The following is a 72089-nucleotide window of genomic DNA, read 5'->3' on the forward strand; positions in this document are numbered from 1 at the left end:
TGCCCTGAAGTGGCATCTACTAGCTGGTCAATTTTGGGTAGGGAAAAGCTGTCTTTGGGACAGGCTTTATTGAGGCTGGTAAAGTCTACACAGATCCTCCATTTTCTGTTCTTTTTCTTTACCACCACTGTATTGGATAGCCATGTTGGGTAGTGTACTTCTCTAATGGCCCTGGCCTCCAAAAGTCTGTCTACTTCTTCTTCTACTGCTTCGACGTGTATCAACGTCGGCCTTCTGGCTCGCTGAATTACAGGTTTGGCCGACCTATCAACGTTCAATTTGTGGCATGTGACCTCAGGGTCAATGCCAGGCATTTCATAAGGTGTCCAAGCAAACACCTCTATGTTTGCTCGCAGAAAAGTTTCCAGTTCTCTTTCTTCTTCTTCAGCTAATCCCGAGCTGACAAGAAAGAATTGTTCTTCATCATCCTCCTGGACGAGGATTTTCTTCAGTGCTTCTTCACTTTTCTCAGCTGGTTCTTTGCCGACATCATCTAGGACCTTTATGTCCTCATCTTCAATTTCTGCCTTTTCTGGCTTTCGAATGTTGCAGGTGGATTTCATTGCTGCCATGGAGCAATTCTTTGCCTGCAGTTGATCTCCCCTAACTTCTTCAATCCCATGCTCTGTTGGGAACCGTAGTAGTTGATGCAACGTTGAGGGAACTGCCCCCATTACATGCAACCATGGCCTTTCCCAGATGATGTTGTATGGTGAAGGTGTGTCAATTACCATAAATTTTGTCCTGATCTTCTTAGTGCTGGCTTGTACTTCCAAGCTTGTTGCGCCCAGTGGCCACGTCGACGTTCCATTGAAGCCGACCATCGGTCCATTGGATTGCTCTAAGTCATCAGGATGAAGGCCCAGCTCTTTGTAACATCTAACATACATGATGTCGCAAGAGCTGCCTTGATCAATCAGGATGCGTTTCACTTGGCACTCCCCAACCTAGAGGGATACTACCAAGGCATCATTATGTGGATGCTGGACCATCTCTAGGTCGGCTTCAGTAAAGGCTATAGTCGGTCCCTGGCATTCTTCATGCCGAGGTCTTTTATGTCTGACCTGGTTTACGTGCTGTAGGTGTTTTACCTTCTGGGTCTCCCCTCGTATGTGGTTTTCATTCACTTTTGAGTGAATTACATTAACCACCTGTGGTCCTCCTGCCTGTGGTTGCTGTGCTGGGGGAGGCGGAGCTGCTAGTGCTTGAGGCAATCTTGCCTGTTCTTCCCTTGTCCTGGCCCCATCAACAAAGTCCCTTAGATGGCCTTGCCTCATCAAGTCTTCTAGGTGTGCTTTTAGGGCTCTGCAACCCTGAGTTGGGTGCCCTTCTTCATTGTGGTAAGCACAACGTCTACCGACGTTTCTTCCCATAAATTCCCCTGGTGTTCTTGTCGGTCCTCTAAAATAGGGTTGGTTTCGTATTTGATCCAGGACTTTGTGGATCGGGACTCGGAATACAGTCGTTACTGCCTGTTTAGCCCTCAATTCTGTTTCTTGTTTGATCTGTCCATTGTTACCTCGGCTTCACTTCGGCGAGCCGTTTCCTTTCTCTTGCTTTGTCTCTTTGTTTCCCGACGTATCCTCCTCGGCTCTGGCGTACTTCTCGATTCTCGCCATGAGTTCTTCCATGCTTTTTGGCAATGTCTTTGCCAAAGACTTCCGTAGTGGGCAGTCATCTTTCAAGCCATTCTTGAAAGACACAACCGCCATCTCTTGGTTGCATTCAGGTATTCGATTGAACACCTCGTAGTACCTTTTTGCGTAGATCCTAAGGCCTTCATCCTTGGTGATTTTTAAAGCCATCAGTGCGTCGACCCTCAAGGGCTGTAGTTTATTTGTCACAAACCTGGCCACAAACATCTCGGCCAGGCCTTCCCAAGTCTTTACGCTTCCCTTCGGTAGTTTATGGAACCAATCTGATGTAATTTCCCCGAAGGATGAGAGGAATACTTTCCAGAGCAACGACTCGTTCCCACTATATAATGCCATTGAATTCAAGTATAGTCCAATGTGAAAGTTGGGATCTGACTTACCATAATATATTTGGAACCTCGGCATACTAAATCTTTTTGGTGCTTCAAATTTGTCCAGTTCCACCGAGAATGGTGTCTTCGGCTTAACCGGGGAAGTTACCTCGGCTTCAGCATTCTGTTGCTTCCTCTTAAGGTAATCTCTCAAGTCTTCTTTACTCCTTCCTGGAGCTCGGCTATCTTTGGACTTCAATCTTTTCGGCACACTACTTTCGGCCTCGTGGTGATCCAGTTTTGACCTGTCACCATAGGTTGTGTCAAAGCAGAGCGCCTGCCCTTGAACATGCCGATGTTCTTTGAGTTCTGGGTCCTTCGTGTGGTACGTCCTTCGGGACTCCTCTCATCTTGGCTCCTCTCGTCCGACTTCCTTGGAAGGTCGGTGAGAGTGCCTTCCACTTCTGGTGTGCTGAGGGGCTTCGGGGATTGTTTTCCTTCCTCCCTTCTGGGTATTAGTTGCTGGAATCGGCGTGTCGTGCAGCGGGTATGGTGGCTGCATGACATTGTTTTGCATCATGAAGTTGATGACCGACTGCAGGTCTACTAACTTGTTTGCTAATTCTTTTACTTCTTCATCCCTCTGCAGTCACCTGTCCCTCCATACCTGGAGGTTATCTTCGTTATAGTACTTGCTTTGGTTTGTCTTCTTCGAAGTGTCGCCCTCCTGGCCGACGTCGTTTTCTCCGTGGCCCTGGTCACAGGTTTCTGCATTGTGGTTGTCTCCTTCAATATCAAGGTCGATTGGTCTGCCACTCCCAGTAGGAGCGTCGTCCCCAATCTTTTCCTTTTGTGCGTTACTAGCCATCTATTCTTCCTTCTTCCCACAGACGGCGCCAAATTGTGTGAGTGATTTTCTGATCACACTGCCCGCTTAGTAATCAGCTAGAGAGCACTGGCAGAATAGACGGCTTCAGTTATCCTGCAACAAAAAGAAAAGGCTCCGGCGGTGGCTCCTCTACCTGGGGGCACTCCGACGATCAAGTCAGTATATCTCTCAAAGATAATCAAGTGCTAAACTTACTGCTTAAAGCATAAATTGCGTAACTTAGACCCACGGGGGTGCCTCTCTTTTATAATTTACTTAATCCTAGTCTCACTAGAAGCCTCACTACTATGGACTCCAATTCAGTACTTATTTTGGACTCCTCAAGAAATAAAGATAAACTCCTTAAGAGCTTTATCCTCATCTTGACTAAGTCTCCTCTTCATTCTAGAACTCTTGTCCCTTATCCGTTTATCTCGGATTCCGATATCTTCGGAGATAACCTCGGCCTTGCCGAGATCACCTTGGCGTAATGACCAGGACACGTGGCATCTCGGCTGACACATCGGCGTCACCTTGAGACGTGTTGGTACTTAGAAATATATCCCCACAACATCCCATTCATTCAAATTTTTAATCGCATAACAAATGACATTTTTTATTAACAAATTATCAAGTGAATTAACAGTTTTTAATGATATCAAAAATATATTTCAAATAATATTTCTAGTAATTTTATTGTTATATATAAGGATAGTTAAAAATTTTATTTTTTTATTAAGTATGTTAAATGAAAATTTCTAACAAAAATTATCTGTAATTTATACAACTACAAAGAACAATTCATATTTTAAACCAACCTTAAAATGCGTATTCCTATTTCCCTATTAATTAAAGCGATAACACTTTTTATAGTGAATGTTACACACTATTGTTTATTCAAGTCTTTCACCAATAAGATTAAAATGTTAAATCACCATAAATTTTTTTACATAATATTTATCTACAAAATATGGTAGTGGCATATTTATATTTTTTTAAGATAGGGGTAGTGGCATATTTATAAATTATAATGACTTTGTGTTTTCAAATAAATGAATTACAATAAGCCAAGTTATAATGTATATAATAACAAAAATGTTTTAGAACTCTAATGTAGAAGTTCTAAGCGCTCTAATGGGGGGTAGGTTATGCTTCGACTCTTTTTTTTTTCTTTTTTTCTTTTTCTTTTTTAATTTTTCATGTCATTAGAGCTTTATTAAAACTCCAAAATTAGGGGATGTATCATTATTGATTCTCCACAATATTTCTATTTGTGTGACAATAACTCATCTCAACTGCAAGGCACTTGAGCAATTCCCGTGTTTGGACTTGGACAACATATTATACATATTATACTCCTTTCATTTTGTTAATATAATATTGTTAATTTGTTAATGATATAGCTGTCTAGCTTTCTTGCTTGATAATTGTATAGCTGGCTTTCTGCTTTCGGTGGTAATGGATTGGTATCCAATGTACATTGCTTCTCTCTATAAAGAGAGAGTTCCTTTCTCTTGTAATAATATAACACACAATACAGAAACACTCTTTGCTCTCTAGCTTCTTTTTCAAATTAATCTTTCATGGTATCAGAGCGCATAAACCTGTTCGAAATTTTCTCCTGAGTCCAACGGCACCAAGCCCGTTCTCAGAAAAGCCAACACGCGCCCACACGCGCCGCCCTTAGCCTCGGCGCGTCAACACGACCGCCACCACTCTCACACGCGCTCACACGCGCCAACTCCTGTCGCTCACTTCCGCCACGCGCTCACACGCGCCCACACGTCCGCGGCTCCCATACGCCGCGCCTGCTACCGTACGCGTACCGTGCGCCGCTTTGCTATTGTGCACCCGCGTGCGCCAAACCAGCTCCCGTGCGCCGCGCCTGCGCCTGTCTGCTAACGTGCGCCGTTGCCTTCCTGCTAACGTGCTCCTCCCTGCACTCTGCTAACGTGCGCCGCTGACATCATTGCTGACATCATCTCTGTCCAGCATACCTTTCCTTGCTATTTTCGACCTTCCGGACTCACTGGTACACTCTGTTTTACCAAATTTTGCTCCTACGGATCGATTTCTATTACTTTAACCCTACTCAACTAGTATTATGGATCGTCATGATGCCTCCCATCCCATTTCCGTCATTTTAAATGGTTCAAACTATGTTCTGTGGGCCCAAGCTATGTCCTCTTTCCTCAAAGGCAAGAAGCTCTGGCGAATTGTCACCGGGGATGTGGCTAAACCAGTAAAAGACAGTGCCAGTGCCACTACTGAAACTCCTGTTCATACTGCTACTTATGAAGACCAACTTGAGGAATGGGACAGTAAGAATTACCAAATCATTACCTGGTTTCGTAATACCTCTATTACCTCTATCAGTCTTCAATTTGGCCGCTTTCAGCTTGACTCTGTAACTACTCCTGCGAAAGACATCTGGGATTTTTTGAAAGAACGATACCAGACTACTGGTCTTGCTCATCAATATCAACTTCAGAACCAACTTCACCGCATGCGCCAAGAATCCACTCAGTCCATTAATGACTTCCTTTCGCAAATATACTCTGTTTGGGATCAGCTTGCTCTTTCCGAACCAGCATGGCATGACCCCGAAGATGCCGTTTTATTTACTATCCATCGCAACCAGCAAAGGTTGGTGCAATTTCTCATGGCTCTTACCTCATCTTTTGAGCCCGTACGTGCCTCTCTGCTTCATCGCCATCCATTGCCCACTCTTGAACAAGCAATTTCTGAGTTGCTCTCCGAGGAGACTCGTCTCGGTACTCTTCAAACTCATCATGTGGACTCTGTTCTTGCCACTCCTCCGTCCCGGCCATCCTTTCCCCAGCGGACTACTGCTTGCCTCTACTGTCAGAATCGGGGCCTGCCTTCAACCCATCTCCTGGTCCATTGCCCCGTCAGATCCTGCCGCTACTGCAACAAACTTGGTCCTGGCCATCTGCAACAGGATTGTTTTCGCAATCCCTCTCGCTCATCCTCCAATAGCCACTCCTCTCGCGGTGGCTCTTCCCGGGGAAACTTTCACCGTTCCGGCAATCAGTCTCATCACACTGCTGCTGCTGCTTCCGGGAATCAGTCTCATCACACTGACACTGCCACCTCTGCCGGGTTCTCTGAGTCACCTACTCCATCTACCCCTCGCTTTTCTCCAACAGATGTAGAGGCCATGCTCAAACAGCTTCTCTCCCCATCTGGTACACCTCCTCCTACTGCTTTGTCTGTCATTCCAGGTAACTCTTCTTGGTATTTTGACTCTGCCTGTTGTAATCATATGACCTCCAGTTCTACTATTTTTTCTTCCTTATCTTCCTCTCCTCCTATTCCCTCAATACATACTGCTGATGGTTCTCTCATGTCTGTTCGTCATGTTGGTACTGTTTCCACCTCTTCTTTATCCATACCTCACGTTTATCATATCCCTGCTCTTACCTTAAACCTTATTTCCATTGGTCAATTATGTGAACTTGGTCTAACTGTCACATTTTCTGCTACTGATTGTTTGGTACAGGACCCTCAGACAGGGCAGACTATTGGGATCGGCCGTAAGCATGGACGTCTCTATGAACTCATTCACCTTCATGTTCCTGCCTCCCCTCAAATTGCTGCTCCTACATCTACTTCATCATTATCTCCCTTTCATCTTTGGCATTGTCGCTTAGGGCATATTTCTGTTAATCGCTTAAGGTCTTTGGTTTCTAGTGGACAGTTGGGTCATGTAATTCCCGATAATTTCGATTGTATACCCTGTCAACTGGCCAAACAACCTGCTTTATCATTTAATAAAAGTACTTCTGTTTCTCTTGCACCTTTTGATCTTATACATTCGGACATTTGGGGACCCTCACCTACTACTACTATGGGGGGATCCCGCTATTTTGTTGTTTTTATTGATGATTTTTCCCGGTTTACTTGGCTTTTTCTCATGAAACATAGGTCTGAATTGAAACACATTTATTATCGTTTTGCACAAATGGTCCACACCCAATTCTCCAAAACCATCAAAATTTTTCGCTCTGACAATGCTATGGAATATCGGGATTCAGATTTCCTTTCCTTTCTTCAGCATCATGGTACATTGCCTCATCGTTCCTGTGCTGGCACATCCCAGCAAAATGGCCGCGCTGAACGGAAACATAGGCACATTCTTGACACTACTCGCGCTCTCCTTCTCTCTTCTTCCTGCCCTGAAAACTTTTGGGGCGAAGCTGCCCTCACTGCTGTTTACACTATCAACTGTTCTCCTACACCTGTCATCCATAATCAAACTCCCTTTGAACGTCTGCATGGCACTCCCCCTCCATACGCCAATCTCCGGGTTTTTGGTTCTGCCTGCTTTGTTCTACTTCAATCCCATGAACACACCAAACTTGAACCTCGCTCTCGTCTTTGTTGCTTTCTTGGGTATGGCATTGAACATAAAGGCTTCCGCTGTTGGGATCCTCTCTCTAAACGTCTTCGTATCTCCCGCCATGTCGTTTTCTGGGAACACCAAATGTTTTCCTCGTTATCCTCTTTTCACTTACCTGGCCTTTCCACTACTGCACTATTTACTGATCCTTCCATCGATCTTTTCTCTGCTGATTTTGATACAGGTTCCTCCTCCATCGAGACGCCCGTGCTCACCTCTGATCCTGTCCAGCCTGCTCTCCCTGAAGGTCTACCTCTTGCAACCACACCTCCTTCTCCACCGGCTCTTCCTCCCACCGATCCTCCTCCGGGTCGACCACGCCGGGTAACTCAACCTCCTATCCATCTTCGTGATTATATTATTGGATCTGCTGCCTTCTCTACTTATGAACCTACCTCCTATCGTGAGGCTTGTACTAATCCTCTTTGGCAGCAAGCTATGACTGATGAACTTCATGCCTTGGATAAAGCTCATACTTGGGATCTTGTTAATCTTCCTCCTGGCAAGACTGCAATTGGCTGCAAATGGGTTTACAAAATCAAAACACATTCTGATGGCTCTATTGAACGCTACAAAGCTCGTCTTGTTGCCAAGGGCTTCAACCAAGAATATGGCATTGATTATGAGGAGACATTCTCTCCTGTTGCTCGGCTTACATCTGTTCGCAGTTTACTTGCTGTTGCTACTGCTCGCCACTGGGGGCTCTTTCACATGGATGTCAAAAATGCTTTCCTCAATGGTCATCTCCTTGAGGAGGTCTACATGCAACCTCCACCAGGGTCCACTTTTCAACCTCATCAGGTTTGCAAACTACAGCGTGCTCTCTATGGTCTCAAGCAAGCACCTCGTGCTTGGTTTGCTACGTTCAGTTCTACCATTCTTGACTTCGGATTCACCTCTAGTTCCTATGACTCTGCTCTCTTTATACGGACTACTGCTCATGGTACTACTCTTCTTCTTCTGTATGTGGATGATATGATTATCACTGGTAATGATACAGCTGGTATTCTCCACCTCAAACAATTTCTCCACCAACAATTTGAGATGAAGGACCTTGGTACTCTTACCTACTTCTTAGGCCTTGAAGTCTCTCATGATTCTACTGGTTCCTATTTGTCCCAGGCCAAATATGCATCCGATCTTCTGGCTCGTGCTGGTATTACTGATTGCAAAACTGCCTCTACTCCGATTGATCCTCAGATTCGTCTCACTCCTCTCGATGGCACTCTTCTCTCTGATGCTACTCTTTATCGCCAGCTCGTCGGCAGTCTTGTCTATCTCACAGTCACTCGTCCTGACATTGCCTATGCTGTTCACATTGTCAGTCAGTACATGTCGGCTCCTCGCACTCCCCACTATACTGCTCTACTCCGCATCCTTCGCTACCTCAAAGGCACTCTGTTCCATGGTCTTCACTTCTCGGCTTCTTCCTCTCTTGACCTACGTGCCTTTTCCGATGCTGATTGGGCTGGGGATCCTACGGATCGACGCTCCACCACGGGATTCTGCTTCTTCTTAGGGGATTCTCTTCTTGCTTGGCGTAGCAAAAAACAATCTCTCACTGCCCGCTCTAGCACCGAAGCTGAATACCGAGCTCTTGCTGATACTACTCAGGAACTTCTCTGGCTTCGCTGGCTCCTTGCTGATATGGGAGTTTCTTCATCTACTCCTACTCCTCTCTACTGTGACAATCGGAGTGCTATTCAGATTGCTCACAATGATGTTTTTCATGATCGCACCAAACATATTGAGATTGATTGTCATTTCATTCGCCAGCATGTTACTTGTGGAACTGTTCATCTTCTTCCTATTGCTTCAGTCGATCAACCCGCTGATATCTTCACTAAGGCTCATCCTCCTGGCCGCTTTACTGATCTTGTTTCCAAACTCAACTTGGTAGATGCTTTCCCTCCTTGAGTTTGCGGGGGGCTGTTAATATAATATTGTTAATTTGTTAATGATATAGCTGTCTAGCTTTCTTGCTTGATAATTGTATAGCTGGCTTTCTGCTTTCGGTGGTAATGGATTGGTATCCAATGTACATTGCTTCTCTCTATAAAGAGAGAGTTCCTTTCTCTTGTAATAATATAACACACAATACAGAAACACTCTTTGCTCTCTAGCTTCTTTTTCAAATTAATCTTTCACATTTCATCATCTATTTCGTTAATTGTATATGAATATTAAATTTATGAAAAAAAATAAAAAAATAAAAAAGTCAATGAATTAGAGAGCCTTTATTTGTTTATGTTTTTATTTTTATTTTCCATATAAATAACAAGCTCCAGCTCAAAATGAAGTACATCCATAATTTAGCTTTCATTTTCTTGCAGCTTAAGTTGGCATGGGTTGTTCTGGGTGCAGCTTTTGCTGCTGCTTCAGCAACTGCTCAAACCTTGCCTGGTTGCCAAGAATTTTGTGGTAACATTAGCATCCCATACCCATTTGGTACATCTGAAGGATGCCACATAGCCGATGATTTTCTAGCTACTTGTAACGACACCGACCACGACACTCCCAAGCTGTATTTAAATACGATTCAGAGTAAAATAGAGATCACAGAGATCTTTCTTTCTGGTGAATTCCGTATATTAGCCTGGATAAGGCGTGATCGCTTCAATAAAGGGGGGTGGTGGACAGTGGCGGAGCCAAAAAATTAAATTAGATGGGTCACTTATTAATTACAATAATTTTTACAAAAATATTTCACGTAAGTTTTTATGCTTGATTTCAAGAAAAATAAAAAAAGTAAAAATAAATAATCAGTATATTTGGTTTCAGTTTTCTGAATTCAGTTTTTTGAAAACTGAGTTTTTTTATTTTTCATATTTTTTTTATTTTTAGTGAATATTTTTTGAATTTTAAGTAATTTTTTTACTTTTTTAGATACACCTTACTTAGATAAATTTAAATAGTAAAATATTTGTGAAAAAATATTTTAAAAAATTAATAAATACAAAAAAATACAAAAAGTATACTTAATTTTTGTATTTTTTTTTTTTTGTATTTTTTGGTATTTAATGTATTTTTAAAATATTTTTTTCACAAATATTATTCTTTTTAAGTGTATTTATGTTAGATGTGTCTAAAAATTAAAAAAAAAAATTTGCTTAAAATATTAAAAAAAATTCATTCAAAACATTAAAATACGAAAAATAAAAAAGAAGAATTTTCTGCAAACTGGAAACAAACAAGCTGAATATTATTTGTAACTAGGGTATCATGGACAATACAAAAAAAAATATGGATGTAAGACTTAAAATAAATTATATAATGATAAATTATTTTTTGATACAAAATTTGATTAAAAATTCAATATAATGGTAATACCACGTCATCATTGGTATGTAATATCACCCACTAATGGTAAATAAACAAATAGAGGGTGAACCTCTATCCAATAAATTTCATATCTTTATAGTGAGATTATTTATACTTACATATCACTAATAATGATATCGCCGTTATATTAAAAAAATTTCATAGCTAATATGGTTTATTTATAGTAGTCTCTTCATTTTCAATCAAAACAATCATTATTGTTCTCATAATTTTTAAAATGTCATTAATATTTCACTCCGCCATTGGTGGTGGAGAAGACAATTTTAAACCCTGGATCAGATTACCCAAATTCCCCATCTCAAATACCCAAAACAAGTTCACAGCCGTAGGTTGTGACACCTACGCATGAGTTTTTGGCAACTTTAATTCGAAATTAAAATGAAACCGAATCGTCGGTTGAGGTGGATCTGAGAGAAGGTTGCAACACAAGAATAATGAGCTGAAACCATTGAGTTGTGAATAAGAATTGTATCATAAAGTGAACATCAATAAAATTGGGCTTAGATTTTGACTTAGTCTTAGTTTGGACTTGGACTGGGCCTGGGCCTGGGCTTGTGCTTGGTGCATATGCTGGGTTTGGTCTTTGACTTGGACTTGGACTTAATCTGGAACTTGGGCTCAGCTATGTTGTGTTGGACTTAGCTTGTGCATGTGTTTGAGAATTGGGCTTGAATCGGATTGTGACCCAACATTAGTATTCATTTTATAACTCATCTAGCTGGTTTATTCAAACACCATTATATTCATATTTATTTGTATATATTAAGTACATGAAAACTGTAAAGTTTTGTACCTCTCATCTTTTGATGATGATGTTGATGACCATATTAGTGACCATAGATTTTCAATCTTTGTAACTCTAACCCTAATAGCTAGAGTTGATGACCTTGGTTAATGATATTTGATGGCCCTATTAATGTATAGCCTTCATAGCTAAGAATTCCCCTACCTGTATAAATAGAAGCCTTCCCCTTCCAACTTGGTAGAACAATTTTGGAGAGATATTTGATGGAAAAGATAAAAAATTGGAGATGGTTTTTTACACTGAAGAAAATTTTTCCTATCTTCCTTTGCTAACCTCTTCTTTGGTTCTTGTTAGAGAGAGTGCATCCATTATCATGTTTGCCGAAACTATTTAGAAGGTGCTTCTGTATTAGCTGGTTTCGACCGTCGTATCTTGGAAGACAAACGATGGCGTACCTCCAGTATCCATCAGGAAGCGGTGAATTTATTTGAAGGAAACTATCTAATGCAAGTTTCAATTTGCTTCTTTTCTTATCATTTGTTCTTAAATTTTTCAATATTTAGTTTACAAAAATGAGTTCTAATCTTTAGTTATCCATGCTAATAATTTGTTTGATTAGTAATATAATCTAATTCATTTCTGTATTTTTAGTTGTATCGTTTATTCTATATTTCATCATTTTAATAAAAAAAAAAAATATTTTTTGTCATTTCTATTTAATTTATTTTATATATTTTTTTTGTACTATTATGAAAAAATACAAACATATCACAGGTTCCTTAGGACAAAGCTATACCACGGGCTGCATGTCATTATGCGACAGCATCGACAATGTGATCAACAGCTCATGCTCTAGCACTGGCTGCTACCAGACAAGTATCCCCAAGGGAGTGACGAATTACAACATTGAAGTCCATAGCTACTACAGCCAGACCAGCATATGGAGCTTCAATCCATGCAGCTATGCTTTTGTAGTTGAGGAAACTGCTTACAACTTCTCTTCTTCAGATCTTACAAGCATACAAGGGAAAACAATGGTTCCAATGATGCTTGATTGGGGAATAGGGAACCAAACATGTGATGAAGCCATGAAGAATCTAACTAGTTGTGCTTGCAAGGCTAATAGCGATTGTTATGACTTCGACAATGGTCCCGGCTATCGCTGCAATTGCTCAAACGAATATGAAGGCAATCCTTATCTTCCTAATGGTTGTATAGGTAACCACAATTGTCGAAAGCTTTAAGTTTCTTCCTAACATTGATGTTATGATCTAAATATGATATCTGTAAAACAACTGATGTATTATTATTGATTGATCTTACAAGATTGATTGTGTATTGATTGATATTTGTATCTGTATATTACAAGTCCTATATATAGAGAGGTTTTGGGAGTAGTAGGTGTAGAGTGGGTGGTGGTAGTAGGTAAAGTGGAGGTGGTAGGTGGAGTGGGTGAGGAGTAGTGGAGGTGTGTAGTGGTAGTGGTAGGTTTTAGTGGTGTAGGAGGTGTACATTAACAGCCCCCCTCAAACTCAAGGAGGATAGGAACTAACCAACTTGAGTTTGAAGAGAGTAACAAAACAGAAAAGTAAACTGATAAATAAAAAACAAAACAGGATAGGAGACACGGTATGGTCGTGTCGGACCGTTGTAGCAAACAGTTTACGGGGTCATGTCGGACCGTTGTAGCAGACAGTTTACGGGGTCATGTCGGACCGTTGTAGAAGACACTGTGTGGTCGTGTCAGACCGATGTAGAAGACAGTTTATGGGGTCATGTCGGACCGATGTAGAAGACAGTTTACGGGGTCATGTCGGACCGTTGTAGAAGACAGTTTACGGGGTCATGTCGGACCGATGTAGCAGGACAGTTGTCGGACCGATGGAGCAGACAGTTTACGGGGTCATGTCGGACCGTTGTAAAAGACAGTTTACGGGGTCATGTCGGACCGTTGTAGAAGACAGTTTACGGGGTCATGTCGGACCGTTGTAGCAGACAGTTTACGGGGTCATGTCGGACCGATGGAGCAGCTGTGGTGGTGCACCGAGGAGGCGACTTAGGGAGTGCGCCATGAGCGACTTATACATGATACTGGTATAACCCCCCCTCAAACTCAAATAGGTGGGAAGATAGAAACCTATTTGAGGTTGAAACAAAGGGATTGATAAAGCTGACCGGTGGAAAAGACACTGTATGAGTGTGTATATAGGCTGCCCAAAAAATATACATGGATGTAGATATCGAGCCCTCAAAAGTCGTGCCCTCAAAAGGTGTGCCCGTACCCTCAAAAGGCGTGCCATCAAAAGGCGTGCCCGAATGCATCAAAAGGCGTGCCATGAAAAGGCGTGCCAGTTTGTCGGCGAGAAGAGGCGCGCGATGCGCGTGGCTGCCTCGGCTATTTAACCAAGACAGAGCTGAGGCAGAGGCGAAGACAAACAATTGGCGAAAATCCTCTGAAAAACTCTTCGTTTTGCTGAGAAGGTTTTGCTGAGAAGATACTCTGTAACACTCTCTATAACACTCTGTTGCCCAGAAAAAATGGCTTCGTCTTCCCGCGGGCTGCTTACCCTCTTTCCCGACCTCAACGAGTCCACAGGAGAGAGAACTGGTGCGGTGGCCAGTGAACCTCAACCAAACACTGCTGGGTTTGCTCCGCTGAACTTTCCGATGCGGTCTGTGGAGCAAAAAATGGCAGTGCAAACGGATGTGGAAGCCAATCAGTATACGTTGAAGGCATGTGTGGAGTCCATGACGGCGGTCACAAATCTGTCGCACCGGCTACAGAGTAGGACAAATGAGGTGCAGCATGTAAATGCCCAGCTGGCTCTGCTCCAACGCATGTATAAGGATGCGCGAGCAGAGATAAGCGTGCTAAGGGCAGAAAACAAGGAGCTGAAGCGGAAGGCTACCGTGATGTTCCGATTTAGAGGGCCGCCATATGCTGCAGTGGAGGAGCAGGGAGGTGGCAACTGGCTTGGTGGTCGAGGAAGCACGGAGGCAGCACCGTCAAGGGACACCCAAGAGAAAAACAAGAAGAAGAGACCCGCAGCAGAGTAGAGAAGAAAAATCCCACTGTTGGTGTGGTTGTTTTGTTTGTATGTCTGTTTTTTTTTTTTTTTTTTTTTTTTTTTTTTTTTTTTTTTTTTGTGTGTGTAAAATTGGGAGCGGGGTTGATCCCTGAGATGAATAAAATATGGGTTGTTGTGTAAATTGGTAAAATTTGGTTTTTTTTTTTTTTTTTTTTTTTTTTTTTTTTTTTTTTTTTTTTTTTGAGCATGAGGATGATGAATAGATAAAGATGAATAAAAATAAGAAAGGTGAGAGTGGGGAACATGCCGAATCAAGAGCACCAATTAAGCTGGATAATAAAAAATAAAGGTATAATAAAATAAAATAAAAAAAAAAAAAGAAAGTTTGGACAGTGGATGAGTGTATTTGTTTGTGGAGTCTGACAAAGTAAAAAATGAGAATCAGGAGAGGGGTCGACTTTTGTCTGTGTAGAGAGAGGGTTGGTTTTAAAAGAAGGGAAATAATAATAAGAATAATAATAAAAATATATGAATGGGAAAGAGACAGAGCGGCCTGAATGGAACACCACTATATGTCCTTGTGGAGCCTCGCCAGTAGACAATTTGTCTGTTTTATGCAATAGGGTCATCTGCTAGGAGAGCTAAAATGGAGCAGTTTATTGTCTGGATGGTCGATGTGTGCTTACAACCAAGTTCTTTTATTCCGGGCATGAGGTGTATGGCTTGATGAGTCCAGAGGGCAAACAAATATGATGGGAAAGAGAGATATCGCTGGCACCGACTCAATGCGGTGGCCGCGAGCCATGACGAGGGAGGGAACGGCGGAGGCGGCGATGGCGGAGGTGACGGCGTAGCGGTTCTGGTTGACGGTGATGCGGCGGTGCCAGCGATCACCAGATCTTCGTCGGAGCGAACATGCGGCCGCCGCGACACATGGTTCCGAAGGCACCTGGGAGACAGCGTAGGGCTGGCGACTGTGCTTGGACATGTTGGTGTGGACGAAGGTGATGATATCTGGGCGGATCGAGGATTGCATGACGTCCGGCAAGGGGAGGGTGTTGGGGGCGCCGGCGGTGACTATGTCGGAGTCGAGGTTGTGGATGGAGACCCGAGGGCGGGCCGCGGCCAGTGCTGGTGGCGGAGGCAGGATGGATAGAGGAGGAGGGAGGTGATCTAGGGTTGTTGAGTACAGAAAGCGAGGAGGTGATCTAGGGTTGGTGCGTAGAAAATTCTAGCAGACTAGGTGGAGGTCCGGCGGGCGGCCAAGGCGAGGTTGCCGCCCGCCCGCCGGAAGGCGAAGAACACCAAGATCTTTAACCTATAGCTCTGATACCATGTAAAACAACTGATGTATTATTATTGATTGATCTTACAAGATTGATTGTGTATTGATTGATATTTGTATCTGTATATTACAAGTCCTATATATAGAGAGGTTTTGGGAGTAGTAGGTGTAGAGTGGGTGGTGGTAGTAGGTAAAGTGGAGGTGGTAGGTGGAGTGGGTGAGGAGTAGTGGAGGTGTGTAGTGGTAGTGGTAGGTTTTAGTGGTGTAGGAGGTGTACATTAACAATATCAAAGATCAAACTTGATTGTTCCCTGTTTCAGATATTAATGAGTGCATTATTTCAAGACCCTGCAACATGACATGCCAGAATTTACGGGGCACATACAATTGTTCTTGTCCAGAGGGCTTTGAAAGTGATGGCAGAAAGAATGGATCAGGCTGCAGTCCTATTCGTCACCACAGGTTTCCCTTGATTAACATTGCACTAGGTAGGTACACCGTACACTCACAGCTGCTATTAATTGTAAAATTGTCTACTGATTAAATTTTCATCATTATCCGCAATGTATTGATCAACTTTATTTTTTGTGTAGCCAGCACTACACTAAATTTGAATCTATGTTATACATTTTATTTTCTTTTTCTGGGTCTATAGATTTTTCGTTTTATTATAATGAAGTTGAAACTTGAATTGTAGGTATTGACATTTTCCATTTGAATCCTTGTAGGCAGCAGCATAAGCATATTAGTGCTACTTCTTGGTGGCTCAAGGCTATATTGGGGATTTAGGCTGAGGAAGATCATCAATCTCAAAAAAAAATCTTTCAACAAAATGGTGGCATCATGTTACAACGACAACTTTCCAAACGTGAAGAACCAGTTCAATTAGCTAAAATCTTTACATCAGAGGACCTCAAGAAGGCAACAAACAACCACCATGAAAGTAGAGTGTTGGGCCAAGGAGGCCACGGAACAGTCTAAAAAGGAATATTACCAGATAACACCATAGTTTCCATTAAGAAGTCCAATGTACTTGATCAAAGTCAGTCCCAGATAGAGCAATTCATTAATGAAGTCATAATTCTCTCCCAAGTCAACCACAGGAATGTTGTGAAGCTCCTAGGGTGTTGCTTGGAGACACAAGTTCCCTTACTTGTCTATGAATTTGTTACCAATGGCACTCTCTATGATCACATACACGCTACCGACCATAACAGGTCCTCAATAACTTTGGAGAATCGTTTAAGGATAGCAACAAAGAATCATTTAAGGATAGCAACAGAAACTGCAGTAGCCCTTTCATAGTTGAAATCTGCCGCTAGTACTCCTATCATTCATAGAGATGTTAAGTCCACTAACATACTCCTAGATGACAATTACATTTCTAAAGTATCTGATTTTCGAGCTTCAAGGTTGATCCCTGTAGACCAAACTCAATTAACTACATTGATTCAAGGGACACTTGGTTACTTGGACCCAGAGTACTTCCACACAAGCCAATTGACTGAAAAGAGTGATGTTTACAGCTTCGGGGTTGTCCTTGTGGAGTTACTAACCGGCAAGAAGGTGCTTTCTTTCAACAGACCTGCATTAGAGAGAAATTTAGCAATGTATTTTGTGTCATCAATGAAAAAGGATCGCTTGTTTGAAATTGTTGATGAACAGGTGATGAATGTAGCAAAGGCTGACCAACTAAAGGAAGTTGATATTTTAGCAAAGAGATGCTTAAGAGTGAAAGGTGACAAAAAGCCAACCATGAAGGAAGTGGCAATAGAGCTAGAGGGATTAAGAATAATGGAGAAACATTCATGGGTAAATGACAACAAAAATTTAGAAGAGACTCAGTACTTGCTTGGAGATCAACTTTCAGATATAGTAGAAGCAATTCAGCAACTTATGATAGCTTGGCAAACCATATCATTTCACCAACTGAAGGTGGACGATAAGGTGTTGCTTGCGGCGGTCTGTGTTTATTAGATGTTATTTTGTAATGTTTTCATTTAAGCTATGTCAAATAATCCCTGTCAACTGTTTTGAATCTGTTGACAATCTGTGTTCAGATTCAATTTGTTATGGATTTCGCCGTTGAGCATCAACATGTATTCTAGAAAGGTAGTTATCGATGGGAACCCTTTCTTTATGTATCAAACAAACTACGAATAGTAATTAATTTTTCTTAATTGGAAAACATCTACACGTACTAAATATGAAGTATCATCCATATCTATTTAGACTTCTTGTGAAAGATAACTTTTTAAAAGTCAGAAGCCATAAGTTAGCTTAAAAAAGCTCCACCAAACACCCCCATTGTAAAAGGATTAAAAGATTAGGGGAATGTAAGTGTTTCTTTACAAGTATCTTTTTACTTTCCGAACAACCAGTTGCATATTCCAAGAAATTGGATCGAAAAAAGGCAATTACCAACAAGGCTGAGTTTAATATGATATTTCACCATTTTCGAATTAACATTGCTTCAGAGGATAAACTGTTATCTTATCAGATTCCGACATGAAGACAAAACACCATACCTGCCTACAATCACACCGCCGCTGCCTCTTGTTCCGCTGCTGATCGTATGTGAGACAATCCAACGCATTGCGCAATCAGAGAGAGAGAGACGTGGACTCAGCTCCTCTAAATCGTAGCATTGTTAACTAGACTCGACATCACCTTCATTCTTCAGCACACCCCTTCGTCGTCATCTAACACTCCGTTTTGGTTTCTTATCAATTCATTTTTTTTATTTCTCATCATTATTCACATTATTAATCATTCTCTCATTTCTTTTGTTTTTTCAATAAGCCGAGTGTAACCATCTGGTGTATGTCTCCCTTTCATACTCTTATCCTCCATTTTTTTTTTTTTTATACTTTACTTTTTGGGCTTTATTTTAGACCCACAATGATAATCAAAACCGTTCAACTTGTAAATCTCATAATAAAGACCATCTATGCAAAAATCAACTTTATCGGATATCGATGAATACATAAACAAATTACTTTGGTTTTATAAACTGAAAGGTTTAAGTTCAAACCCACAATTACTGTCCATTTTAAAAAATAAGATGCAATTTATTTATATTATCTAGTGATATTCGATGAAATTACTTTTTTGCATAACTCATCTAAATTGTTGGGATTACGAGATGAACTATTTCAAAAAATAAAGTATGGAGGAGGATAAAGGGAATTCATTCCCACATGTCTGAGATAGCACAAGGCAGAAAGTTCCATGATAGATTATTAAGGCTTTACGGGCATGTGCTAGGATGCGGGGCGGTACATGATATGTGTAAGAAAAATGTATTTTTGGAATAAAAAAAAAAAGGAAAAATAAAAATGTTAAAATTATAAACAGTCTTGCTGACAAGTACCCGTAAGATACAAGTAAATGACAAAAAATTTGAAGAATACCAGACATTTTTCATTAAATTCAATACATTTTTATTGAAATCAATATATTTTTTGACATTTTTATATATGGGTCTTGTAAACATGTGCCCTAAAAGCGCATGTTAATAAAGCAATAGATGAATTTTAATTTCCTACACTTACCACTACAAGAAATGTCACTTTTGGCTACCAAAATATTGGTCGCCAAAAGTCCAAAATTTGGTCGCCGAAACCATTTAGCGACCAAAATTTTTTGTCGCTAAGCTCGTCGCCTTTACCCTGTCGGGGATAGTATTGGCGACTAAAATTTATTTGGTCGCCGAAAGTGTACACATTTGGCTACTAATCTTAGTTTAGTCGGGAAAAGGTATGATTCTGCCACTAAAGTATTAGTCGCCAAATGTGACTTTTGGCTACTAACATTCATTTGGTCGGCGAATGTGTTACTTTTTGCTACGAAAGAATTAGTCACCGAAAGTTAACATTTGGCTACGAATCCATACTTAGTCGGCAATAGTGACATTTTAGCTACTAATTTTTTAGTCACTAAAAGTTCTACATGAAAATTTTAACCAACTATTCATTACTTTTTGCTACCAAATGTTTTAGTCGCCAAATGTTTTTGCTACTAAATTATTAGTAGCCAAATAATTCCAACTATGTATTTGGCTACCAAAATATTTGGTGGCCAAATATTTTCTGTTTTTTTTTTTTTTTTTTCCAAAAAAATTCTAAACAACCTACATCCATGTTTAATACAACCTATACGTACATAACACAGGATTCAATATAACCCAATATAACCCATCAACGCTAAATATATTATCAAGCATTCAACAACGTGCACACATTCTAGTTCCAACCATCCAAAACATTAAAAAGAAATGTCCAATTCTATATATAATACAAATTTCATACGAACCAAGTCTAATCCAACGTCAATAATTTCATTTCATACATAGTACAGGACTAACCAAATTAATTTCCAAAAAGGACATATGTACCACAACATGTCCTAACTTAAACTTGTTTGTCAGAATGTCTTTTACATACAATTAATTTCCAAAAAGGACATATATTTTTTAATGGTTCTAATATGGTCAGAATCCGACCAACATTTATGAACATATTGTTGAAAAAAATTTAGTTGCAAAATATTTTTATTTGATTGAATTTTTAGAATTTGTATTTAAAATTTATTTTTAAAAAATTATAATTTATTTTTAAAAAATTATAATTTTTTAAATACATATTTGAATTTTTAAATATTTTTTATGTTCCAAAAAAAAAATCATATGAAAATAAGTGTTTGATTTTTAAAAAATTTATTTTTCACCAAACTAAATTTTAATTTTTTTTAGAAAAAACATATTAAAAAAATTCAACCAAAAATAAGGGAGGAAAATGCTGCAGAGCAAATAGGATATTTTAGTCTCATTGTAAATATAAAAAATCTTTAATTAAGATAAATTTTAATGTTGTGTTATTTTCTATACAAATAGAAGCAAATGTACTAATTTAATACTTTTTTAATATATAACAAAAGCCTTTATATATTTTTAAAACACTTTGTAACAATTTCGACCTCTGATTAACGTTATTTCATGATTAAATAAGTCTAATCAGTACTTAAGGTGAAATTCTAAATTAATTGCATGTATGTGTTGCATTATTGTGCTTATATCTGTTTATCGTAGAAAGATCTATTTGCATTTTTGTTTCGTCTTGCGAATTGAAGACCTTATCGCCATCTAATCATGAAATTGACTTGATTTATATGCTATTTAGGATTTTTAGAACATTATGGTAAGATTACTTAAAATTCAATTCGAAACGATTAAATTAGAATAATTAATGCCAACTAATTAGCCAACTCCTAATTAAGCATATATATAAGGCACTTGTTGTGCCTCCACTCATTCTTGTCCTTCATTTCAACATATCTTTGAGCTAGCACACACAAACCAAACGTGAGAGAGTGAGAGAAAGGAGAGATTGAGCTCAACCAAAGAATTTGCTAGAAAATTGAAGGAATTGGACTTAGAAACACAAGGATCAAGCTTCTAGCTCTCTCATTAACAAGCCTAGGTAAGAATTTAACCTTTAGATTGAACAATTATGATGTGTAGGACATGAACTTTAGAGAATTATTTTGGATAATACAATAATTGAGTTAGAATTGATGAGAATTGAACCATATCATGCATGCATGCATATATCATGGCATTTTGAGTAGATTTCTAAAGAATTTTAACACGCATATGTCTATCTTGACTTGGTTTTGAGAATTCATCACATTTCTTACCATTTGACCGTAATTGATCATGTTTTGGAAAGCCTAAGCTCAAAGTAATTTATGTATGTTATGATCATGGCATATTCATACTTGCAAGTTGGAGTTTTGGTCAATTGGCATGCTTTAGGGCCTTGATTTAGTGAAATGATTTTCAAATCATAGTATTTTACAAGTTTCTAAGTGTTTTCTAGAATTTTGGCCCAAAAAGATGAGTTTTGGAGTCTGTAATTCAAGTTTGGAGCTTAGGAGTGCAATTTGGAAATTCCAGATTTTGCATGTCCGCTCGAGCGGCAAAATCTGTGCTCGAGCGATCACCCTGTGATCTTGCACTTCACGCTTGACCGACCAGAAGTTCGCTCGAGCGAGAAATGCAAGCTCCCAGAAGTTTTCACATTTTGCAGACCGCTCGAGCGACAAAAGTTGCGTCCCAGCGGGGACCTCAATCTCACGCTCGAGTGATCGTCAAGCGGCCATCGAGCGGAGATTTCACATAACCAGTACTTTTGCAGAATTTACAGACTGCTCGAGTGAGGGAATCTGCGCTCGAGCGACCCCTCATATGTTTGCATGTCCGCTCGAGCGAGGGAAGTTACGTTCGAGCGTGACCCCTGTTTTCAACAAGTTTTGTTAAGAGTTCCAAAGTGCATTTTGGCATTTACATTTTATCCTAGGCATTCTTAGACCATGAGTAGGACTCAATAAGAGGTTAAGAATTAGAAACACACTAAGGATGAAACGAAAGAAGTTAAGTTCCAACTGAATGTGTGTTTCATTATGTGTTTCTGTTATGTGTGTATAGGTCATGCGCCACAAGTTGTCTGACTTGTTTGTTCTACAAGTGGAGCCATCTGTGAGTAATAACTTTGTAAAGCTATGTTCACGTTAAAGTATTTTCTTATATGATACGACAAGAAATGATCAACTTTCTGAAATGCTATGTTCTGTATCAATGAATGAATGTCCAATTTTTTTTATTTTTTTATTTTTTGACAAGTATCTGTGGCATCCTTGGCACAAGGCTCTTGTCCTGGGGTAATAATACCGTGGTCTACAAGTACAAGACCCTTGCTCGGAAGAAACAATACCGTGGTTTCAAGGCCCTTTCCTGGGGGTAATAATACCGTGGCTCAAGTATGATACAAGTTTCCCGGTACCGGAGGTTCCTTATAGAACTAACAAGCATGATAACGCTAATGGATGTACCATATATGATTAACCATGAACTCTGATTTCTGTGTGTAGTTTGAATAAGAATATGAATATACATCTATTTTTGATACGAACTCTTATTTCAAAATCTGTTATGGACATCGTTCATTTAAACCCTTTACTCTGTTATTATTCACTGAGCTTTTCGCTCACTATTTATATTATGTATGTAGGTGAGCAAGTGCATGACCAAGCCTAGGTTGCTACATGAAGTGTTTTGTGTCAGCCAACCACTATGCCTCCCGCGGGGGGGAGGGGTGGTTTCCTTTTGAGAAGTCTAATTTTGTGAACCTCATGAAGATGTTTTGTTGGTTGTTTTGCTTCTCTGTACGCTGGGCTAGGTCCCTCGTGACATTATGTGTATAGTGATACAAGTCTTATGGGAGTTTAACATTGTAGAAGTTTAAAACTTATTTGTCTCAAGTATGTCTTCACAGCTCTATGGACCTAGTATTTTGTATAATTACTTCCGTAGCCCCTTATATTTTGTTATTCTGTTAAGAGGCCTTGGGTAATCTCAGAATTACTAGCCGGTTACGTCACTAAACCTAAAGAGGCAGGTTTGGGTCGTGACACACTTTATACACACTTTTCAATATTAAACAATACATGAGACACTTGTTGGCATTGATTAATTATAAAATATCTCGTTCTATTAATCTATTAATTTGACCCCATTGACTAGGGAAAAATTATCAGTAGTTCTAGGAGCACCATGTGATCATGTCCCTTACCAATCACAATTCACTATATCCCTTCATATTTTCCAATCACTTAATATAAATTTGTAAATTCTACCATTTTTATCAATCACAACACCATTAGGACACCTGTGATGGTACCCTAAGATTGACCAATAATTTCGCTTGACTAGGGGAGTTCAAATGTCATTTCAAAAATTTCGACCGAGGTCAGTACTATCGAACAAAAAGTGTAATTTATCCTTGGTTCTATTTATTGAATGACTTTGGTTTATTTCAAATTTAGTGTATACTTAAGGGATTTTTATTTTGATGATTCGAATCAGTTATTTTGTAAAATTTTTAATACATATTATTTATAATAAAAAAATAAATTCAATAATTGTAATCTTTTCATTAAATTAACTCTAAAAAAAATTCTTTAAAAAATTGAAGAAAAAAATTAATTTTACGTGATAAATTACAATATTAGGGAAGGTAAAATGTCAATTAAAAAATGTTTTTGAGTTCTAATTGAGCAACTTCAATATATTCCCAATGATGTGGAATGGACCTACACTTTTCACTTCTCATCCCTCCTCTCTTGGGCATTGGCCTTTTTTGGCTAAAATAATCGATAAGATAGACTACCAATAGGTCCTAATAGTTTGATTTAATTCCTATCAAGTTCTATTGAAAATAAGTCCTAATAAAATCGTAATTAAAAATAATTTTTTGTTACGATTTTTTGCATGTAACACTAAAAATTGACAATTAGTGACTTTTTTGTCAAGATTTTTATAAATTGTCACTAAAACTTATAATTAGTGACTTTTTCTGTAACGAATTTTTCAAACTGTTGCTGAAAGTTGAAAATTAGCGACGTTTTTTTGTGATGAATTTTTAAACTGTTGCTAAAACTTATAATTAGTAACATTTTTTATGACAAATTTTTTTAAATGTAGCTGAAAATTAACAATTAGTAACTTTTTTTTTTAATAGTGTTAGATGAAAAATGTCATTAATTATCAGAGGACCTATTGGATAATAAATCCACCTATTATGACCTACATGTAAGTTACCCTAAAAAAAAAAAAAAAAGAGGGTAAAATAGATTACATCTAAATCATAATTGAGAGGGAGATTTATGATCTGGCTTTGGGCCATGGTAGAAGCCGGACAGAAAGAGGGCCGAGCTTGTTTGGGTCGAGCTAACTTGGGCCTGTCCAGAGTTGCTTTTGCTCGGTCGAGGCCCAGGTCCCATGTTTAGGCCAAGCTAACTCTAGGGCTTCCCCGGAGTTGGTCTTGCTCGGCAGAGGCCCAGGTCCCATGTTTGGGCGGAGCTAGTTTGGCCGAGATGGTCGTCTGCTAACCCGGGTTTCATGGGAGAATATTTAGCTCGGTGGGGAAGGTCTTCTGAGTACCGGCTTAACCTGTCTAGAACTCGGTCTTGCTCTGAGCTCGGTTGTAATGGATCTCGGTGAGCAGCGCCCTTGGACTCGTTACGTAGCACGGTCGTATAAGGCCGAGGTGATGCCGCCAGGCTGCCCTGTGCCTGCTAATGTTGTCTAGCGATTTGATTAGGTGGTGTTAGTTGGATTTGTGCTGACAGATGGGAAAGCAACTCCACGTGTCAATAAGATAATGGGTGCAGAGTTGGGCGCAGAAAGTATATAAGCATGACTGCGCCCCCTATGCTAGAGATGAAACATGATTTGGTGAGATAAACTTACATTCATTCAACTTTTCTCTCCTTCTCTCTGAGTGTGTGTGCTAACTTGACCGTCGGAGGGATTTTCCGGCAACACACTGCCGAGTAGCTCACCGCCGTTGTGTTCTCAGGTTGATCGGATAGATTCGAAGCTTGGACGAAAGGAGTACGGACAACGACGAATATCTCTTCCCTGTACAATAATCATTATACTTTTTTTCTCACAACCATCAAATCAATTACAAAAAAAAAAAAAAAAAAAAAAAAAAAAAAAAAAAAACCAACTTTCTAAACACAACTTTTTTAGTCAAACTAAAATAGCTAAAAAGCTAACTGAAATTGTCAGCTTCCCAAACAAGTCCTCTATCTCTCTATTCTCTCTATTTTCCACTTCATTAGAGGTCAAAAGGGGAGTGATGTATTAGGGGATGTAGCACCACTCATAATTTAAATTTGAAAAAATTAGTGAAACATCGCTCTCCAACTTTTGATAATAGGAAATATCCAATATATTTTTTCTTATTAGTTAAGATCTCTCAATAATATTATTAGAAAAATTTTAGCTCGTCAAATAAAAATTTCAATTTTTGATGTGACAAATTTTTTTGTGACGAATTGAAATTTGTCTTTGAAGAGCTAAAAATTCTTTGTATTGAAATTTCTCTATGCTTATGAAAATATTGAGGGATCCCAACTAGTATAAAATATTGCATGCCATTAATCTTATAAAATCTTAATATCAATTTCATTAAACTAAAATCCCCTATGTTTGGTTGGGGGATTTGGAAAGTGAAAAGAAAAATGTGTTTGAAATTCAGTGAAATGTAAGTATATTTTATTTATATTTCACTTACTTTTTCCTTTTTCTTTTCTAAATCTCTTAGTTAAACGTAAATTTACGCGGTGTTTAATTAGGGAATTTGATAATGGATTTGGATAGTGAAAGGGAAAAGTGTATAAAATTAGGTGAAATGTAGGTATATTTTACTCACATTTCACTTACTTTTTTTTTTCTTTCCAAATCTCTTTCTAAATTCTCCAATTAAACCCAACGTAAATTTACATTTAGCTAAAAGAGCCTCCAATCATGTTTTCCGTTTTTAAGCCTCGTAAAACAAAAATAAATAAATAAGTAAAATAAAATAAAAAAGCGAAGCAGCACTTCATAAACGCATTATACATAGGGGTTGTGAATTTGAGATATCTCAACAAAATTACTCATTTCTTTTAATTGTAATAAGAAAATTTTATTGGTTGTAAACTTATAACTAATATTGAGTGACATTACATTCTCTAATATATCACTCTTATTTTTACTTCTAATGAGGTAGAAAAGAGACGAGAGAGATAGAGCGAGAAGGAATGAGGAGTGAGGAGTGTGGACCCATGTCACATAATTAGAAGTGGATTGAGAATGCCCAATCAGCGCTCTCAAATATTTTTCAGGTAACATTTTACCTTCATTAAACAAAAATCATAATTTCTCCATTTTTACCCATATTTTAAAAATAAATAACATCTCCATAATATAGTTGAATGGCAAAATTTCTAGAACATCCCTATAGGTATGAAAAGTTATGCGGTACTTATGAGCCAATAAATACCCAATATTCTCATGAACAGGTAAAGCTCCTATCTAAATATAAAGATTCACGTGTGATCATGTAACTTTTAAAATTATTTATGCATTGATTTATGACCACATAATAATGTTTCCTAGTGATATATGGTACAGATAACATTGTTACGAAGATGAATTGCTGACCCACCAATTTAGTGAGGGTTTGAGTAGTAGTTTTTTGAAAAAAAAAAAAAATTATAGATAATTTATTCATATTAATAATTAAAATTGTAAATTTTTTAATCATTATATAATAATTTTCTGATGTTGATTTCCCCTTTTTTATTTTGTCATTGTGAAAGATCTCTTTGTCTCTCGACTTTGCTGTGAACAACCAGAAAGGTTTTTGGTTCATTATTTCTCTTAGGTCATGTTTGATTCACAAGACTAATAGTGAAGTATTAATAATCCTATTAAATTAGTGTAGCATTCACTATCCAATTGGATTAATAATCATTGGATTAATAATCCTACCCCTACCCCATTACTAATAATCCTACAAATTTGTTGGATTAATTATCCATTGGATTAATAATCCTAAACCAAAATGTTAAAACAAACCTAGGATAATTGGGCCCACGGATTAATAATCTCAATCCCATGCTCTAATCCATCCAATCAAACATGCCCTTGATGTATTGCATCTATGTGTTTATTCATTTTTGAGTTATTTCACCACGGTCCATGTTTAAGGTCATGCCCACCAATTGTTTGGTTAAAATCCTCAATGCCTACATGCATGTCAAACTATCCTATTAAATTTATGCATAACCTTATTAGACCATTCTATTCAGTTCAAATATAGACTTATTAGATCATTATATTATATAAATAACTTTATATTTTTACCTTCACTTCCTAAGTTAGATCTCATATACCAATTCTTCATCCTTTGGTAGTACCTGACTACAAATTTTGTATTGAAAAACTTTTGCCTACTTAATGTGAAATTCAATCACAACAGATGTAAGTAGTAACAGTGTCGGATAAACCTGTTCGAATATTTTTGGACTTAAGAAAGATTAAAAAATCTAAGAAGAAAAATTTGTGCTAGTAATTAATGTTTTTCTCGTGCTGATTATTGCCTTGCAGCTATATAGATTTCTGTGCTCTTGAAAGCGAAAGTGGTCCCTATATAATTAATTTCAGAAATGACACTTTAATCTAAATATTAAGTATATTGTTTCCATGATGTCATGACTATTTGTAGTTTGATTGGTTCCGATCACTGTGCTTCCATTGTCAAAAGCGTGTTAAATGACTATTAATGTAGATTGAAGGACCCAGTCTCTCTTGAGTTGGTTGTTTAGGAACCTTTCAATCATGTTCCCTTTGAAAAGAAACCAATTCAATGATAGCTGACGCCTTTTTTTCAAAGGAAACCTTGTTATAAATAGCAGCCCCAGCTTAAAATTATTTTAAAAAATAGAACAATCTGATACCTGAATAGCTAACTCTATCAATGCATTTACCTTTGATTTCCCTGCTGCTTAAGTTGGCATGTGTTTTGGGAGCAGCTTTTGCTTCTGCTTTTGCTGCTGCTCCTGCTCCTGCTCAAACCTTGCTTGGTTGCGAAAATCGTTGTGGTAACATTAGCATCCCATACCCATTTGGCACAACTGAAGGATGCTACATAGAACAACATTTTCAGGTTACTTGTAACCACACCTACGACCCTCCCAAGCTGTTTTTAGAAATGAGTAACGTAGAGATCACAAACATAGTTCTTTCTGGTGAATTGAGCATATCATTTTTCACTGTGCAAGATTGCTACAATAACCAGGGTCTTCAGGCTGCCAACACTAGACCCTATATCAGATTGCCTGAATTCCCCATCTCATATACCCAAAACAAGCTCACAGGGGTTGGCTGCGACACCATTGCAGTTATTCAGGGTTCCAATGAAGGAAACAACACTGCAGGTTGCTTGTCACTATACGACAGCGTCAACAACGTAACCAACGGCTCTTGCTCTGGCTTTGGCTGCTGCCAGATATTCATCCCCAAGGGAATGAACAGTTTGAGCATCCGAATCAGCAGCCATGACAGACACACCCGTGTATCGGACTTCAATCCATGCAGCTATGCTTTTGTAGCCGAGGAAACTGCTTATAGCTTCTCTTCTTTAGATCTAAAGGACTTGCAAGGAAGAACAAAAGTTCCAGTGGTGCTTGATTGGGCAGTAGGGAACCAAAGATGTGACCAAGCTAAGAAGAATCTATCAACTTATGCTTGCAAGGATGATAACAGTGATTGTGAAGACTTCGACAATGGTCCCGGGTATCGCTGCAAATGCTCTAAGGGATATGAAGGGAACCCTTATATTCCAAGTGGTTGTCTAGGTAACCACATCAACTTATATCTGTTGAAAGTTTTCAATTTCTTCCTTAACATTGATACTATGATCTATTCAATGGATAATGAATAATTTTCAAAATCGGCGGTTTTTACCTTTTCGATACTGATGCATTCTGGTACATTGGTAGGAAAGAAAATTCATATTTATATTGACTAGTTCATGATACGTATTGGTTCGCAGCCAATACGAAAGTCTATTCAGCACCAATGTGACCATTTCGGTTGTTAATAGTTGATAATTTAAAAAAATTTACTACTGAATCACCGTAGTGGCTCAAGGGGTAGGCTGCTTAAGCACACACGCCTAGGGCTCTAAGTAAATGAGTGGAGGAGGGTTACTGGAGGTGAGGGAAGGGTGCTGGGTGGCGAAGGTGGGGGAGGGGGCTCGCGGGGGGAAAGGAGGCCACCGGTGGGGGAGGGTGTGCTGGGGGTTGGTGGTCAGAGGTGCAGCAGTGGCAGTCAGAGGTGGTGGTTGCGGGATGGGGTAAAGTAAAGAGTTTGAAAGAATAAGGGTGTAATCAGAAGTTGGAAGGTTAGGGATGAGGGTATAGGTGGAATTATGGGGAGTGTAAGAAGCTAGAATGAAAATTTTGAATTTTGATTTCATCATTGAGAAAGAAGTCTCTGTAGCTGCTCCATAATGAAGGTGGCACTTCCATTCTCTACTTTGCTGCAGGTCTATGTTTAAGGACATGCCCACCAATTGTTTGGTTAAAATTCTCAATGCCTATTTTCACATTACATGAATTGATTATGTCAAAACTATGTTATTAAATTACGCTTAACCTTATTTTAGACCGTCCTATTCAGTTCAAATTCAAGTATTAGATCATTATATTATATAAACAATGATATCTGTTGTTCTTCCTTCTGATTTGTCGTCTTTTTTTTCTTTTTCTTTTTGAATTCAGTTATCGATGATGTGCACTTTTAAATCCCTGCAATGGGACGTGCACAAATTTTCCAGGAGGTTTCTTTTGTTCTTTCCCGAAGGGATACTGTGGTGATGCATTGAAAAATGGAACAGGTTGCTTCATGGATCAGACCAGTGGATCTACCCGGCTTATTGTTGTTCTGGGTTAGTATTTGATTTCACTAACCTTTAAGATATAACTCACTGTTTTTGCCAAAATTGTGTGGCACAACATAATTTAACATATCCAAATGACCAGTTTGGTCAACACTACACTAGCAATAATTAAGAACTAGACTTAGCGGAGATTAATAATATCAGCAATGTCACAGTAGACTATTAAACGTCTACTTAGTAAAAAATTCACTGATTAGGATTTCTTGTGGATCCCACAATTTTTGTGTCTAGTATTAAGAAAATAAGTAAAAATCTGTTTATAAGTTACGAAATCTTTTCAATTGTCCAAGGTGACTTCTGCACGTTTCTAAAATTGTAAGGGACCTAGTGAGGAATAGAAAGCAAGTAAGAAGATACTTAAGCTGTATTCATCAAAGAGTCATACTTGTCAAACTAGCATTTTGTAGAGGATGATAAACTATTAAACCAGCCAAGTTAGTCTTACAATGGAAACAAAAGATGAAGATACCAGAAAAGATATCAACCAATAAACTAAATTATTTTGTGTTTTGATCTTCCCAAACTTGTATCTTTATTGGCAGAATGTACAACCCCCGATAGTAATAATGACATATCCTTTTCCTTAATTTATTTATTCTTGATGCATCCATCAAACATCTAATTCTTATAAGTATATTCTTATGTTTTGAGTTACCAAGTACTAAAGAAAAGAAATAATAAGAAGCGCAAAGAAAAATTCTTTAAACGGAATGGTGGATTACTATTGAAAGAACAGTTGTCTGCAAGTGATGGTAGTGTTGAGAAAATCAAACTGTTCAGTTCAAAAGAGTTAGAGAAGGCCACTGATCATTACAATGAGGACCGTATCCTTGGCCAAGGAGGCCAAGGTACTGTTTACAAAGGACTGTTGTCGGATGGAAGGATCGTAGCTATTAAAAAGTCTAAGATAGTTGATGAAGGAAATGTTGGACAATTTATTAATGAGGTTGCCATTCTCTCACAAATCAACAACCATAGGAATGTAGTTAAGCTCTTGGGGTGTTGCCTAGAGACAGAAGCTCCTCTTGTAGTTTATGAGTACATATCAAATGGAACACTTTTTCAACATATACATCACCCAAACAAGGATTTTCCATTGTCCTGGGAAATGCGATTGCGGATTGCCACAGAAATAGCAGGAGCTCTTTCCTACTTACATTATGCAGCATCCGTACCCATCTATCATCGAGACATTAAGTCAACGAAAGTTGCAGACTTTGGAATATCAAGATCAGTTGATGTTGATCAAACACACTTTACCACACGAGTCCAGGGCACTTTCGGTTACCTGGACCCAGAGCACTTCCAATCAAGTCAATTTACTGGAAAAAGTGATGTTTACAGCTTTGGAGTTGTTATTGTTGAGCTTTTAACAGGGCTTAAAGCAATATCTTCTAACAAATCACAAGAAAGTAGGAGTTTAGTTACATTTTTTATCCAACCAATTGAGGACAATCATTTATTTGAGATTATTGATCAAAAAATTATGGAGGATTGGAGAGAAGAGATCACAGCTGTTGCTCACCTCGCAAAAAGATGCTTGAACTTGAATGGGAAGAAGAGGCCCACAACGAAAGATGTAGCAGTTGAGTTGGAAGGAATTAGAATGATGCGAGAAAATACCACGACTCATCAAAATTATGAAGTATTTGAAATACAACAGAACTGATTTCTTCGAGTCTTGGGATGTTTCTTCAACCTCAACAGGGACTTATTTTGATAGCACCTTAGCTTCATCATTTGATGTCAAACCACTGTTGCTCAATGAACCATGACGAATACAATGTTGCTCCATGAGAGAAATTTGCCTTCACTTCTTGTCTATATATAGATTAAGGTGAGCTTCTTGTTGTTTGCTACAGCCTTTTTGTAAATTGTAATTCTTTAATTTACTTTTGATCTGTAATCTGTATATTTATATATTCATTTTGTAATACATTTATATTTTATACATTTCATTTACATAATTGGGGATTGGCTCGACCTTGTGAGAATGGACCACCACATGAGAGCACATATTTGTAAATGACTTTATACAATATCCATAATTTGAATATATTTCTTACTGTCCAAGAGGCTTGGAACATGGCCAATTCAATGTCATCCAAAGTTGCAAAAAGCTGGAAAAGATGGGGGAGGAATTTTGGTTGGTGAGGGTCCAAAGAAGTAGGGGTCCGAAGAAATTGTGTGGGGGTATTTAGCAGCTCCCATTTTTTTTTTTTGTTAAATAAAACAACTAAAAGGTATAATAAATTTAATAAATTAAACCATCCCATTCATTGAACCATCTAATTGCATTTCTAGTTTGGGTCATAGAGTGTTTTTTTTTTCCCCTAATATTAAGAAATTTTGTATTTCTAGTTCTGGATAGCTATCATTAATTCTTGGGAATTTTTTTTGTTAAAATAAGATTTCCAAAGCATTTCTACTATCTCTTCTATTTTGGCGGAAAAAAATTCACAAACTTCTCTTATGATGTGGATTTAGTGATGCTGCTGCGCAACCCGCGCAGCAGCAACTATTGTGGGCCAAAATGGGCTCATTTCGGGGTCTGTTTGGATAATTCGAACCGTTCACATTTTACAATACATCAAGTAGAACATGCCTGCAAAAAAATCAAGTTAATCGGATATTGTTTACCCATTCATCCATTCACATTTATATTCATATTAATACTTTAAATTACAATTATTTATTTTTGTAGATACAAATGTGAGTAGATGAATAGGTAAACGATATACGATTAATTTGATTTTTTGCAAGTATGTTCTACTTGATGTATTTTAAAATGTGAACGGTTCGGATTATCCAAATAGACCCCGAAATGAGCCCATTTTGACGCACAACAGTTGCTGCTGTGCAGATTGCGCAGCAGCATCACTAAATCCAATGTATTGTGATACAGATAAATTCGTGACACTAATTTAGTGAGGTTTTGAGCACTAGTTTTTTATTTCATCACTAAGAAAGAGGTCTCTCTGCTCCATAAAGAAGGTGACACTTTTTGGTCTCCACTTTGCTGCAGATTTTGAGGTGAAAGATTTTTAGTTCATTATCTCTCTTTATGTATTGCATCTATCTTCTTACTCATTTTCGAGGTCTATGTTTAAGGACATGCCCACCAATTGTTTGGTTAAATTTCTCAATGCCTATTAACATGTCAAAATATCCTATTAAACAGAGCCGGCTCAACACTTTTGGGGGCATAAAGCAGAATCTTATATGAAACTTCTATATTTAAACAATATTTATTATTTAAAACCTTTTTTTTTTATTGTATATCTTTCTCGCCGCCTGTGGGGATATATTTTCTGCATACCAACACGTGGCATGGTGACGCCGACGTGTCAGCCGAGGTGCCACGTGTCCTGGTAGTTAAGCCGAGGTAATCTCGGAGAAGCCGAGGTCATTTCCGAAGATATCGGAATCTGAGATAAGGGGCGAGAGTCCTAAGGGAAAGAGGGGACTTAACCAAGATAAGGATAAAGCTCTTAGGGAGTTTATCTTTATCTCTTAAGGAGTCCAGAGTAAACAGTGAATTATAGTTCATGGAAGTCATAATTCAAGTGGGACTTGGATTAAGTATATTATAAAAGAGAGGCACCCCCGTGGGTCTAAGGTATGCAATTTATGTTTTAAGCATTGAGTTTAATACTTGATTTATCTTTGAGAGATATACTGACTTGATCGTCGGAGTGCCCCCGGGTGGAAGAACCACCGCCGGATCTTCTTTCTTTCTGTTACAGGTTTACCGAAGCCATCTATTCTGCCTGTGCTCTCCAGTTGATCTCTAAGCGGGCAGTGTGGTCAGATTTTCACCCACACAATTTGGCGCCGTCTGTGGGAACGAAGGAAGAATAGATGGCCAGTAAAGGACAACAGGAAAAAACTAGGGAAGACGCTCCCACTGGGAGTGGCAGACCAATTGATCTTGACGTTGAAGGAGACAACCACAACACAGAAGCCCGTGACCAGGGCCACAGAGAGAATAACGTCAACCCGGAAGGCGACACATCAAGAAGAACAAACCAAGGAAAGTACTACAATGAAGATAACCTCCAGGTATGGAGGGACAGGTGCCTACGGAGGGATGAGGAAGTAAAGAAATTGGCGAACAAGTTGGCAGGCCTTCAATCAGTCGTCAACTTCATGATGCAAAATAATGTAATGCAGCCACCATACCCGCTGCAAGATACGCCAATACCAGCAACCAACAACCAGAAGGGTGGAGGAAAAACAATCCCCGAGGTCCCTCAACATACCAGGAGCGGAAGGCATTCTCACCGGCCTTCCAGGGAACTCGGACGGGAAAAGCCGAGGCAAGAAGAGTCCCGAAGGACGCACCACATGAAGAATCCAGACCCCAAGGAACACCGACATGTTCAGGGACAAGTACTCTACTTTGACACAACCCATGAAGAAAGATCCAAACGGACTCACCTCGAGGCCGAAAGCAGCATACCAAAAAGACTAAAATCCAAAGACAGCCGAGTTCCAGGAAGGAGCAAAGAAGACCTGAGGGACTACCTCAAAAGGAGGCAGCAGAATGCAGAAGCCGAGGTAAACTCCCCAGTAAAACCGAAGACAGCATTCTCGGTGGAACTGGACAAATTCGAACCACCCAAGAGATTCAGTATGCCGAGGTTTCAAATCTATGATGGTAAGTCAGATCCAAACTTTCATGTTGGATTATACTTGAATTCCATGGCATTATATAGCGGAAACGAGCCGTTGCTCTGCAAAGTATTCCCCTCGTCCTTTGGGGAAATTGCATCTGATTGGTTCCATAAGTTACCAAAAGGAAGCATAAAGACATGGGAAGGCTTGGCCGAGATGTTTGTGGCCAGGTTCGTGACCAACAAGCTGCAACCCCTGAGGGTTGATGCTTTGATGGCTCTGAGAATCACCAAGGAAGAAGGCCTTAGGGCCTATGCGAAGAGGTACTACGAGGTGTTCAACCGAATACCCGAATGCAACCAGGAAGTAGCAGTCGTGTCTTTCAAGAACGGCCTGAAAGATGACTGCCCACTACGGAAATCTTTGGCAAAAACATTGCCAAAAAGGATGGAAGAACTCATGGCAAGAATTGAGAAGTACGCCAGAGCCGAGGAAGATACATCGGGAAACAAAGAGGTAAAGCAAGAAAAGGGAAACGGCTCGCCGAAGCGGGGCCGAGTCAACAATGGGCCGACCAAACAAGAAATAGAATTAAGAAATAAACAGGCGGTAACAACGGTATTCCGGATCCCAATCCATAAAATCTTGGATCGGATTCGAAATCAGCCTTATTTCAGGGCTCCGGCAAGAGCACCGGGGGAATTCATGGGAAGGAACGTTGGTAGACGTTGTGCCTACCACAATGAAGAAGGGCATCCAACTCAAGGTTGCAGAGCCTTAAAAGCACACTTGGAGGACCTAGTAAGACAAGGCCTTCTAAGGGACTTGGTCGATGAGGCCAGAACAAGGGAAGAGCAGGCAAGGTTGCCTCAAGCACCAGCAGCACCCCCTCCCCCAGCACAGCTACCACAAGCAGGAGAACCGAGGGTGGTTAATGTGATCCACGCAAGGGTCAACGAAAACGAAGTCAGAGGAGAAACCCAGAGGGTAAAACATTTACAGCAAATCTACCAAGTTGGGGAGAAGAGACATCGGCCGGAAGAATGCCAAGGGCCAATGATAGCCTTCACTAAAGCCGACCTAGAATGGGTCCAACAACCGCATAATGATGCCTTGGTAGTATCCCTCCAGGTTGGGGAATGCCAAGTGAAACGCATCCTAATAGATCAAGGCAGCTCCTGTGACATCATGTATGTCAGATGTTACAAGGAGCTGGGCCTTCACCCTGATGACTTAGAACAATCCAGCGGCCCGATGGTCGGCTTTAATGGAACGCCGACATGGCCACTGGGCGCAACTAGCCTGGAGGTACAAGCCGGCACTAAGAAGATCCAGACAGAATTCCTGGTAATTGACACGCCCTCTCCATACAACATCATCTTGGGAAGGCCGTGGTTGCATGCAATGGGGGCAGTTCCCTCAACGTTGCATCAACTACTGCGGTTCCCAACAGAGCAAGGGATTGAAGAAGTCAGAGGAGATCAACTACAAGCAAAAAATTGCTCCATGGCAGCAATGAAGTCCACCTATAGTATACGGGAGCCAAGAACAGTAGAAGTTGAAGATGAGGACATGGAAGTCCTAGAAGACGTCGGAAAAGAACCAGCCGAGAAAAGCGAAGAGGCGCTAAACAAAGTCCTCGTCCAGGAGGGCGACGAAGAACGATTTTTTCTTCTCGGCTCAGGCTTAGCTAGAGAAGAGGAAAAAGAACTAGAAGATTTTTTAAGGGCAAACATAGAGGCGTTCGCCTGGACACCTTATGAAATGCCTGGCATTGACCCCGAGGTCACTTGCCACAGTCTGAATGTCGACAGATCGGCAAAACCAGTAATTCAACGAGCCAGAAGGCCGACGTTATTACACGTCGAAGCAGTGGAGGAAGAGGTAGACAGACTCCTTGAAGCCAGGGCCATCCGAGAAGTTCAGTACCCAACGTGGCTGTCCAACACAGTAGTAGTAAAAAAGAAGAATGGCAAGTGGAGGGTTTGTGTAGATTTTACTAGCCTCAACAAAGCTTGTCCCAAAGACAGCTTTCCTCTACCCAAAATCGACCAACTGGTGGACGCCACTTCGGGACATGAAAGGATGAGTTTTTTAGATGCATACAGAGGATACCACCAGATTGCTATGTACCCTCCAGATGAGGAGAAGACCGCGTTCATCACCCCGAAAGGCCTGTACTGTTACAGGGTAATGCCTTTTGGGCTGAAAAACGCAGGAGCAACCTATCAGAGGTTAGTGACAAAGATGTTTAAACACCTGATTGGCAAAACAGTAGAAGTTTACATCGATGATATGGTCGTAAAGACCAAGGAATCAAAAGGTCATCTTGCCGACCTAAAAGAGGTCTTTGACATACTCAAAAGATATCGGCTCCGACTCAACGCCACAAAGTGTGCCTTCGGAGTTGGGTCAGGTAAATTTCTAGGATATTTGGTAACAAGAAAGGGCATTGAGGCCAGCCCAGACCAAATCAAGGCCATATTGGAACTACAGAGTCCGACATCGGCAAAACAAGTTCAGGTGCTCACTGGAAGGGCCGCAGCCCTAAACCGATTCATCAGCAGAAGCTCAGACAAATGCAGACCCTTCTTTAACCTGGTGAAAAAAGCCACAGACTTCCTATGGACAGAAGAATGCGAAGCTGCCTTAGCCGACCTCAAAAAGTACTTGACCACAACCCCGGTCCTTTCCAACCCAATTCCAGGGGAAGATTTGTTTCTGTACTTAGCAGTCTCTGAACACGCAGTCAGTGCAGTACTAATCCGAGAGGAAAAAGGGGAGCAGAAAGCTGTCTATTATGTAAGCAAGACTTTTGCTGACGCGGAAACAAGATACCTACCACTGGAAAAATTAATGTTAGCCTTGGTAATGGCTTCAAAGAAATTGAGCCATTACTTTCAGGCACACAAGATTGTGGTTCTAACAGAGCACCCACTGAAGTCCTTATTACATCAAGGAGACTTAACAGGAAGGATAACAAAATGGGCAGTAACACTGGGCCAGTTTGACCTGGAATTTAGGCCAAGAACAGCAATCAAGGGCCAAGTTTTGGCCGACTTCGTCGCAGAACTTACACCTGAAGCCATCACACCTCGGGGTCCGTCGAGCCAAGATGAGCACCGCCCAAACAAGCAAAAAGAATGCCAGTCAAAGACAAAAAAGCAAGAGAAAGAAAAGCTCAGACCATGCAGCATCTACATCGGCGATTCATTCAGACTATTCGTCGATGGAAGTTCAAACCGCCAGGGAGCAGGAGCAGGAGTACTGTTGATATCTCCAGAAGGAGAAATTGTAGAACAGTCCATCCGTCTGGGGTTCAAAGCCTCCAATAATGAAGCAGAATATGAAGCATTAATTGCAGGGCTAAAACTAGCAGCAGCATCAGAGGCAGACGAGGTAATTGTTTTCTGTGATTCACAACTAATTGTTAACCAGTCAACAGGAGAATTTGCAGCCAGAGACGAAAGAATGTCGGCATATGCAAAGGAAGTCATCCGGCTGGCAGCCCTATTTCAGAACTGCAGATTACTCCAAGTTAGCCGAGATGACAACACCCACGCCGACGCGTTAGCCAACCTGGCCAGTTCAATACAAACTGGAAAAACAAGGACAATTATGATCGATTACATGTCGGCCCCGAGCATAGACAAACAGAGCACCGAACAAGAAGCAATGTGCGTGGGCCTTGGACCAAGCTGGATGGATTCAATCATTGCATTCCTAAAAGAGGGGAAGCTACCAGAAGACCGTAAAGAAATACATAAAATTAGACTGAAATTGGCCAGATTCAGTCTAACAGCAGAAGGCCATCTCTACAGGAGGTCCTTCACCGGACCACTTTTAAGGTGCGTACATCCTATGCAGGTTGAAGATTTTCTTTACGAAATTCATGAAGGAATTTGTGGAAGCCATGCTGGGGGCAGATCATTAGCCCACAGGGCCATTACCCAGGGGTATTGGTGGCCCTACATGCAAAAGGATGCCGAAGCCTATGTAAAGAAGTGTGAACAATGTCAAAGGTTTGCACCTTTGATACATCAGCCAGCTGCCGACCTAAACCCAGTATCCAGCCCTTGGCACAGTGGGGCATGGATCTGGTTGGACAACTTCCCCAGGCAACTGGGCAGAGAAAATACTTGCTGGTAGCAACAGACTACTTTACAAAATGGATAGAAGCAGAACCTCTTGCCAAAATCCGAGATGTGGACGTCAAGAATTTCATATGGAGGAACATCATCACCAGATTTGGGATTCCAAGAGCAATAGTTGCCGACAACGGAACACAGTTTGACAGCAAACTCATCAAGAACTTTTGTGCGAAATTTAAAATCAAAAATTATTTCTCGACGCCAAGTTTTCCTCAAAGCAATGGGCAAGCAGAGGCATCCAACAAAGTAATCCTGGACGGAATAAAGAAGAGGCTGCAGGCAGCAAAAGGAAAATGGGTAGATGAGTTACCCAACGTGCTTTGGGCATATCGGACCACGCCGAGAAGATCAACAGGAGAATCCCCCTTTGCCATGGCTTATGGCACAGAAGCAGTCATCCCATTAGAGATCGGCATCCCAGGGATCAGAACCCAGGGAGTAGAGAATGGCACCAATGACGTACTCTTAGCCCGAGATCTGGATTTATTGGAAGAACGAAGAGAAAGAGCTGCAATTCAGCTTGCAGTATACCAACAACAGCTTGCCAGAGCTTACAATAAGAAGGTCAATCCAAGAGATTTTCAAGTCGGCGACCTCGTCTTAAGAAAAGTCGTCGGGAACAAAAAAGATCCCAGGGAAGGCAAGCTTGGCCCAAACTGGGAAGGACCTTACAGAATTACTTCAGTATTAGGCAATGGAGCATATCGGCTTGAGGACAATGAGGGCAAAGCATTGCCCAGACCTTGGAATACTTGTAATTTGAAATTTTTCTATCATTAAATGTGCAACAATTTTTGACCGATATCATCAATAAAGCCTTTTCAGAATTCTTTCAACACATATGATTGATAAAGTTATGCATTGAAGACATAATTAAAACCCGAATTAAACTCAAGTTCACATTGGGGGCGAAGAATACGCCGAGATTATTCCTTAATTCACTTGTTGAAATTTGTAGCAATTTACAAGTTGGAATTAAGCTGATTCCTTATCTTCACTTGTTGAAATTTGTAGCAATTTACAAGTTGAAGTTAAGCCAAGATTATTCCTTAATTCACTTGTTGAAATTTATAGCAATTTACAAGTTGGAATTAAGCTGATTCCTTATCTTCACTTGTTGAAATTTGTAGCAATTTACAAGTTGAAGTTAAGCCGAGATTATTCCTTAATTCACTTGTTGAAATTTGTAGCAATTTACAAGTTGGAATTAAGCTGATTCTTTATCTTCACTTGTTGAAATTTGTAGCAATTTACAAGTTGAAGTTAAGCCGATATTATTCATTAATTCACTTGTTGAAATTTGTAGCAATTTACAAGTGGGAATTAAGCTGATTCCTTATCTTCACTTGTTGAAATTTGTAGCAATTTACAAGTTGAAGTTAAGCCGAGATTATTCCTTAATTCACTTGTTGAAATTTGTAGCAATTTACAAATTGGAATTAAGCTGATTCCTTATCTTCACTTGTTGAAATTTGTAGCAATTTACAAGTTGAAGTTAAGCCGAGGTTATTGCTTAAAGTTCTCATAGCAATATGTGGGTTGTTTAAACCCTAGGGAAGATGCTTAACACTTGTTGAAATTTGTAGCAATTTACAAGTTTATGTTAAGCCGACATATGATCACCCGCAGAGGTATACAGAAAGATACAGGTTAAAATAAAGGCTAAGTATATTGTCCATTACTTGTTGAAATTTGTAGCAATTTACAAGTAGATTACCGTTTAGTACTTGTTAAGAATTGAGAAGAAGCTTGCAAAGTTTACATTCCGAAATATATGTTCTATACTTGTTGAAATTTATGAAAAGTTTGCAGGTTAGTATCTTACCGAAGTAAAAGTTTTATGGTTATACCCGAGGTATAAAACCCCGAGACGATTGCACAAAGGAAGCAACACGAAGAAGCATGCAAAAAATTTTCTAAGTACAAGACTATGCAAAAGCAGTCAACAGAATATCGCAAGATTAAAACGTCCAGAGGAAGAACTGTTGCAATCATACATTTAAGCAACCACGTCGGCCAAAAGAAAGAGTTTCGCATTATCCAGAAAATAAAAAAGTACAAAGTGCAAAGTACAGAAAAAGAAGGAAAAAAGTACAAAGGACAATTTTTTCAAGATTCTTCAGTATTAGCCACCGCAGGGACTGGGACCTCGGACGACTCCGGTGGTACCTCGTCAGCTACCTTTTCCGCCTGTATCTCGGCGTCAATCTCCGCAATTGTATTCTCCACACTTCTTTCTGCCAATAGAAGATCAGACGATGGCTGCCCAGTGGCAATTTCCTTGATTACCCCCTCAACCTCATCACCCTCCTCGTCCAAGGTTAAATCCATAACTTGCCCAGCAGGAGGAGGGGATTTGACCTCGGCACCATTCTTGGATTTCCTCACTAAAGCTTCCTCATCATTTTTCTCTTCATCCTCCCCCTCAGCCTCTACCTCGGTCTCTGATTCGTCTTCAGTCTGACTTGGAGGAGGAAATGGTAAAGGACTAGCGTCGGCCTGGCGCAATGGCGAGTCAGCAGGAAGATCAAGCTTCTTTACCAGGGACATCCAACCAAGGGAAAATCCCCTGTTGCATGCCTGCCTGACTTGAAGCTTGTAGTCCTCTGCGACGTCGGCCATGCCCTGAGCATAGGCCTTTTCATCGGCCTCTTTGACTTCGGCCTCCTTGGTGGCCAGAGCTTGTTGAAGTTCTTTTTGCGCTTGAACCTTCTGAGCCTCGGCCTCCCTTTTCTCGGCTTCAGCTACTTTTTTAACGGCTTCAGCAGCCTCGGCCTTTTCAAGAGCTAAGGTTTGGTTCTTCGTTGCAGCCTCGGCCTGATCCTCCAGTTTTTTCATTTTTGCTTCAAGAGCCCTTATCTCTCTCTTCATTGAAGATGTCTCCCTTTTCATATCAACCAATCTTTGACGATTTTCAAAGGATTGCATTGAAAATGAATGGGCGTGTTGGATAGCCTGAATGAAAACAGAAGTATCAGAAAACTTTCTCAAAAAGAAACAGAAGGAAAAAACACAAATATAAACAAAAATACTTACTTGAGCAGAGTGTTGGAGCATAAGAGCGTAATTTTCATACTCACTAAGCTTGCCATTTCGCTCCAAGTCATTTGGTAGAAGAAGAGCCGTGCTAAGGGCGACAGCAACATTAATGTCATCAACACTTTCACTTGCCATAATGGGCCTATTTTCCAGGGATAGATCAGGGGCCCAGGGGACGTCGGGCTTCTTTGAAGCCGAGGTCGTCGCAGACGATGACCTTGGCCTCTTTGTTTGTGTAGACCCTGAGGGTTGGCCCTCAGCAGACCTCTTGGTGGAGACAGAGGTTGATTTCCTGCTTTCTGCCAGCTTTGAAATAGGCACAGCATCCTCAGCTTCGGCATCTATAGCCTTGGCCTTAGGCTGAGCCTTTTTAATTCTCTTTGATTTGGGTGGGAGCATTGATTGTGCTGGTGCGGCTTCGGCATCAGTTGGAAGATCGGCGAGAAGGTCTTGGACAACAGGCCTTGAACGAACCATCTCGGCAGTCTTTACTAGCCTTCTTCGACGTTTACGTTCAGGAATTGGTATCAAGTAGGGGGCCGAGGTTGATGGGAGATCGGCTGGGTCAGATGTGGACTCTTGATCTGTCCGAGATGAAGAAGCAGTTAAGGTTGTGGCTGTGGGTGGAGAAAGACTCTTCTTCCTTTTTCTTGGGACGTCGGGTAAGGTGGATTTGTATGTAGGGATGAAGTTTAGTAATACTGGGGCTTTTCGTTTAAGGATTGGAAGGCCAAGAAGTGTTTTCAGATCTGTTCCTGGGAAGAAGGATTGACGAAAATTTTTCGGTGGCTGATGAAGATCTGCAAAGAAACAGACGTCAAGAACAAAAAGTATTAAAGTCTTAAGTAAAAACAACTAAGTGTTGACTCAGGCCTCTTACTCTTGCCCTCTGAAATTGTTCGAGGAAGAGGGTAGAGGTGGACATCTTCATCTGGGCCAAATTCCCAATTTCCAGAAGCAATGAGAAAATCATCTCCAGCCCCCTTGTTGGAGTCTGGGAGGTCGGCTATAATTTTGTACTGAGTGGATCTCGGCTTAAGGTAATAGACAAAACCCCTATCCTTCAGATCAAGAGGGCACATGGTATAGCAGTATTGAAGGTCGGCCAGGGTAATTCTAAGGTTCTCTCGCCTAGCTAAAGCTATAATCCCATTGATCACCCTATAGGAGTTAATAGTAAGTTGCATGGGGTTCAGCCTATAGAAATGAAGAACATGACGGAAAAGGGGATGAAGTGGAAGCCGGAGTCCACATTCGGTGAAAGCTACTATAGGGAAAGGCATCGTAAGGTCTGTGGGCATGATGGTATCACTGTCCCCAGCCAGTTTAAGATGAACATCGGCTGGGATGTTGAATTCCTCCCTAAAGTATTCAAGTTTTGTTGGGGTATCTACCCTATGCCTCCACATACCCATTATGTCGGCTTAAACTAAGAGGAATATGTTTCAGAAGAAGGGCGTTTTTCAGGTTTCCCTAAAGAATAAGGGTTTTACAGACAAATCCCAAATTTATGAGCTATGAAGATAAAGATCGAGGGCACAGATCTGGGGCAGATACAGAAAAAGAGAAAACAAAAGACGAAGTTTCAGATTCAAGAACAGAGGTATAGTTCTCAGAAACAATAGAGACACAGAAACAAATCAAGAACAGCGGTAAAAAGAATGATGAAAAAGCATAGAAGTTCAAGATATAGCCACAAATTCGAGATACGAATAAATCCAAGACCTCGAACAAGGTCAGCAATGGCAACAGACAGACAAAAGCACATGAAAAGAATGGAAGAATTAAAGGAAAGGGTCTTACCAGGACAAATGAAGCCGAAGCAATGTTCGCCGAACCTAGAAATCGGTTGCAACAACAAAGAAGGTTTTGCAAGAATGAGGAATTAGGAGCAGTTCCAGAAGAGAGATTGAAGCGATGGAAGATTTGAAGAAGAATGAGCTCTCAGAAAGAGAAAGAGCAAGAAGATGGAATGGAAAAGTAAAGAAAAGATAGAGGCAAAAGAAAAGTTTTGTCAAAAATTTGAAACGGCGGCAAAATTAGGGCAATCATTACGCCTAGGGTAACGCACGCGTCAGACGGCGCAGACGAACGAACAGATAGCTTCAGGCGCGTCACTGACACGCTCCAATAAAGACGAAACACGTAAAAGAAACAGTTAGATATGCATGACAGCTCATGCGCGTGGGAAAGTACGATCGAAGCCTTGTTCTCCGAAGAGAATACATCGGCTAAAAGTAGATAAACTTGGCTAAACAGTTTTTGAACCATTACTCAGAAAAGAAGTGGCAGAACATCGAAGTAGGTTCCATCACCTCAGAATGCCGAGGTAATAGAACCTAGGGGGCAGTTGTGGGGATATATTTTCTGCATACCAACACGTGGCATGGTGACGCCGACGTGTCAGCCGAGGTGCCACGTGTCCTGGTAGTTAAGCCGAGGTAATCTCGGAGAAGCCGAGGTCATTTCCGAAGATATCGGAATCCGAGATAAGGGGCGAGAGTCCTAAGGGAAAGAGGGGACTTAACCAAGATAAGGATAAAGCTCTTAGGGAGTTTATCTTTATCTCTTAAGGAGTCCAGAGTAAACAGTGAATTATAGTTCATGGAAGTCATAATTCAAGTGGGACTTGGATTAAGTATATTATAAAAGAGAGGCACCCCCGTGGGTCTAAGGTATGCAATTTATGTTTTAAGCATTGAGTTTAATACTTGATTTATCTTTGAGAGATATACTGACTTGATCGTCGGAGTGCCTCCGGGTGGAAGAACCACCGCCGGATCTTCTTTCTTTCTGTTACAGGTTTACCAAAGCCATCTATTCTGCCTGTGCTCTCCAGTTGATCTCTAAGCGGGCAGTGTGGTCAGATTTTCACCCACACACCGCCTATGTTATTAGAGACGTTTAGGAAATGAGATTTTTTTATTAAATTGGCCTTTTAAATAATTTTTTTTTGTCCTGGACGAATTGTGGACACGGAGGGATTTTATTTTTCTATGACCTTTTGGATAAGGAATTTTTTTTACAGGCATTTGGGTAACCATTTTTTTTTTGATAAGCCTTAGAATAAGGAGAGTTTATTATTTTTCCTAGGCCTTTAAACAAGGGAGATTATTTGTAGGGTCTACAAAGATATTAAAAAAAAAGGTTAAAATTTGGGGCCTTGGGAAAATATGCAGCCTTATTCTAATTTTAATATATATAGATCCAAGCAATTCTAGATGTGAGAGTTGGTCCAAAGTTTTTGGGTAGTATTTTTGACCTTTTAGCTTCTCATCAGCTTTCGTAAGGCCTTGTATAGAGCTAGTTAAACTTTCGTAGGCCTTTGTTAGGGTAGCATAAGGGCCTTGTTTTTTTGCACTATTATTTTATAAGTTATACATGAACATGTATTTAAATTGGGGCATTCTATACAAGCCAAGAAGGATTGAGACTTGAAGCAAGTGCATCACTTTGCTTTAGGCATGAGCCGGCCTTACTACTAAATTTACACATAATAAGACCATCCTATTCAATTCAAATATAAACGTTCTAGATCATTATATTGTATAAATATATACACATATATATTTACCTCGACTTCTTGAGTTAGATTTGTAAATAAATTTATACCACTTCTTCGTCGTTTTGTAATGCCTAACAACAAATTTTGGATGAAAATTTTGAGTAATTAATGTGAAATTGAATTGCCATGGATTAGCTAGCAATAGTTTATATAATATTAAATAAACGTGTTGAAAATGTTTTCCACTTATGCTACAAGAATCATTCAAAGAAAAAGAAAATATATTCTAATTCATCTTTTTCTCAAGCTGATTATTGACTTGCAGCTGCATATATGATGTCTCTGCTCTTGTAAGCAAAAGTGGACCACTTTTAATTAATTTCATAAATGATTTTTACTAATCTGACTTTTTCACCTTAATCTAAATACTAAGGCCGCATTTGATAACGTTTATATTTTTTTGTTTGTGTTTATAAAAAAAATTGTAAATTAGTTTTTATTTATTTTTGAAAAAACAAAAATTACGAACAGGTTTAACAAAATGTTTAAAAAAGAATTAAAAATAAAAACTCAAAAACATGTTTGTTAATTTTAATCCATAATCTCCCAATTGATTTCAGCCCATTGTGAAGAAAGAAAGAGAGCTAGGTTGCTGCATTCAAGATTCACAGTTTGGTTTCCCCAAATAGAGAGAGAAACAAGAGTTGGTTAATCTGAAATAGTGAGGGTTTTTGTTGAAGACATGGCGAACCGGTGGTGGGCCGGGAATGTGGCGATGAACCCGATGCGAACACTACAGACGATGACAATGGTGGATTGAACAGGCTTTGGATGACCCAAAAGAGAGCAAGATATCCTAGTCAATACAACCGCCACAGACAATCTAAACCCTAGTCCCACCAACCAAAACCCCTACGAAGACGAAGAAGAAAACGACAGAGACCAGGCAGAAACCCAACCGCCGGAGAAGACCGTTGAAACAAGAGGATTCCCTCCCATCCAAAATCTGGATTGGAGGGGGCTGTTTGAGCTCTGCCGCCCGTTACAAACATCATTTCCATGATCCTAACAGTTTATTTTAGTGAGAATATCATATATTTTGTTTATGAAAAATGTTTAAGACCACTAATTTAAGAGCATTCGAAGAGCACTAATTGGTGGGTCCCATTTATTGATGTAATGTTTTGGTCTTAAATTTTTTTTTCTTTTTTCTTTTTTGAATTTCCATATCATTAGTGGTCAATTAGTGCTCCCAAATTAGTGGGATGAATCATTGTTGTTTATCTATAAAAAAAAATTAAGTTGATTCAATAACCGAAACTTATTACTTTTGTTATCAAAAAAATGTAGGGTAAAATATCAATAGGTCATAATAATTAGACTTAATTCCCATTAAATCCTACTAAAAATAAGTCCAACTAAAATTATCATTAAAAATAATTTTTTTTGTGACGATTTTTTGCGTATATCGGTAAAAATTAACAATTAATGACTTTTCTGTCATGATTTTTATAAATTGTCGCTAAAACTTATAATTAGTGACTTTTTCTATGATGAATTTTTCAAACTGTCATTGAAAGTTGAAAATTAATGACTTTTTTTATGATAATTTTTTTATACTATTGATAAACTTACAATTAGTGAAATTTTTTGTGACAAAATTTTCAAAAGATTATTGAAAATGAACAATTAGTAACGTTTTTTAATAATGTTTGATGAAAAATATCGTTAATTCTCATAGGACTTATTAGACAATAAGTCCTCCTACTAGGACTTGCACCAAAGTCCTTAAAAAATGTGTTTTTTATTTTTTAAAAAGACAATCATCCATTTTTTTAGTAAAAAATACTATAAATTAAACAAGTTACAGTTATTAGACCGACTTTATTTTTTGTGTGGGTGACATGTATGAAAATGCCGAACAAAATAAACGATTCGAATTATTAAAATGGAACCGATAGTGAGCCCTACGAACCCAAACAGCTTCCTATAATCCAAATTTTAGATTGGAAGAAATCATCTTCCTTGAAATAATATATGGATAATTGACCATCTACCTAGTTTTGAATCCCAAACCAAATCAAACGGTTCCGATTTTTATTTATTTTTGGTCTTCCATGTTCTGAGTTTTCAAATTTGGTTTTTTTTAAAAACAGGAATATCTGTTTTGTGTTGATATTTTTCAAATTTATTTATAAACTGAGATTAATTATTTATAAATCAAAAAAATTACTAAATAAGTTTTTATGCTATTTTATTTTATTTTTATTTTTTTTGTAAATATAAGCAATAAATTGAAAACAAAATGGTACCAAACAGATCCCAAGAGTATAGTTTCCATGCCTTCATGTTTCATAGTTTGATTGGCTGAGTCCCTATCACTGGGCTTCAATTGTCAAATGAATGAATGAATTATTTATTATTATTATTATTTTTTTTTTTTGTCACATGATTTAATAGACATTGTCAAATGCGTGTTAAACGACTTGTTCTATTGTGGTAAGCTATCTTATTCAGCATGGCTACCTTTTCTCTTGAGTTCATTGTTTAATCACCTTTCAATCTTGTTCCCTTTAAAAGAGCAACCAATTCAATGATTTTGAAATCAAATGAACTAGTTAGAGAATAAGAAATCTATGGATTTTCATGGATTTCTCTTTCAACTCACAGTGGTTGGGACAATATTAGCACCAGCAGCATCTCAGTCAAAGCCAGGTTGCTCAGGTAGCTGTGGCAACCTTAACATCCCCTTTCCATTTGGCACAAGCCCCGACTGCTACCTTGACGATTCGTTTCTCATCACTTGCAACAGCACAGCTTACAATCCTCCCAAACCGTTCTTACGGCAAGGTGATATGGAAGTACTCGACTTATCGCTTGATGGCCTCATGAGCGTTTCATCCTTTGTGGCACGAGACTGTTTCAACAAGTCTGGTGCCATTGCTGATGTCACGGCAAGTCTCACATTGTCAAATTTTTTCGTCTCCAATACACGTAACAAGTTCATAGCTGTTGGCTGTGACACAGTTGCAGTGGTGGAGGGCTTCAGAGGACAGAACTATGCTACTGGATGTGTATCGCTATGTAATGGTTTGGGTAGTGTAGAAAATGGAACTTGTTCTGGTATTGGGTGTTGCGAGATTTCCATACCAAAGGAAGCAAGAGATTTTACAGTCTCTGTAGCCAGCTTAAAAAACCATTCCCGGGTATTGGACTTCAATCCGTGTAGTTATGCTTTTGTAGTTGAAGAAGATGCTTTCAACTTTTCAACTTTAGATCTCAAGGATTTACAAAGCAGAGAGACTGTCCCTGTTGTGCTAGATTGGGCAGTAGGAAATCAGACGTGCCAAGAAGCTTTGGCAAACGTATCAAGCTATGCATGTAAAGCGATGAATAGTGAATGTTACAATGCGAGCAATGGCCCGGGTTATCTTTGTAGATGCTCATTAGGCTATCAAGGGAATCCTTACCTCATTGATGGTTGCCAAGGTACAAATATATAATCTTATTTAAGAATGTTTGTCATTCATGTATTATTTATTTCTCCTGTTAATGGCACTTGCTAATTGAGCATGATTGATCATTTCTTTTTAATTTTTTTTTTTTAAAAAAATTCCAGATATCAATGAATGTGAAGTTTCACAACCCTGCAAAGGTCCATGCATAAATTTACCAGGAAGTTTCTCATGTTCTTGCCCAAAGGATTACGAAGGTGATGGAATGAAAAATGGAACAGGTTGCCATCATAACCCTCAGACCAGAGGATCTACCGTACTTGCTGTTGGTCTTGGTTAGTATTTGATTCCATTAAGCTTCAAGAATACAAGCACAACACAACATAATTTAACATATTTAAATGATCAGTTTGGTCCATTGACATACGCATCTCATTTCATTCTGACTTTATCATTGAAACAAGCCTAGAACATTCTTCATTTGAACTGTTTCTGAGTGATAAAAAACAAGGAATGCTAGCAATAATTAAGAATTAAATTTAGTGGAGGCTAATATCGGGGCTGTCACAGTAGTAGACCTTTAATCATTAACTTGGTAAAAGTCATTACTTAGCATTTCTTGTTCATTTGTCTCTTGGCTCAGAGACTACATCAGGCATTTTGCAGATTAATAAGCTGGTCAAGAATTTCTTTGCCCATAATTTTCATTCCCATTAGTCAGTAACAAGGGGTAAACTAGTTCTAATTTACTGCTGAATGTATTACATAATGTTTTGTTTCAAAATTGAGAAATAGAACATTAAAACCTTTCTACTTGGCAATGATGTTAAGGAGTGACTTATATGCAGGTTTAAGCTTGGGCCTTTTATTTTTATTTCTGGGGAGTTCTTGGATATATTGGATTCTCAGGAAAAGAAAGCATATGAAGCTCAAAGAAAAATTCTTTCAACAAAATGGTGGCTTAATGTTACAACAACAGCTCTCAAAACATGAAAGGTCAGTCGAAACAGCAACAATCTATACTGCAGAAGATCTTAAGAAGGCTACAAACAACTACAATGAAAGTGAAGTCATAGGTCAAGGAGGCTTTGGAACAGTATACAGAGGAGTATTACCAGATAACAGAGTTGTTGCCATTAAAAAATCCAAAATAAGTGATCAAAACCAGATTGATCAGTTCATTAATGAAGTGATTGTCCTTGCACAAATCAATCATAGAAATGTGGTGAAGCTGTTGGGCTGTTGTTTGGAAACAGAAGTCCCTTTACTAGTTTATGAATTTATCACAAATGGAACACTCTCCGAACATATTCATGATGAGGGCTGTGCATCCTTTCTTACGTGGGAAATGCGCCTGAAGATAGCAGCTGAAACTGCCGAAGCACTAGCATACTTGCACTCTGCTACTTCTACCCCAATAATCCATAGGGACATTAAGACTACAAACATTCTTTTGGATGATAACTACACTGCAAAAGTGGCTGACTTTGGAGCTTCAAGATTAGTCCCCTTGGACCACTCTCAACTGGCTACATTGGTGCAAGGGACATTTGGATACTTGGACCCTGAATATTTCCATTCAAGCCAATTGACTGAGAAGAGCGATGTTTATAGCTTTGGAGTTGTCCTTGCAGAGCTACTGACAGGAAAAAAAGCACTTTCTTTCGACAGGCCTGAGAAAGATAGAAACCTGGCAACATATTTCATTTCAGCGATGAAAGAGGATCGCCTTTTTCACATTCTCGAGCATAGAATTTTGAATGAGGGAAAATTAGAACAGATCAAGGAAGTGGCTAAGCTTGCAAAGAGGTGCTTGAGAGTAAAAGCAGAGGAAAGGCCTGGTATGAAGGAAGCAGCAATGGAGCTAGATGGTATGAGAATGAAGAAGCAACATCCATGGGAAGGTGTAGATTTGTATCCTGAAGAGATTGAGCAGTTGCTGAATCAGAATGAAACTTCAGATGGTTACGATGGTGGCTTTGGTGGTGGCAATGTTGGTAGTAGTACTAGTGCCGGGTATGATAGCATGAGGGACCAAATGTCTGTGGCATTAGATGGTGGACGCTAGTCATTAATGTGTAAATTTTGCTTCAAAATAGACCAACGTTTTGTACCAATTTTTTTGTGACTAACAGAAAACAGGATACGGAAGCATTTGGTGCCGTATATGGTACCATTTTTAATATATTTCATTTTCTCCATATATGTTGAAGACATATTATTTATCAATTGGAAGTTTAGGCATTTTCCCAAATAAAACTATATATTTTATGTACATTAAAGGGGGAGGAAGGAGTCAAACTCATGTCTTCCTATGAGGCACACGGGTTATGGCCACTGGCCTAACCCCAACGAGGTGAAATCTGCAGAGAAATCCACAACAAATTCTTGGTTGTTTGATGAATACAAATCCAATGACAAGATTTTTGGGGGTAAATTTTAACAACACATATCTATGTCCTACAACCTACACCAACAAGGAACACAACAAAAAGTCATTATGAGAGGAAATAATTAAACTCAATTTAACAAAGAGTTGCATAATGGGAAGGAAAAAAAAAAAAAAAAAAAATCTTTGGCAGTGACTGATATCTGATTTCATAGTTAAAAATGTAAAAGAGTAGTCTATTAAACTAACCTAGTAAGAGAAAAAATAATCCTAGTAGGTAATTAATTCCAATGGAATCCCCTAGTTTCATTTTGATAGTGAAAACCCCTAGATGTCATGTCTTTTATCTAAAGGAAATTTTATTATGCATACTCCTAAAAATGTGCATGTAGTATGTTTTGATGGGAAAGCCCATTGTGTGCACCTCTTAGGGGTGCATATTGTATGTAATCTCATCACAAATTAACGTAAGAAAATGTCTAAATTTTGTGATTTATATAACAAAAGTTTGTGACTTTGTTACGATATTTTTTGTTATGTCGGTTTGTAGTGAGATTACGCATTTTGTAGTTGATGTTACTAAATCTTTTAATAAAATTACATCAATTCGTGGTAGGATGCATACGATATGCACCCCTAAGGGTGCACACTATAGGTTTCCCGTCTTTGATAACTACATTATAATGATTTGTAACATAGTCACAAAAAATTGTAATCTTTTAAATGTATATAATATAACCACAATAATTATTAACTAACACTTTTTTTTATATAGTGTATCCTTTCATAACTGCACCATAATAATTCGTAACTTTTTTTTTATAACAGAGGTGTAGTCTCATAAAAATGGTATTTACCTAGTTTTTGTAACAATGAGATTGTCATTAAACAAATGGAGACTTGAAACTTAGTAATAAATTATTGAGAAGAAATTGAATACGAACATGTCTTCACTTCTACGTTACATTTTATTTGTGCTAGGAAGAGAATGCATATGGTTTGCACCTCTAAAGGGATGCACACCATAGCATTTCCGCCCCCCTCCCCCCTCCCCCCTTTTTTTTATTACGATTATATTTTCTACAAAAAATATATATATATAGAAAAAATAATCCCTTCATTAGAATTTTTATTTAAATTTATAATTCAAATACAGTTTAAGAGCTACATAAAAGCATAATAATTAAATTTCAATATAATTTTCATGTCTTTAAAACACCATTACACATTTTTATATACATTTTATATTATATTTTACACATAATTTAGTTGATATTAAAGACTCTTTTTGTATGTAGTCAATTGACATTTTCTTTCGAAGAATATTGGAAATTCTAAATAAATTATCAAATATTTTACACTATTTACATGGGTATGAGATTCAGAGCACATCAAACCCATGTGGATCCCACGCTTATATCAATATTTAATAAAATATTTGATAATTTATTTAAAATTTTTAACATTTTTATTTTCTTTTTTATTCAGGAAATAAGAAACAGTTGTCTATGGTGGTGACAACATGCCACAAATGTCACGAAACAATACTATTCCGTCAATGGGTCTCTTATCAAATCTTGCAACCATTGATTTCTTATATTTTATTTTAACTTTTATAGGAGGTGGATTCCCACTCCAAGATTGGAGGGTATTATTTGGATCCGTGAAATTCAGTACGAGTTTCATTTTGATAATCTAAATAGTTTATTTTGTTGGGTAAATTGTGTATTTTGTTAAGTTGATCTGATATTTGTAGCCTATTGAATTTATTAAATGTGTTATTAAAAAAATGATTAATTTATTTTTTTTTAAAACAATTGTCCTCTATATATATATATTTTTTTTGATAAGCTTAATAAATTAAATATGTTACGATTATCAAACTGATCTAATTTTGTGTGTAGATAAAATATATAAAATACCTGATAAAATAAATAATTAAAATAAGACCTGTAACAAATCTTACGACCTCAAATAATGACTTTCAATCTAAATTTTGAACTAGAGGACATGTCTTTGCCCTATGATAGGACTAGGCAAGCCGTGGTGGTTGGGTTTCAAAACTTGAAGATTCGTCTTTATGAATTCCTAGTGTCTAACAATAAATTTTGGATGAAAATTTTGACTAGTTAATGTGAAATTGAATTGCCATGGTTTAGCTAGCAATAGTTTATAATATTGAATAGTGAATGTTACAATGCGAGCAATGGCCCGGGTGATCTTTGTAGATGCTCATTAGGCTATCAAGGGAATCCTTACCTCACTGATGGTTGCCAAGGTACAAATATATAATCTTATTCAATAATGTTTTGTCATTCATGTATTATTTATTTCTCCTGTTAATGGCACTTGCTAATTGAGCATGATTAATCATTTCTTTTTAATTTTATTTATTTTTGTTTTTTTAAAAAAATTCCAGATATCAATGAATGTGAAGTTTCACAACCCTGCAAAGGTACATGCATAAATTTACCAGGAAGTTTCTCATGTTCTTGCCCAAAGGATTACGAAGGTGATGGAATGAAAAATGGAACAGGTTGCCATCATAACCCTCAGACAAGAGGATCTACCGTACTTGCTGTTGGTCTTGGTTAGTATTTGATTCAATTAAGCTTCAAGAATACAAGCGCAACACAACATAATTTAACATATTTAAATGATCAGTTTGGTCCATGGATATACGCATCTCATTTTATTCTGACTTGATCATTGAAACAAGCGTAGAACATTCTTCATTTGAACTGTTTCTGAGTGATAAAGAACAAGGAATACTAGCAATAATTAAGAATTAAATTTAGTGGGGGCTAATATGAGGGTTGTCACAGTAGTAGACTTTTAATCATCAACTTGGTAAAAGTCATTACTTAGCATTCCTTGTTCTTCTGTCTCTTGGCTCAGAGACTACATCAGGCATTTTGCAGATTAATAAGCTAGTGAAGAATTTCTTTGCCCATAATTTTCATTCCCATTAGTCAGTAACAAGGGGTAAACCTACGAAGCACGGATACTTCAAATAGAGTGACGTATCCGTATCAGATACCGATACTCCTTGAATACTCACGGATACGTATCGGACACTTATTAAAAGTATCGGATACTTCTTAATTATTTTTTCATTAATTTTGGAGTATCGGATACTTAATTTTGAAGTATCGGATACTTCAAGTCATGTTTACTTATTTTATGAAATTAGAATTGTAACATTTCTTACATAGTAATATAATATAATATAATTGCAAATATAAATATAAGAATATTTTTCTAATACTTTGTTAAGTTCTTCGATAAGAAGAGCATAGTAAGTTAAATAATAAAATTTATCAAATTGATGTATCCTAATTATTTCATGCATGTCCCCAATAACTATGTAGAAAGTAAGAATTAACAAGAGAATATAATAATAGTAAAATTAAATATCAATAAATAAATAAGCAAGTAAACTTGAATATAATATTTTTCACTTGTGTCAAAGGAAAAAGCATAGGGACAAGTTGTGAATTGTTCTAGTATTGTAATATAAATATGTTAAACTTGATATTGAAATGAAATATTTGCAAGACTTATTAAAAATTTTAAAAGTAAACAAGTTACTAGCTTAAATTAATACAAAATTCTTAAAAGTTAGTATTTTACATTATAAAATTACATTGTGATTTCTCAACGTTCATTAGCTTGTGTAACTCACTATTAATAATTTTAAAAAATATATTTTTCACAAACATATCCTAACCGTACCAGTATCTTATTTTTTTAGATTTTGTCGTATCGCCGTGTCCATATCGTGTTGAATCCGTATCTCGTGTATCTGTTTCCTAGGGGTAAGCTAGTTGTAATGTATTACATAATGTTTATTTCAAAATTGAGAAATAGAACATTAAAACCTTTCTACTTGGCAATGACGTTAAGGAGTGACTCATATGCAGGTGCAAGCTTGGGCCTTTTATTTTTATTTCTGGGCAGTTCTTGGATATATTGGATTCTCAGGAAAAAAAAGCACATGAAGCTCAAAGAAAAATTCTTTCAACAAAATGGTGGCTTAATGTTACAACAACAGCTCTCAAAACAAGAAAGGTCTGTCGAAACAGCAACAATCTTTACTGCAGAAGATCTTAAGAAGGCTACAAACAACTACAATGAAAGTGAAGTCATAGGTCAAGGAGGCTTTGGAACAGTATACAGAGGAGTATTACCAGATAACAGAGTTGTTGCCATTAAAAAATCCAAAATAAGTGATCAAAACCAGATTGATCAGTTCATTAATGAAGTGATTGTCCTTGCACAAATCAATCATAGAAATGTGGTGAAGCTGTCGGGCTGTTGTTTGGAAACAGAAGTCCCTTTACTAGTTTATGAATTTATCACAAATGGAACACTCTCCGAACATATTCATGATGAGGGCCGTGCATCCTTTCTTACGTGGGAAATGCGCCTGAAGATAGCAGCTGAAACTGCCGAAGCACTGGCATACACTCTGCCACTTCTACCCCAATTATCCATAGGGACATTAAGACTACAAACATTCTTTTGGATGATAACTACACTATGGGTGAGTGCTATTTTTTATTTAAAATTACATTCTTTTGGATGATAACTACATCCTTTTGGATGATTATCATTTTTTATTTTTTATTTCTTAACTAGATTAATTTTTTATTTTAAACAAAAAATTCTAAAAATCAAATCATACATAGTCTAAGAATCTTTTGATAAGTCATTTCTTACGTTGGTAACTTATTTAATTATTTGTTAATTTTAGAATATTTTTACTATCTGAAACTTGTTTGGTAACCATTTCGTTTTCAGTTTTCAATTTATATTTATAAAAAATTTAAAAACTGTCATAAAAACTTGTTTGATAATTTTTTTTGGTTTATAAATAATTGTCTCAGTTTATAAATTTGAGGAAAAAACGTAAATTCAAAAAATGAGTTTATGTTGGTTTTTAAACAAAAATTTAAAAATTTTACTAACAAAATTTTTTTTTAATTTATTTTTTTTCCAAATATTTTTTTTTTCAAATATTTTTTTCCAATTAATTTTTGTTTCAATGTATTTTTTTTCCAACTAATGCTAACCGAGAAGGCAATTGGTAATACTATTTTAAACCTTAGGGAGGGGATTGTAATTTCTAAAATGTGAGGGGTGTCAATGTAATTTACTCAGTGAGAACAAAATTGGTATTTAAAAAAATTAAATTGCTGAGGAGGGGAATCTGTAATGAAACTTTAAACCTCAGGGAGGAGATGTAATTTCCAAAAGGTGAAGGAGGAACTGTAATAAACATAAACCTCAAGGAGTGTTAGTGTAATCTACCCATTTTTAAATTTTTGTTTAGAAGCCAACATAAACTCATTTTTTGAATTTACATTTTTTTCTCAAATTTACAAACTGAGACAACCATTTATAAACCAAAAAAATTATCAAATAAGTTTTTATGACAGTTTTTAAAATTTTTGTAAATATAAATTGAAAACTGAAAACGAAATGGTTACCAAATAGGCCTCAGATGGTAAAAAATATCGTAAAATTAACAAATAATTAAATAAGTTACCAACGTAAGAAATGACTTATTAAAAGATTCTTAGGCTATGTATGGTTTGATTTTTAGAATTTTTTTTTAAAAAATTAAAAATTAATTTGGTTAAGAAATAAAAAATAAAAAATAATTATCATTTAAGGGTAAAAAATAATTATCATTTTAACTTTTGTGAAGGTTATATATATACGTATGACTGTTTCAATTTAATTTGTAAAAAACTATTTCTAATCACTCGAAAGATAAAAATTATATAATGATAATCATTTTTTATTTTTATTTCTTAACCAGATTAATTTTTAATTTTTTTAAAAAAAATTCTGAAAATCGAACCATACATAGCGTAAGAATCTTTTGATAAGACATTTCTTACGTTGGTAACTTATTTAATTATTTGTTAATTTTAGAACATTTTTACCATCTGAAGCCTGTTTAGTAACCATTTCGTTTTCAGTTTTCAATTTATATTTACAAAAATTTTAAAAACTGTCATAAAAACTTGTTTGATAATTTTTTTGGTTTATAAATGGTTGTCTCAATTTGTAAATTTGAGGAAAAAACATAAATTCAAAAAATGAGTTTATGTTGGTTTTTAAATAGAAATTTAAAATTTTCACTAACAAAATTTTTTTTTTCAATTTCTTTTTTTTCCAAATAAATTTTTTTTTCAAATAATTTTTTTTCCAATTAATTTTTTTTTCAATGAATTTTTTTCCAACTAATACTAACCGAGGGAGCAATTAATAATGCTACTTTAAACCTTAGGATGGGGATTATAATTTCTAAAATGTGAGGGGTGTCAATGTAATTTACCTAGTGAGAGCAAAATTGGTATTTAAAAAAAAATTAAATTGCTAAAGGGGAAATCTGTATGAAACTTTAAACCTTAGAGGGGGGAGATGTAATTTCCAAAAGGTGAAGGGGGGAACTGTAATAAACATAAACCTCATGGAGTGTTAGTGTAATTTACCCATTTTAAAAATATAGCCTTTATACTTATTTAACCAATTTATTTATTTTTTAATCTGTATTGATACAAAATTTGATTGTGTATATAAAAAACTAAAATTACTAGATTTTACGTGTGCTATGCACGGGAATTATTTAAAAGATTAGGTATATTGTATTTTCTAAGCAATTTTATATGATTTTTATAATTGACATAATTCATAATTATTGAGATAAACATAATATTGAAATAGATTTTGAACATTTTCAATGTGTAATGTTATTAATTTATTCAAACTCTTTTATGACATAACCGATTGACTATAAAATTTAATCAATTTCACCTTAAAAGAAATATTTATTGAGAGGCAATTGTAGCGAATATATTTGAAAATATTTTATAGACAGTCTATACATTTAGCAATAATCATCCATTACTATTAAAAAAATCTCGGCTGCAATTATTTTTTAAAAAAATATCTAGTGAAATTTCATTTTTAAACTACTAATACAACAATATAATATTTGGTTCATTGAAATAAATTTGAATAAAAAAGCCAACAAACTATACCAAAAAGTCAAAGATTTTCTTTCTTTCCTAATTTTTATAAATCTTTTCGTAAAAAATTAAAAAGTTATCTCAAATATATTAATTTTTTAATATCATATTTTAGTTAAAAAGTTACTAAAAATGTCTGTTTTCAAACGAGGCCTTAGACTTCATATAAAACCATTATTCTTTCATAATAGTAAATAATTATTCTATTTGTAATATATTTATTATTATTATTATTATTTTGGTAAACAAACGGGAAAATGAACATTATGATAGAATAATTATTTATTGTAATTCATTTCAATAAATTAAATTTAAAATAAGAATTATGGGTATTTTAAAAAGATGATTAAAAGTTATTTTGAAATTTTTTTTAACTTTTCTATGAGAAAAAAAAATGAATTAAAAGTTAGAATGTAACTTTTAATCCAGTTTCTAAAATAGGTCTAACTTATCGAAAAAACTTTATTTTTTAGACAAAATTGGAAGCCTGACGGCCGCCTTACTAGACTACCCTCAAGGCTGACTTTCTAAAAATATTGCGTAAATATCATTGCCATTTTTTGCTAATTTTTGGATGCGACTTCTTTCTTCTTCTTCTTTTTTTTTTTAAATAATTTTTTTAGTTGGTACTGTTATAAATAATTAACTGGTTTTTTAACCTTTTAAATTTTTCTTTAATTTTTGGTACCCAGAAATATGTCAAACTGTAATTTGTGTTAACTATAAAAATCAAAATTAAAAGGAATATTTGAGAATGTTATTTGATAAGATTATAAATTATAAAGAGCAAATTGTGTAATTTGAGTGCCACTTTGATCCTGTCATTTTAATTGTGATACATTTGATTTTAAATTTTAAATTTCGTTTCAAATAAGGATAATTGAAGATATTGTTACTCTATTTTAAGAGCAAAGTAGTCAATTTGATAAAATATATAAACTAGTTTGACAAAAATAAATGTCAAAAAATTATTTTGAATTTTAAAAAATCATTTGTACCCACCAAAGATAAAATTATATAAAAAATGATAAATCTTTTACATTTTTTATTTTTTTATCAAATTAATTTTTAATATGTGTTTGGATGATGATCATGTAATAAGTGGTTGTATTTGTTCTTAACATATAATTTTTTTACGGTTACTATGTAGTAGATGGTTTTTAAGCTTTTAATGTATAATCGATATATATATATATATATATATATTAGATAGTGTAATTAATATATTTAATATATGAAATATTTTTATTTTTGAATTTTTTGATTTAATGGATTGATTTAATAATGACATCAAAATTGTTGTCACATTTGACTTTTGAAAAAATAAGAACCAATTTAACGAAAATAAATATCAAAAAAAAATTATTTCTACCCCCAACAAAAAATTATATAAAAAATAATGTGTTTTTAATTTATTTTTTTCACCAATTTAATTTTTAGTTTTTTTAGAAAAAAAAAATTTTAAATAGATTCTGAAAATTAAACTAAATAGAATTTTATAACCAATAAAGTTTTAACACTATTCGTTAAAAAAAAGGTCATTACATTTCAAACAACATATAGGTTAATCAATACAAAATAAATTGTATGACGACTTTGCTCTTCAAATGGACCGTTTGTAAAATAAACATCTTTAAACATTTTTAATGTCTTTATTTGAAACAAAATTCAAAATTTAAAATCAAATGTATCACAATTAAAAAGTTAATAATCAAAATAATATAAGTCTCAAATTATAAGAATTGCTAATGTAATTCATCTAATTATATATTATAAATGACTAATGCTATATGCATTAATTAGTGCACCAACTAGTGTACCAATTGACGATGTGACATAATTTAAGATATTTTTGATATTTATAATTTATATAATAAGTGGAGTCAATAATAATGTCATAACTAGTGTTAATACACTAGTTAGTACACTAAGGCCAAGTTTGGCATCCTCCAAAAAATTCAAAAAGTCAAAAAGTCACTATCCTATTTAAGTCACATTATCCTATTTAAGTCACATCATCTTATTTAAGTCACATCACCTCTCTAACACATCACTTCAAACCCAACCCATATTTCATAAAAAGTCAAAAAGTGCACTTATTTAGTCTTCCCAAACTTGACCTAATTTGTGTATATAACACCACTCATTATAAACTATAAACACCACAAATGTCATTTATGAGTGAGGCTTCGTTTGGGAAGCCAAAAGCGAGACTTTTTTTTATTAAAATAGCCACGAAAAATAAAATAGACTTTTTAATTTAATAAGATAAAACATCACATCTAACCCATAATCATTACATTCTTTCTCTCAGAGAAAAGTCGAAAAAGTCAAAAGTCTTTCCCAAATAAAACTTTTTAACTCCAGATTAAAATAGTCAAAAAACAAAAAAGTCAAAATGCTAACTCACTTTCCAAACCAACCCTAAATAAAATTTCTTTTCCTTTTTTATTGAAGAAGTAAGAGTCAATATAAAAAACCTCGCGGACAACATGCCAATGTTATATAACAATAATGATTCATCCCACCAATTTGAGAGCATTTATAGACTACTAATGAGGTAGAAATTTAAAAAAAAAAAAATACAAAAGTAAAACATCCCGTACTTTAAAATTATTAATGTTCTTTTTTTTTTTTTTTTTTTTTTAAGTGATCTCACTCATTTTTGGTTATATAAACACCACATGTGTCATTTAGGGCTGGTTTGGGGTGTCCTAAAAAAGCTCACTTTTTGTCTTTTTGGACTAAAAAAGTTGAGAAAAAAATATGGAGGTTTGGGTTAACTTTTTGGATTTTTATGAAAAAATGTGTATTAAAAAATTGTATAAAAAAAATGTGTAAGAGATGATTAGAGAGTGGTGGGCCCCAGCCGTACACAATGCAGCCGTGTATTGGGGTTGGAAATTATTGGCTAATTTTTGTACAAAGCATTGGACGGTTTTGTTTGGCCCGTGGGGGTCATCACGGGTCCCATTTTAATAATCTGAACCGTTCAATGTGTGTAACTCGTCGAACACTATGTACCTACAAAAAATCATATTAATCGGATATCGATAGCTATCTGATTAGATTTATTTATTTTTCAATCATTAATTATAACACCATCCATTTGTTGTACATAACTGATTTGATCATATAGTTATCGATATCCGATTAATGTGATTTTTGGCAGACATATATTACTCGACGATTTTTACATATTGACGGTTCAGATTATCAAAACGGGACCCGTGATGGCCCCATGAGACGAACAACGGTGTGTATAAAAATCACACCCAATCATTTCTTTTGTTCTGCACTGCCGCACACAGCCGTTGACTATTTGTCAATTCCGTGTGTACCTGTTTTGAAAGAAATTAATTTTTTAATTTTTTTTTTTGGATGAATAGTGATATCTTTTTAGATTTTGATGTAACTTTTTTGACTTTTTAACTGATTCAGGTTACCCCAAACCAGCCCTTATTATTAAGTAGGATTTCTCTGTCCTTTTCGTTGAAGAAGGAAGAGTCAATAGTCAATATAAAAACCTCACGGACAACATGCCACAAATGTAACGAAACAATCCCATTCCGTTAATGGGTCTCTTATCAAGGCTCGTGACCATTGATTGTTATATGTCAGTCGACTTTTTATATTATGATAGTCAAGATTTGATCACATGTGGGCTACGTCAATGATGTAATTTAAATTTAAAATTCTATGAAAAACTTAGGCCGCGTGTTCAAAGAGGTCATGAAGGAATCTTCTCAGATCTTTCCCATGCAGTGTGAATTTGTTTACGCGGTGAAAACAAAATACACTCTCTTATTAATTAATTTCATATTATTTGTGGGACTACTCTCTTAATTCAATATTCTATTTGTCAATTTTAATTTATTTATAAAATTATTTTTTTAATTTAACCCATCAAAAAGTATGCTTTATTTACATTGTTTGAATAAATTCACACTCCTTTACCACGTGGAGGACAACGCAAGCCGTAGTAGTTGGATTCAAAACTTGAAGATTCGTTTTAATGAATCTCTACTAAATTATAATTTTATATGTACCACTACTAAATTATAAATTAAATTATGAACGATATTGTACGAGCAATAAATATTCTTCTCGTATAATCCTGTTGATTAAGTCTGTACTCCTTCAAACGTCGTCGCTTCACTCCTGGAAAACACAAACATGAGTTAGCCGGCGGGTGTGTGCCGAATACCTTTCCGATGCCTAAGTCAGCAAAATAGACAAATAGGCAAAAAGCTATGTGTATTCGAGAATCAAAGTTATGTTACATCTTCTATATGTTATGTTATGAGCTTTTATAGGTTCCGCGTGGCACAATCCTAGTAAGACTCTTATCTCTCCATGTAAAGTCCTCTTAGGAATTATTCTCCTGAAAAATAATATTTATTCTTCAACACCCCCCTCACTGCTTAAACCAAGTGAGATGGTTTGACATCAGTAGTATGACAAAACGACTGAGATAACATAGCCATGCTAAACTGGCAGAAACAACCGAGCTTTAACTAACTCGACTCTTCCTTTTATAGCTTGTACCTCCTCACTTCTTGAGACCACGCTATCCACAACGTGCTTGGACCGAGCTATTCAATAGCAAGGTTCTGAGTAAAAGCCCAAAATACCCCGGTCCTTAATGGTATGACCGAGCTAACTGCTATTACTCTGACCGTAGTGACCGAGCTAACAACAAGGCTCTTTCCGGACTGTGGTAACTACCAGGCCCTTTTACTCAGACCTTTTTACTGCGGCCTACAGAACGACCCATTACCCAGCTCGGCCCAATTTACATATAAATTACCTTTTCAATTGCCCCTCAATTCCATCGGCACAGCATGATAGGGATTACCTGTTACCAGCCGAGCTAAAAGCTTTAGCTTTTCAATCGAGCTAAATCCACACCGGACTACTCATCTGTCTGGTCAAAACGTCTCTTTAGTCGCTGTTACTAAATCGCTTCTCATTCCAAAGACACGTGGCAAACTCTTATTGGCCCAATGCAGCTGTCCAGCCGTCTTCGTACTTCGCAATATTTGAACAGTCCCGCCTAAAAGCCTTTACACAAAGCAAAAACCCTACTTTTTGAATCATTCACTTGCACTATTCACCTTCTCTCTCTCTCTCTCTCTCTCTCTCTCTCTCTCTCTCTCTCTCTCTCGTTTGAGCCTCCATTTCTGCAGCCACTGTTTTTTGCAAAGCTCGTGTTCTTCCTTGCGACTTCAATCTTCATTAACTTGCCTCCATTCTTGTAAGTGACCCAATCTTATTTCCTGTTTGTTGATTTCGCATCTGTTTTGCAATACACAACATGCGTATTTGTATGTTTTTCAAAACACATATTCCACTTTGGCTTTCAATTTTCTGGAAAAAATCTTGTACTATATAACCTAGGAAACGATGAATAACCTAGGAAACGATGCTTTTGATCCAAAATAATACTTCAACCGAACTAGGAAGTTTGTTTGTACTATGTACGGCCCTAGCCGAACTAAACAACCGAACTAAAACTTCACGCCATACTTGTAGTTTTAATAGATCTTAAGTACCTTATGTTTCAATTAGCCGAGCTAGCGAACTGCCTTAGGTTTGCGCAATACCGCGCTAGAAAGCCTCAACCACCGACCGAACTATGACTTGTGGCTAAACCAGCTTCCTTAGTCAAAACCGAGATAAGAATGCTGCCCCAAAAGCCTTAACTACCGACCGAACTATGACTTGGGGCTAAACTAGCTTCCTTAGTCAAAACCGAACTAAGAATGCTGCCGCAAAAGCCTCAACCGGGCTAAAGTCCCTTGCTTAAATCGAGCTGATAATAGATAGCATCCCACGTAGCCGAGTTAAGATATCATATATTTTACCTTTGTTACTTTTAGCACGGTCCACCGGTCTGTGCTTAACATTTTTCCTTTTCACTTGCAGACTTTGACTAGGTTGCCCAGGCACTCCTCCGACCGTCCAACCGAGATAACCAACCTCATCTCAACACCGAGCTAGCACTTGAGGCTAATTTATACATAATTTATTTCCACATGGGTAAATATAGGTTTTTAGTAAACTCACCAGGAGCTATGGTCGAGTTCCGAAGGGACTACAACATCCCTGATGATGTTCACCTTAGTTTAGCCGAACTAGATACTGCTCCTTGGAGAAAACATGGCTTTGTTCCTTTCACCCTTCTTTCTATTGTAGAAACCGGACTTAGATTCCCAGTACAGCCGCTTCTCTGCAAGTTCCTTAGACAAACCAACCTCTGCCCTACCCAGCTTTCCACAAATTCATACCGCATAATAAATGGCATCGCCGAGCTAAACCGCCGGGCTGGCCTTAATCTCGGTTTAGCCGAGCTCTTCCATTAATATTCCATAGGTTCAAATGAAGATGGCTGGGTTTACCATTTAAGAATAAGGCGCCGACGTGAAAAGATAATAAAGAATACCCCATATAAGGATGTAAACGACGATGATTTCTTTTGGGTTTCTGGGAACTTCGAAGACCAAGAAGCCCAGATCCCGGGCGACCGAAGAAACTGGAATAAAGGAGTCGCTGGTATAATTACCTCGGCTTAGTTTTCTGCTTTCTTCTACCTCGGTTTTCTTATCTTGAATCGTACTAACTGTTGTCTTTTTTACTTCATGCAGATTTGAATTTTCTCAAGTCCCAGTACAACTATCCCAACTTGAACGCACTTCTCGCCGCACTACGATATCCCAATAGAAGTTGGGCCGAGCTACTGAATTTTGAACCGACATACCGATACAGCAGCCGCAGGAAGACCAGTGTGACTGATTTCTTATTGGAGCCCTCGCTTGAGCCTGATCCAACACTTCCTCAGGTCAACTTGATCTCATTGACAGCAGAGCAAGAGATGGCCAAGAAGAAAGTAGTAAGGGCCCTCCTTACCGAAACAAACCAGGCCGAGGTACCACCAGCTGGCCAAACTCAAGAGACCGTGGTAGCCCTGCCAACCCATCAGCCTTCATCATCTCAGGCAAGCAAGCGTGCTCAGACTTCCACAACTGAGCCACGTCTTGTCGACAAGGATGAAAAAGTACTTCCCGAAACCACTCCACCGAGCCCACAACCCGAGCGCTTCCAACGAGCTAGCTCTTGTAAGTGGGCACCAAAAATTACATTCCAGAACCGTGCTATCACTGACTCCGATTTAGTGGTCGCGAAAAAGACCATCTGATGGCATTAAACCTTGCCAAAAGCGTTTGCCTTCCAGTCGATATGGAGCACCACGACCATCTTACCGAGCTGAAGGCCATTCGCTCGGCCACAAAGTCAATGGTGCTGGTAAGTTGCCCATTTGCTTGTCTTTTCAATTTTGTTCATCTTTCTGCTCAGTTTTACTAAAAAGTTTCTTACCACCCTTTTACAGGCCGTGCAGAAAAACCACATTGCTCACAAGCGTGTGTTGGAACTGCGCAAGTCAACAAGGCAGGCCATGGCAGAGGCCAATGCCAAAGCCGCTGAGCTAGAAGAGGCGAAGAAGCAAATAGCCAAGTTACAAACCGAGAGAGTTTGTCTGACTGGTCTCGTCAGCTCGGCTGAAGCAGACAAGCAAAAGGCGGCGGCCGTGATAAAAGATAAATATCTGCACGAGCTAGCCAAGCTCGAGGGAAAAAAGAACGTCGAGATAACCGAGCTTGAGAAGAAGGTTGAGGACGCGAAAGACCACAGTTACAAGAAGGGGGAGGCCACTTACATCAAGCAGTGTGAAGCTGCAAAAGATCTATTCTTTAAATGTGGATGGGCGGCGACTGCAGTGCAGCTCGGTCATGGCCCAAAGACCGAGGTCTTCCCCAACCCTCCTCCGTATTTCACATCGAGCTCTATGGCGGAGTACGTTGCTGCCATTCAGCAAAGATTTCTGCAGGAGGAGGATGAAGATCCTGCTCTAGAAGACAACACCCAGCCCGGTCACCAGTCTATCTCCCCAACTCAAGTGGTCTCCGTCCCACCTTCACCTGTTGCAACTGTTGTCGCGCCATCGACCGAGCTTGACCTAGAAGTGCTTGCCACAACCAAGCTACCTCTGGGTGAAGACCGAGTTGTTGTGGACGCCGACTTGGACGACCTCTTCCCCTGATTTTTCTTTTCTTTGTTTAACAAAGGAGTTTGTAACCGGGCTGAGGCCCCCCCTTTTGTATTTTTGATTTGCACTACCAATGAAATCTTCTTTTGTTTGCCTCTACTATTTGTTCGGTTTACTTTCATGCTTGTACTTTCCAATTGTTATATGAATGCATCATAACATTTTCTGGCCGAGATACCTATCTCGGTTTTAACCTTGAAATCTACCTGGTCATACCTGCCAACCTCTTCAACCTAGGTTTTTACCTCGGCTGAAGATCACAAAAAGGTGTTTGTTCCAGCCAACCACTCTTCAGCCAAGATCCTTATCCTGGTTGAAGAGTACTAAGTGTTGGTTTTTCCAGCCAACCAGTCTTCAGCTTGGATCCTTATCTCGGCTGAAGAGTACTCAAAGTTAGTTTTTCCAGCCAACCACTCTTTAGTCTGGATCCTTATCTTGGCTGAAGAGTACTAAGTGTTGGTTTTTCCAGCCAACCACTCTTTAACCTGGATCCTTATCTCGGCTGAAGGGTACTAAAAGTTGGTTTTTCCAGCCAACCACTCTTCAGCCTGGATCCTTATCCCAGTTGAAGAGTACTAAGTGTTTGTTTTTCCAGCCAACTTCTGCAGCCTAGATCCTTATCTCGGCTGAAGAGCAATAAATGTTAGTTTTTCCAGCCAACCTTTTCAGCCCAGATCCTAATCCTAGCTGAAGAGAGCTCAAAGTTGGTTATTCCGGCCAACTTTGAGTGAAATGTTTGGTTTTTCCAGCCAAACGTCCTATAGCCTAAATCCTTACCCTCGGCTTAGGAGAAGTGTTGGCTTTTCCAGCCAACCTCTTCAGCCCAGATCCTAATCCTAGCTGAAGAGAGCTCATAGTTGGTTATTCCGGCCAACTCTGAGTGAAGTGTTTGGTTTTTCTAGCCAAACGTCCTGCAGCTTGGATCCTTACCCTCGGCTTAGGAGAAGTGTTAGTTTTTCCAACCAACCTCTTCAGCCTAGATCCTAATCTTAGCTGAAGAGAGCTCATAGTTAGTTATTCCGGCCAACTCTGATTTTATTTCCCCTAGTTCACTAAAACTATTTATACAGAGGAAAACAATATATGTTGAAAAAGAAACTACTTGTTTTATTGAAAAAAATAAAAAACTACAAGTATGTTTTAAAAAAAGCTAAAAATAAAATAGTTTGAGATTGGCAGTGTTCCATGGCCTGGGAATGGCTTTGTTGTCCTCGTCTTCCAAGTGGTATGCCCATTTTCCTGCTAACCCAACCACTTTGTAAGGTCCTTCCCAATTGGGCCCTAACTTGCCGTCTCTGGGTACCAGGGTGTTTCCCATTACTTTGTGCAGTACCCAATCTCCAACCTTGAATTGCCTTGGATGTACTGTCTTGTTGTATTTTCTGGATAACTCTTGCTGGTACGAGGCAATGTGAACCAGTGCTCTTTCTCTTCTTTCTTCTGCATGGTCGAGCTCCAATGCTATGGCTTCTCCATTTAAGTCTAGATCAAAATTTTCACTTATAATTGTGGGGAGGCCAACTTCCAGTGGGATTACTGCTTCCATGTCATAGGCCAAGGAAAAAGGTGTTTCTCTAATAGACCGCCGAGGTGTGGTACGGTAAGCCCATAAAACATGAGGGAGCTCCTGTGCCCCACTTGCCTTTTGCTTTCTCTAACCTTTTCTTCAATCCATCCAAGACGACTTTGTTTTATGCTTCCGCTTGGCCATTTGCTTGGGGGTATGCCGGTGTAGAATTGTAGAATTCTATCTTGTACTCTTCACAAAAGCCTCTAAAGATTTTACCATCGAACTGAGTGCTGTTGTCGGATATTAGAGCTTTTGGTATGCCGAACCGAGTGATGATATTCTGCCAGACGAACTTCTTCACATCTTTCTCCTTTATTGATGCTAGTGCTTCTGCTTCCACCCACTTTGTGAAGTAGTCTGTTGCTGCAAGGAAGAACTTTCTGTTGTCGGGTGCCGTTAGAAGTGGTCCTACTATGTCCGAGCCCCACATTGCGAAGGGCCATGGGCTAGTTAATGGTAGAAGCTCTCTAGCTGGTTGATGTATTTGGTGTGCGAACTTCTGACATTTCTCGCACTTCTTGACATACTTCTCTGAATCTGCTTGCATATAAGGCCACCAATAGCCTTGCGAGATTGTCCTGTAAGCTAATGATCTTCCCCCTTGGTGGCTTCCGCATACGCCTTCGTGTATCTCGAACAAGAATGCTTCAACTTTGCTGGGATGAACACACTTTAGGTAAGGTCCTGTGAAGGATTTCTTGTACAAGGCCATTGATGGGGAGAGCCAAAATCGTTGCGACTTTGCTCTAATCTTGTTGGCTTCTTTCTTTTCTTCAGGTAAGACGTCATCTTTTAAAAATACTATGATGGGATCCATCCATGAAGGGCCTAGTTCGGCGCAACATACTTTAGCTGCTTCGGGCTCTTCGATGCGTGGTCTTAGCAAGAAGTCGATCAATAATGGATGTGGGATGGATGTATCTTCCATCAAAGCAAAGCCTACTAGTTCGTCCGTTCTACTGTTTTCTTCCTTGCCTATCTGCTCTATCCGCACTATTTCAAATTTCTTGATCTCTTTTCTTACTAACTCTTGGTGCTTACCCATCCTGTCATCCTTTGCCTCGTAGTCTCCTGAAATTTGGTTTACCACCAGCTGTGAGTCACTGTAAACCATTATCTCTGTGGCCTTCATGTAGAGTGCTGATTTTAGGCCTGCCAGAAGCGCTTCATACTCCGCTTCGTTGTTTGATGCTGGGAAGCCAAGGTTGACTGCTTGTTCCACTATTAGGCCGTCTGGTGAGATGAGGACTATGCCAAGTCCTGCACCGTGCCTGTTGGACGCTCCATCTACGAAGAGCTTCCACATCTCTCCAACGAATAGCTTCCAGCAAGTGGAGGGATCGGATGATGCCTTGGGGTCATTAGTGTTACTGGTATTTTCTTCAAAGTCCGCACTTATTGTTTGCCCCTCATTATCTGATTGTACCAAGTCTTTACTTGGTGTAGCATGGTTTACTTCTTCCTCCATTCGTTCACTCTGGTCTATCCTGGGATGTGGCTGGGTATCTTGTATCAAGGGTTGCGCTATTCCGACGACACTTTCCATCCCCATTTCAATTATACCCGTTAAGTCAACTGGGCAGATGTGATGACTTCCTGGTGTGAATTCTGCTACAAAGTTTGCCAAAGCTTGGGATTTTATCGTGGTTCTGGGTTAAAACTTGATGTCAAACTGTCTCAACTCTACTGCCTACTTCAAGATTCGCCCAGAAAAGTTTGCCCTCTCAAACAAAGCTTTTAATGGAAAAGCTGTGAGGACGATTATGGTGTGGGCGTGAAAGTAATGTAACAACTTCCTTGAGGCTATCATCAAGGCTAAGGCCAGTTTTTCCAATGGTAAGTACCTGGTTTCTGCACCCAGCAATGTCTTGCTGACATAAAAGATGGGCAGATGTTGGATTCTTTCCGCTCGGATCAACACTGCGCTAATTGTATGCTGTGAAACTGCCAAGTACAAAAATAGTTCTTCTCCAAGTATTGGAGTCACTAGCAATGGTGGAGAAGACATATATTCTTTCAAACTTTCTAGGGTGCGGTCGTATTCTTTATCCCACTCAAACTTGGCCTTTAATGCTTAAAAAAATGGTCGACATCTGTCTGACGACTGACTTATGAACTGGTTGAGCGTGGCTGCCATACCGGTGAGATGCTGTACTTCTTTTACTGAGTTGGGCCTCTTTAGATCCTGAATTGCTTTGATCTGAGAAGGGTCTGTCTCTATACCTCGGTTGGTCACCAGGAAGCCTAGGAATTTGCTTGATCCTATGCCGAACGCACACTTAGATGTATTAAGGCGCAACTTGTGTTTCTTCAGGATTTGAAACATCTCACATAGGTCCTTGAGATGGTCATTCTCATCCTTGCTTTTGACTACCATATTATCGATGTAAGCTTCCATTGTTCTGCCTAACAATGGTTCAAACATCTTGGTGACCATCCATTGGAATGTTGCCCCTGCGTTTTTTAGGCCAAAGGGCATGACCTTATAGCAATACAGTCCTCTTGGCGTTGTAAAGATGTGACCTCCTGGTCTGGTTCATACATAGCGATCTGATGGTAACCTCTGTACGCATCGAGAAAGCTAAGTCGATTGTGCCCTACCGTTAGGTCTACCAGTTGGTCTATCCATGGTAGGGGAAAGCTATCTTTTGGGTATGCCTTATTGACTATTTTGTAGTCCACGCAGACACGCCATTTTCCATTCTTCTTGGGCTCCACTACTGTATTGGATATCCACTTGGGATAGTGCACTTCTCTAATAGCTCCTGTCTCTAGAAGATTTCCCACTTCTTCCGCCACTATCTCGGCGTAGTGGAGTGCTGATCTGCGAGTGCGTTGTATAATTGGTCTGGCAGTTGGGTAGACGTTTAATTGGTGACAGATGAAGTTTGGGTCAATGCCAGGCATGTCATACGGCGTCCAGGCAAACACTTCGATGTTAGAGGTCAAGAATTCCATGACCTCTATTCTCTCAGTGCTGGACATAGATGAGCGAAGCAAAAAGAACTTTTCCGAGTTCCTTTCATCTATTCTTACCTATACCAAGTCTTCCACTGCCTTCTGTTCAGCGGTCTTGCCAACATCTGCGAATAGCTCATTGCTTTCTGGTTCTTCCACCATCTGTACATATCCTTTGGCAGCGCGACTGCCATTTACTGTGACGAAGCATTGTTTGGACATAATCTGGTCTCCAAAGACCTCTTCAATTACTCCTGCTTCGTTGGGGAACCGCATTACTTGATGGTAGGTTGACGCTACCGATCGCATGGCATGCAGCCATGTCCTTCCCAAGATTATGTTGTAAGTGGAAGGGACTTTTAATACCCAGAATTCCACTTGTTTCGTCATGCTTCCTGCTTTGACTGGGAGGATTATCTTGCCAACTGGCCACTCTGGCATTGAGTTGAATTCGATCGGGGAAGATACGGCAGGTGTCAAGTCTTTGTCCTCCAGTTTTAGTTATTTGAAGGTTTCATAATACATTATCTCACATGAGCTCCCTTAGTCAATCAAAATTCGCTTGATGTCGTAATCCTTGACGTGGAGAGTGACGACCAGTGCATCATTGTGAGGGTAATATATCCTTGCCAAGTCTTTATCCGAAAAAGACATGATGTTCGTGGCCACTTGTAGACACCCCATTTTTTACCGACCTTAAGACCCAGACGTTACCGATTGAGCGCTCGGTGATGATACATATTATGCTCATTCTGAGGTTATAGAGTCTCGGCTGAGAGCCTTGCCTCCGGATTTCGGGACTCTTTTGTGCTTTGCCTCGATTTGCGAACCAAGTCCTGTTTTCTCTATTTTCTCTTCCTGAAGGGAGGGAGAGGTCTCGAAGACCATCTCTTAGTGGCTGTAGGCTACGTTTCGTGGTCGTAGGCCACTATTCCCGTTTGGAGACCAGTTTCCGATTTTCGGAGCCGTCGGCCGTGTGCCTCGGTTCGGGACCGCTTAACTTTCTCCGTTTGCTCCGGTTTTTGGTACACACCTTGTTCTCTCTCCCTAGAGGGACACTGTGGCTCGGGAGACCACCTTTGTGGTCATACGCCACCTCCGGTGCTTTATAGTCAGTTTTCGGGGCCCTCGGCTGCGTGTTTTGGCCCCCGAACCCTCATTTTGCATCAGTGTGGGTTCATTTTTGGCATGGACCCTAGTTTCATTGTTAGGAAGGTGGTAGTAGGGTGGGAGACCAGCT

At 38.3% G+C, this 72089-nt stretch overlaps 1 protein-coding gene and 2 pseudogenes across 1 annotated transcript; all 3 read left to right on the forward strand.

Annotated features, from left to right (window-relative positions):
• Nucleotides 1–9551: 9551 nt before the first annotated feature.
• Nucleotides 9552–17635, forward strand: LOC114301430 (wall-associated receptor kinase 2-like; annotated as a pseudogene).
• A 10379-nt stretch (nucleotides 17636–28014) lies between these two features.
• LOC145821977 (wall-associated receptor kinase 2 pseudogene) lies at nucleotides 28015–32088 on the forward strand (annotated as a pseudogene).
• Nucleotides 32089–47855: 15767 nt separating this feature from the next.
• LOC114315758 (putative wall-associated receptor kinase-like 16) lies at nucleotides 47856–51044 on the forward strand. Its single transcript, XM_028262359.2, has 3 exons — nucleotides 47856–48816; nucleotides 48947–49117; nucleotides 49631–51044. Exons 1-3 carry the CDS (start codon nucleotides 47964–47966, stop codon nucleotides 50848–50850), a joined length of 2244 nt encoding a protein of 747 aa, XP_028118160.2. The 5' UTR covers nucleotides 47856–47963; the 3' UTR covers nucleotides 50851–51044.
• Nucleotides 51045–72089: the final 21045 nt, after the last annotated feature.

This window comes from Camellia sinensis, chromosome 3 (assembly GCF_055761805.1).
Source record: "Camellia sinensis isolate YWXY chromosome 3, ASM5576180v1, whole genome shotgun sequence".
NCBI classification, from domain to species: Eukaryota; Viridiplantae; Streptophyta; class Magnoliopsida; order Ericales; family Theaceae; genus Camellia; species Camellia sinensis.

Bases quoted from the DNA above. Each gene is read 5' to 3' on its own strand.
- LOC114315758 (XM_028262359.2), top strand. From the start codon at position 47,964: ATGGATTTTCATGGATTTCTCTTTCAACTCACAGTGGTTGGGACAATA. The intron at 48,817-48,946 runs GTACAAATATAT...AAAAAATTCCAG, and splicing joins CCTCATTGATGGTTGCCAAG to ATATCAATGAATGTGAAGTT. The intron at 49,118-49,630 runs GTTAGTATTTGA...ACTTATATGCAG, and splicing joins CGTACTTGCTGTTGGTCTTG to GTTTAAGCTTGGGCCTTTTA.